Here is a 72089-nt window from a genome sequence, read left to right as displayed (position 1 = left end):
ACTAGATCGATCAAAACCCCCAAACAAATGTTACAAACATAAAGACTACAACAGTTTAAAATGTGTTTTTCATTATTTCTTCCTCAGATCTATATGAAATTATGGACCAACTGCAGAGGGAAAATGATTTTGTTGGAGAGTTGGGTTTCCCATTGTGTACAAGGTAATAGAAAGGATATTACTGTTCTGCTAAATCTTCCTGCAGCTGACTTACTGTGAATTACTATGGTAAAGTAAAAGAAAATCATTATTAGGCTTCAAAACAAGTTGTTTTAAATAAAGTTTACTTAATATGAAGGCATGTCATACCAAAATACTCATTTGCCGCTCCCAATAATTGGTTGGGGCTTATTAGATGTTTGAATATTTGGACTTATGCGGTTTAATATATTTTCCATTGGGTTGGTTATTTATTCTGCCTCATTGGGAAAGAAATTTGAGACAAATTAAATTCAATATCACTGCCAGTAATGTGTCCGGACTATAATAAATCACTTCTCTAAAATCTACATATTACAAGAAAACCAAATAGCTCCATTTTGAATGTCCTTTTTGCCTATAAAAAAATTACAGTGGGATGTATGGTAATAGAAGCATGCTTTAAGCATTATTTTTGAATACTGCATATGTTTTATTTTTTATATCCATGAAGTGGCATAGAATCAAGAACAAGAGGCTAAGAGATGCTCTTCAATGGGGTTACTTAGAACAGAATCTTAGAATAAGGAAGAGGGTAACTATATTCATTCTGTATACTACTCTCCCACCACAGCATGACAAAGTCTAGAAATGTTTCAGACAGGAAGATGTAGGAAAAAGAAGATATATTTCTGCTTGGAATTCTGTTGAGTACAATGACTAGCCTGGTTCTATGGTCAATTCTCTAGTCATCTCACAAGCTTAGTCCCGGGACCCAATTTATTCTTAATCAAGAGAGATTTAAGAAGCCTATTTTAGTATTCAAACAGCCTGTCTTTAAGTCACCTTAATTCTAGTCACATTCTGATCACCTGACTCTATTTTAGTAAGTGGACATGTTTCTAAGCTTTTCTCTTTTTAATTGATTGTTTTTAAGCTTTTATACAAATAAATATTTTATGTTGAGCATATTCTCACCCATATCCTCTTAGCCTCCCTTTCCTCTCCCATTGCCCCTGGACAACTCCCCTTTGTTCTTCTAGACAGCTACACTTATATTTTAATATTACATAAACATGAATTGTCTTACGTATCTTTAAAATCTAAGAACCACAGATGAAAAACATATTTATCATTCTGTAATTGGTTAAATTTGCTTGATATGGTTATCTCTAGCTTAATCCACATTCCTAAATATGACAATAGTTTGTTATTTTTATACATAAAAAATTCCAATATGTACACATACCACATTTTTCTTACACATGATACTGTTGATGGACACCTAGATTGGTTCCATAACAGCTATTATAAATAGTGCCACAATAGACATTGATGTGAACATTTCTCTGTGTCATGTGGATGTGGAACCCTTAGAGGAAATATCCACAAATAGAGCTGGATGGCATGACAGGCCTGTTTTCAGTTTTATCATGAACTTCTACAATGACATCCATAGTGGCTGGACTAGTTGACATGCTCTTTTGTTCACATCTTTACCATTGTTTGTTGTTCAGAGTTTTCTTAATGGCTGCCCCTTTGAATAGTGTAAAATGGAATCTCAGAGTAGTTTTGATTTGCACTTCTCTGATAGTTAAGAATGTTAAACACGTTTTTCATATGTATTTCAACCATCTGCATCTCCTCTTTTGTGAACTGTCAATTTCATAAGCCCATTTATTGATGCATTGTTGAACTTCTTGGTTAGGGTTTTAAGTTCTTTATAAATTTTAGATATCAATCTTTGTCACATTTATAGCTCTTGCTAAACTTTTCTAACCTCAGTTTCCCCACTTTCTCAAAAGTGACTTGATTTGATGTCTAACAGAAATATTTCAAGTCCCTGGTATTAGGAAACATTCAATAAAAGTCACCTGCTGATACTTTATGCTTATTATAAGTGGTGTGTTTGCAAACTAGCTTGCCAGAAATAAAAGTGTGATTCATAATGCTTATTCACTTTCATGGCACACGTGTTCACACCATAACTGTTATCAAACCAACATGAAGTCGTTGAAGTTAAAATTAGCAAGAGAAAATGCCATAGTTTTCAGGAACCAAAAATGAGAGCCTAGTAGACAATTTTCTAACTAAGACCTCAATTTGTATAACACTTGATAAAATTCCTCTTAGAATTTCTCCCATATTTTAGAAAGAGATTTGCTATTTCTATGTGTATGTGTACCACATGTATGCAGGAGCACCTGAAGGCCAGAAGAGAGTGTCAGAGTCCCTGGAACCACAGTGGAGTTGCAGATAGTTACAAGCAGTCATGTGGGTGGTGCTGAGAACCAAACTCTCATCTTTTGCTAGAGCAGGAAGTGCTCTTGGCCTCTGAGCTATATCTCCAGCCCGTCCACCCATGTCTTAATTCTGATAATTCAAACACTGGCCTATTTTCCTCTCAAACTAAATTCTTGTTCCTTAACCCAACTAGTAGCCCCAGAACAATTTATCAGTCTTTGCTTATCTGACAACCTCCTTACTCACTTAGGTCTTGGCATACCACCTGCTTCCAGAATTTCTGTCATCATGTCACATCAGCCTGTCCCACCATCTGTGCTTGAGGGATCTCTCTAATTAATTCATCTGCTTCGTTTGCCAACATCTTCCCGTTATAGCTGTGGCAGATTCTATTGGGGACCAGAAACAGGAACTACTGAAATAGAGGTACAGTTTGTGACTCATCTGTGGAAATAACATCCATTCACTTGGTCTAATTAGCACTTCATTTTATCTGAATAATGAGCACCTCTTCTAGGTACTAATGGGTAAGAAAGGCCACTATAAACATGACAGGATTTATAAGAAGCTATGGACACAACTCATTCATAAATTAAAGAGGAGTAGTATCAATTTAATGAACAACTCTCAACTTGTAGTTACACCTAAGCCATGAACTTTGAAGCAATCCATCATACAGAGTAAATAAACTCCAATTATTTACTCATACTCTCATATGGCGATTGAGTACATTACTTAGTAGCTGGCAAAGCTGGCAGCAAATTGATGCAATTATCTATGCAAGTGAGCAAATGATCCAATTATGTGTATAATTATGGCAAAGCATTAATGCTGATAATGATGAGAAAGATCATTCTATAATGACTGAGCCAGAAAAGAGAAAAAGATAATTTGATTTGGAAAACATGAAGTCCATGGAAAGCATCTGTGGGCAACTGAAAGCTCTTGGCTATTCAGATGACAGAGTCTGGGGCAGAAATAAAGAACTTGACCAGTGGAGTTTGTAACTTTACATGGATTATAAAATAACAATCAGGACACAGTGAGATTCATGCAGCAGAAAAAGAGAATATAATAATGCAAAATTTTGTTTTAATATTTCACAAGATTTTAGCATCATCATATGCTGAAATGCCCCTCCAAACTATAACTGCAGAAATACTGAGTGATTAAGTGGCCCATGAGTTTTTGTGCCTTATGGGGATGTGTGTATATATTTAGTCTAAGGTATCGATCTTCAGACTGTACATTAAAAGTCTACATAAAGTGATTTTGAGGCCAGCCTGGTCTACAGCACAAGTTCCAGGACAGTGAATGCTACACAAAGAAACCCTGCTTCAAAACAAACAAACAAACAAACAAAAATCTACATAAAAAAGATTTCCAGCAGAAACACACCAACAAAGTCTCAACCAAAATATATACAGCTTCTATTTCCACTGCAATCTTGGATTTACTCATAGCCAGTCTCACCGTTTATTTATCTAGCTAGTCATCTTATCCCTGGTGCTCAATTGTTCACTTGCTTACTCATTCTCTAATCTATTTTATCATTCATTAAAATAACCATTATTGGATATCTAATAAGCATGCGATTTGCACTAAGATGTTTGCAATTAAATGCATTCAAACATATATATACATGTATTTGTAACAGTGTCTATGTCCTCAAAGCACTCACAAATTTAGTTCAAGAAAGAAACAGATAAGTAGCCAATCACAAAAGATTGTGAGAAATTGTGTGTGTGTGTGTGTGTGTGTGTGTGTGTGTGTGTGTGTGTGTGTGTGATTGTGCAGAAAGATGGGAATTCACAAGGGATATTCTTTTCTAGAGGATATAACATCTGAGACAAAGAGCAAATAGGAGTGAGTTTAACAAAACTAGAAAAGTGAATTATGCAGTCTCAGTTCTCAGGGATCTTCAGTGTAGAGAAAGACACATAATAAAAATAATATACACATATACAAGCCCCTCCTGCCAATGAAGCAAGTAGGCTAACTACAGATCCTCACCTCTCCCTCCATTTTTCCAATTCTCATACTCCAGTCTCATCCCTACCTTTGCAGCAGGCCACCTGTAGCAGTATCCCCACACACCCCATCTTTAGTATATCCCACAGATAGGTTATGTAAGTGTTCAACTTTTTAATACATAGTCAAATTTATTTAATAAAGCAAGTATATGAAATTACATCCTAAGTGTGGCATTGGTAGTATACTGGTGAGCATGGCTGGCTTCCAAATTACATCACCACCAACAATATATAAGAGAAATTCCATATGTATCTCCTCTAACACTTGATATCCTCAGTATCCTCCTATTTATCAATCAGATGGAAAATAGCATCACATTTTGGTTCTGATATTAATTTCCCTTAATATAACAGACTACATTTTTCTTCATATGTCTACTGACTCTAGATATTCCCTCGTCTCTGAAGCACATAGTTCTACATTTTCTCTATTTTTATTGTTTTATTTTTCCAAGTTCTATCAGGTTATATGATTTCTTTGTATATTGTTGATATTCATTAATTCACAGTGCCTTTTGTATCCTCCACTGGACCTGCACAAGACTAGACCTGCCAACAGTCAACCAACTGGTGGTTTTAGATAGACTCTTAGAGTGGGGGTGTCTCTGTGATAGCTTGAATAAGAAACATCCCAATAGGTGCATGTTTTTGAATACTTGGTCCTCAGTTGGTAAAACTGTTTGGGAAGGATTAGGAGGTTTGACCCTTTTGGAGGAGGTGTGCTACTGGGGTTGGGTATGAGCTTTCAAAAGTCCACATCATTCCCACATAGTTTTCTTTCTTTCTTTGTCTCTCTCTCCCTCCCCCCTCTCTCTCTCCTCTGCTTGTACATCGGATGTGAGCTCTCAGCTACTATAGCCCCAATGTCATTACTGCCTGCCTGCTCCCATGCTCCCTAGCATGATGGACTCACTCTCTGAATCTGTAAGCCCCAATATACTCTTTCTTCTATCATGCTTTGGTCACAATATCTCTTCACAGCAATTGAAAAGTAACTAAGAGAGTCATTATCTCCAGCAACTTTATTCTTTCATATTAAAAAAAAATATATCATCACATTTGTCATTTGCTTTTTCTTTCAGGCAAAATTATCTTGCTTTTTCTGTACACGAAAAATAATTTTAATTTTTTGTTACCTGTAAAGTGATGAACCACTTACTTTCATTAGCAATCAGTTGTGAATACATTACCCTTTATAATGTCCAGGACTGACTGCCACATGCAGTTATGCAATGAACATCATGTCTAACGATAGAGCCGCCAATAGTCTCCCTGCACACCTGCATATTAATGTCCAATGGAATGAGAAAATATCAGCATATCAGTGTGCAGTAAGGATGGCTAGCTCTAATTGGGCAGACAATTCCAAGAGACCACAGGACATCTATCGTCATAATGACTATGCCCCCTGGTGTTAAGTGAGTGGCACATTTAAATATAAAGTATCAGAACGGTTTATCACAGCAGGAGCTTCATTAAGTACAATTAATTATAGCTTTGATAACATGAGATTCTTACAGGAATTATTAAAATCTAAGGAGACACAAAAATAACCATAACACATCAACACTTATTAATGAATGTGAGTGGGAACAAGATTGTTCAGGACATAGACGGAATATAACTTATAATCACACAGTTCATACAACACATTTAAGCGCTGCTTACTTGCAACCCACTACAAAAACACTACTACCTCCTTCCCTACCTGGAGCTCACACAGTTTTTATTTTCTCTCAACTCCTGTCTCTCTCCAAGTCATTTATTATATTACTTTGATTTAAACTGTCTTGACAAAATATTCTTCTCCTCTTCCTTATATTTCTCATTCATTTCTCCTTCTAGGACCACTTCCTGATTATGTGTCTCAAAGAACAGTCTACGCAGCCTCCAGCACGGTATTCAGTTTCAAATGAGGAAGAAAACCTCTGAAGATATTCATTTAACAACATTCTTCTTCACATTTGCAGAACAATTCACTGATTTTTGTAAAGAATATAATGGACCACTATGCCTACATATGACTGCTAGACAAACCTGGGTCTGCTTATGTAAATCACCATCACTGAAGAAATGACAGCATCATTTTTTATCTTCCAAGACTAATTTTCACACAAATGATATAAGCAAATAATTCAAATATATTTCATTATTAAACATTATTATAAAGATAGCATTATTTTTGCTATGTTTAGTCCTACATCATAGACTATTCCTCAATATAGGTTTTCCCTTATTTCTTTAATACCCTTATTTTAGTTGGTTATATGGTGATTCAGAATTAAGACTACATACCTTAGAGCTCCATCTGTTAAACAGAGGTCCTATTGGATCACATAACTGAATGTAGGGGTTGAGGAAAGTTTCACAACAATAAAATGTTCCTCAATGTCCAAAGACAAAGACTGAATTCAAAATCAAGCACATAATGAATCTGAAGTGTTTCTATCATGCTCGCTCATGTTACATTATACAACTACATTTTTCCCTTGTTTCAATACACAAAACATACACATATTACTATATATGCTGTCATGTCACTTAATGCCAAAGGACACACCTTGGCTTAGATTTGAAACTACCAGATCTTATAAATTTCAGTGTTTTTACTGTGCATACAGACAAAATGATTTAGTTACAGGAAATAAACATGTCCAGTATTTTCTTTATTTAAAGATTCATTTTACTATTTATGCATGTGTTTATCCATGCACACTGCATTCAATTACACAGGGAGGCCAGAAGATGGTCTTAGATTCCTTGTAGCTACAGCTACAGGTCTTTGTGAGCCACGCAACCCAACGTGGGTGGTGAAAGCCAAATTGAGGTTCTCTGCACGAGCAGCAAACATGCTTAACTGCTAAACCATCTCTCCAGTGAAACTTTTAGTATCTTCTTACTGTCATGCCTTCACAGGTTAAGTATCAAATTAGTATACATTTGTATTGGATTGTGTTAAAATGTTTTATTTTTTAAATTCCTGTTTGGGTTGTTGGTTTACATTTTATAAACAATCATTAAGTGAATTTTGGCTTGGGATTAAGAAAGAATTTCCAACAGTTTCTGGAATGGCCCTAAACATACTCCTGTCATTTTACACTATATATTTATGTGAAGTGGTATTCTTATCAGTGACAAATGTAAAATCAAAATATCAGTCAACTCTGTGAAATGTCCTGAATTATCAAATATTCAGCAAGGTTTAACTCTAACTAAAAATGAAAACATCAACATCATTAGAATGAAAATTTGTTTTTGAATATAATAAATGGTAAAATTTTATATGTGCTGAAAAATTTTAAGAATAAATTTCTTGGAGGTTTATACCAGCAAATGCTTGATTTCCATATTCATTTTTATATACCTAAATACTTAGGAGTACATTTTCTCCACCGAAGGGATGCCATATAGAAAAATTTTAAGAAAACTTATCATAGACTCTATTACAGCAAAATGGGGCCATATACATTCATTCTGTGTTAAATATTGTAAGAATAAGTGCTAGAAAACTTATAAGCAAGAGCTTTTAAAGAAGGGAACATGCTCACTTTGGCCCCTATTTTGTACTTCCTACAGTCTGCAGTGGGGATGAACTGGCTACAACCAAGGTGATTCCCCTAGGAATATGAGGTGATCTTGAGAATAAAAGCTGTATATAAGCAAAAAAATAGAAAGATCCTGGTTTCTGGGACCATAATGATAATGCAAGGTGACAGTTCTCTGAGTTCTTTATAGATTGTATTCTCTGTAACTGTCATCCAGACCTAAACCCCAAACACTTCTTATTAAGTAAACTTACAAATCTTAATTCAGCCAGCAATACCAAAATATCTGAAGTTGAGGCATTTTCAAGTTAGTTGAACCTTAAAACAACAACTATCCAGTTTCTGCCAAAATCAAGGTTAAGATAACTAATAGTTGAGAGTTTAATAATGTACATACTATTAAACCTTCTTTTATAGTCTTCTATACTATCTGAATTCATTGACCTAAGCAGACAACAGAACAACTTGGCTAAAATTTTTATTTTCTCTGACAAAATGCTTGTCACACTGAAGGTGAGTTGACAGATTCTCTTATCTGGTGGGGGTAGGGAGTAGGGCTTGAAAGGCATAGGGAGTCATGAAAAAGTAGGGGAGTTTTCTATTATTTTCAATGTTGGGTGGAACTGCGATGACTATAGAACTGATATAAAGGGCAAAGAATTTATTTTCAAAACCAGTATACCTTTAGGAGTAAAAGAAAATGATATCAAGAGATGACTTGGTGGTTAAGGGCACACACTACACTTGCAGAGGACCTGAGTTCAATTCCCAGCGTCCATATCAGGAGGCTCACAACCACACTTTAACTCCAGCTCCAGAGGATCCACTGCTTTCTTCTGGATTTCCCAGGAACCTGCACTCACATGTATGCACATTACCTCACACATATACACATATATACATAATTAATTGTTCTAATCTTTTAAGATGATATCAATTTAGCAGGAAAATGGAATGGCATCAATCAGGAATGCCATTGACAAAATAGGATTTGTGATCACTCGCTATGAATATTTAGCTTCGAAAACAGTTACACAAGATGAGTATCATCAGGTATGCTATATTTGGAACTAACTTAAAGGAAGCAACCCTGGGTATGTCTTTGCTGATATTTCCAGAGCAGTTTAACTGAGGAGAGAAAGTCACTTTGACTGTGTGCAGCACACCATATAATGCTAGGCTGAATAAAAATTAGATTGTGGAGAGAAGGGGGGCAGGCAAGTGCCTGCATTCACCCCTTTCCTGACTGCAAAGGAAAAGTGAAAAGCACACCATGTTTCTGCCTGATTATGTCTCCCCCATTGTGATTCCCTCAAACTTTTAGCCACAACAAATTATGCCTTAAGTTACTTTTGTGGAGTATTTTATCATAGCAATGAGAAAAGTAACGAATTAAGGTATACATTATTTTCAACCTTCATATGAAACTACCTTAAACACTCCCTCAAATTCTGATTATGCTGTCAAACCATTATAAACCAAAGTATCAGAAAGGTAATTCAGTCATTCAGCAAAGCAAAAATTGGAGAGAGCTTAGTTCTAAGTGTTAAGGGGTTTATTCCCAATTGGAGAAGAAAGTATGGCAATGTATACAACTGAAAGAGCATATGGATGGAAACATTATCTCCAGCTATGCAAATTTATTTAAACATTAACATACGAAGTTGTTGTAAACAAACTCATTGAAAAGTTATTAAATGTCTGATGGATAAATGACCATCCATATAAATAATAAAATTAACAATTTATGTATGTCTCTGAAATCACTTCTCTGCTTCCTTTCTTTGTACTTCTTTCTTCTTCCATTTTGTTTCTTCAGACAAATCTATTTTAAACTTGGTAATTTTAATACTATCTACCATTCATCTGATTTTGGTCACCTATCACTTTTCAATTCACAAGATAAATATAAGCTTATCAAACATGCTGAATGGATTATCTGACTTCTGACTTATGCTCCAATAGACCAATGCCCAACTGTTTTTCCTTTATCCTCCCCCATAGTAGAAAATCATTGCCAGGCACTGGTGTGCATCTTTCCACTAAGGAATCCATCAACTACAATTGTAATATTGTTGATTCTTATTTATTATCAGGAACCCTTGATTCTATCCATAAATCTTTTGTAACCATACTGTGTAACACACACACACACACACACACACACACACACACACACACACACACACACACTGGATTATTCCCTGTATACAATGTTTTATTAATTTATTTTATATTTAAAATAGTTTTAAATAGAGGCCCATAAAATACACTAAGTTGAGCTCTCAACTGAAAACACCATCAATTTATTTATTATCATCTAACCAATATTAACAGTGGGTTTTAGTCTAGTTCAGTAACTGAAAATGCACTATTTGGAAATGAGCAGTCTCTACAAAGCTCAGGCTTCATAACCACAGAAAGAGGATTTAATGGAAAGTATTTCCTGATGGTTTAACTTTGAATAGCTCTCCCTTCAACTCCAGCCTGTCAAGTAGTTAATGATCATAAACAAATGCTTGAATGCACTAGAGAGATTGCTATTTAAAGCAAAATTACAGTCAATCTACTGGCAAAGCAAAAATTTTCTTGAAATGAGAATAATCATCCCCTAAATCATATGTTATGAAATTATATATATATATATATATATATATATATATATATATATATATATATATATATATATATATATTTCTGAGAATACCCCTTCTTCAATTCAGGTCAACAGATATTTACTAAATGCTTAGAATAATCTTCCTCCCTCTCACCAGAGTGGGCAGAGGAATGAGATTCACTTTGAATCAGAGTGTAATCCCTAACAAAGCCTGTGCATAGAAGGTGGAATCACATTATACTAGAATGATGATGCCTAGAGAACCAAAGTAGACTTTTTGGTGAGGTAGGTATTCTGAACCTCGGATGCTCTTGACATAAACAAATTGCTTTTATTATACCAAAGCAAACACAAGAATTTTAAATAGTGGCTCCTGTCTATTACAAAAAAAACAAAACCTCAGGGATTTGGAGATGGCTCACCTGACAAACTGCTTGCTGCACAAGCACGGGGACTTGAGTTCAGTCCCCAGCACCCACAAAAAAACCAACTTTGGCAGCCTGTACCTATAACCATCCACTGTGGAGATGGAAACAGGGGGATTACGGAAGCTTGCTGGCTAGCCAAGCTAGATGAATCAGTGAGCATCAGATTTAGTGACAGACTTCATTCTCAATAATAATAATAATAATAATAATAATAATAATAATAATAATAATAATAAGGTTGGTTAGACTAGCTCAGTGGGTTAGAGCACTGAATGCTCTTCCAGATGACCCAGGTTTTATTCCAAGCACCTACATGGTAGCTCACAACTACCTGTACCTCCAGTTCTAGAAAATCAGACACCCTCATTTGGCCTCTGTGGGCATGAGTCACTTAAGTGATACTCAGACATACATGTGGGCAAAACATCCATACACTAAAATAGAATAAAGTTGAAAGTAGTTAAGGAAGACACCTGACATCAGCATCTGCTGTCAACATAGGCACACACATGTATATCTACTTGCCCCCTGCACACACACATGAACACATACACACAGAGACACACAGAAAAAGAAAAGAAACAATGTTATTTTCAAATTTCTGAGGTTTAAATTTCTTAAAATAGCAACAGAGGAAAAGACAAGGACCTAACCTAAAACTATCAAAGACCTTCAACTAAATCCAGGTATCTTCACTGTATAAGGAGTTGGCTTTTCTCAGATCTGCAATTCTTCGTCTATCATAATCAGCTTTAAATTGATTAACTTAATTAGTGTGGTACCTCATACCTATAATTCTAGCATTTGGAAGCCTGATGCAGAAGGACTGTTTTAAGTTCAAGGCCAGCATAGCTACATATTGAGTTCCAGATCAACCTGGTATACATAGGTCAACTCTGTATCGAAAGATGAAAGAAGGAAGGAAGGAAGGAAGGAAGGAAGGAAGGAAGGAAGGAAGGAAGGAAGGAAGGAAGGAAGGAAGGAAGGAAAGAAAGAAAGAAAGAAAGAAAGAAAGAAAGAAAGAAAGAAAGAAAGAAAGAAAGAAAGAAAGAAAGAAAGAAAGAAAGAAAAGAGAAGGGAGAAAGAGATGGAGGGAGGGAGGGGTGGAGGGACGGAGGGATGGAGGGACAGAGGGGTGGAAGAAGATGCAGTCTTAAAATGTTCATACCTGAGAAAATTACTTCACTACCCACCTGTCTTAGTTAGGGTTTCTAGTGTTGTGAAGAGACACCATGACCACAGCAACTCTTAAAACGAAAAGCATTTAATTGGGGCTGATTTACAAGTCAGAGGTTTAGTACATAATGGTGGGAAGCCTGGTGGCATGCAGTCAGACATGGTGCTGGGGGGTAGGGGGAACCTGAGAGTTCTATATCCAGATCAGCAGACAATAGGAAGAGAGGATAACACTGGGGCTGACTTGAGCTTCTGAAACCTAAAAGCCTGCCCCCAGTAACACACTTCCTCCAACAAGACCACATCTACTCCAACAAGGCCACACCTCCTAACAGTGTCACTTCCTATGAGCCTATGGGGGCCATTTTCATTCAAAACACTGGACCACCCAACTGCTTGAATCAGATACAGGGATCATCCTGAATTTTTTCTTCTAATCTAATTTCATAAATCTAAAAACCCTGCCCACAATAAAACATTCCCTGGGGATTCCCTCATGCCATTAATTTTCTTTCAATCACTCAGACTATGGAATTGTCTTCAACTCTCCTATACCTCATGTGAAATTAAAAGTTTCTACCAATTTTAACTTTAAAATTTCACAGAATTCAATCACTACTGCCACCCAAGTCCAAACTCCATTCATTAACAGCACAAATTACTACAGTATTCTTCCAAATAGGCACTATGCTTCTTCTCTGGCATCTGGGTATTCTTTTACCAACATATCACCCAGATTATTACGTTGGCTGTAAGCCAGGTGATATAACACTACTCAACCCTTTCTAATTGATTTCTATCTTTTCTTAAATTCCAAGCCTCTTGTGTAAGTCTAGTATGAGCTTCCCCCTTACAGAATGACCATAGTATTATTGGACATTCCTCTCTACCCATTCAACACCTAGACACATTAGCTTCTACACTGTTCATCAAATTATCAAACACATTTCGGCCTTCTTATGATTTATTTGCCTAAAGTATTTCCCTTAGAATCTAAGGCTAAGATGAACACATAATTTCTATATTCTGTTCAAGTACTTGTCCAAACATGACTTTAGGAGAGTATTTTTTCTTATCTATTCTTTATAAAAACACACACGCAAAATGCATGCCAATATCCCCTTTGCATCTCGTCCTATGTCATTATTTCTCATTCCTTTTTTCTCATCAGAAAGTTCACATTCCACTCATCTGTTGTATGCATCTTCCAATAAGATTCTGCATTCTCTATGAGTAAAGACTATATAGTAGTCACTGCTCTATCAGTACTCACAACAACACCCAACACCAAAAAGGCATTTAAATATTTGTCAGAAGAATGAATGAACAAATTTGGATCATCAGCAATTCCTGTTGATGCAACTTCTAAAATACATATCAAACTGGTCTATTTCTCTCCATATCATTGATGCTACCTTAATTTAGGCTTCTATCATTAACATCTAGACATGTACAATATCCCTTCCACATCTGGTGTCTGACCACTACTCTCGGCTTCCTAGATTTTTTTTCACAGTACAGCCTTCTAACAATGTATATCAGATTCTATCCTCTCCTAGGCAAAACTCCCAAGTGGCTTCTCATTGCTTTTAGGATAAAATTCATACCCCTTCAAAGCTTCGCATGACCTAGTTTCTACCAACTTTCCAACCTAATTTTATAACACTCTCCTCTACATTTAAGTCTTTTTCTGTGTGTAAAAGGAACCATTTCAGTCTTTCTTAGGTACTCTTTGTTCTTCCAGGATTTCTTCTCTTCTGACTTTTCATGTTTTAGATTGTCAACATTATAAGAAATATCATTCTTTCCAACATAAACTGAGACTCATTTCATCATTGTCTTATAAAGATGTCTCATATTTTTCTTAAAATGCACACAAATGTATAATAATATTTATATATTTACTTATTTAATACAGCTACTCTAAGCTCTGGATCTGTTTTTTGTTTGTTTATTTGTTTTGAGACAGGGATGGTTTGTTTTGTATACCACTACTGATCCAATGTTTTAGTAAAGTATTTGGAATACAGTAAATGAATATACATTAGAATTTGTGTCTAACCAATGTTTTTCAACCTTCCTAATGCTGTTACCCCTTTAATACAGTTCCCCATGTTGTGGTGACCCTCAACCATAAAATTATTTTCAATCCTATTTCATAACTGTAATTTTGCTACTGTTATAAATCACAATGCAAATATTTTTGAAGATAGAAATTTGCCAAGGGGGTCACAAATCTGCAGTCTAAGTCAACATTACTTCAACCTATGTTAATGTTAATACGTAGTTTTTCTAAGTTTTCAGTGTTGCAGTCAAGCTCCAAATAATATCATATCAACATAATGAACTGTAGGTTTCTTATTTGACTCTGTTATTTAGGGAAACAGAGTGCTGTTTCAGTGTTAGCTCATAATGTAAATTCTAAATTCTTCAATCAAGGCCATCCCTTCAGGAAGGAAAACTGAGAAAATGTTTTCTTTTTAATGGAGCTACTGTCTATGTATGAAATTTGATATAGAAATGAATTACCACATGAAGTATAGTAACGTATCAATGAAGATTGGAGATAATGAGTCAAAAAGAAATACTTAGGTAATTGCTTCATGTCTGATCTATGTTTACGAAGATTCTTCTCTGTGTTCAGAGTCCACCTTTTTATGTTCTTTATTGCCAAATATGCCATTCTTGGCTAATTTCCTATTTGGTACCAAGAGGAAAGCATAACAATGCTATTATTTATAATGCCTTGGTTCATCAGATTCTATCTATAATAAAATGTTATGCATTTCCTCACTATATTTCTTAATTCTTAGTACCATGTGAATGCTTGTTTCTAATGTCTCTTCCAGAAATTAACAGTCTGTTTCCATCACAAAGACCAAAATGCAAACCTTGAACATAAAAGAAAATGTAAATATTTTTCTAGTAATACTTTACCTCTTAGAAGATGTTTGTTAGTTTGTTTGTTTTATTTTATTTTATCTTTTGAGGCCAAGCCTCGAATTGTAGCTCAGGCTGACCTGAAACACACTGTGTAGCTGAGATTGACCCTAAACGTCTAGAAACCATCCTTCTTCAGTCTCCCAAATGCTAGGATTATAGGTAAGAGCTACAAAGCTGTTTAAAAGATGGCATTATGAAATTTGCAGGCAGATGGATGGATCTCCCCAAAAAAATCATCCTGAGTGAGATAACAGGGACCCAGAAAAATAAACATGGTATGTATTTACATATGAGAGAATATTAGCCATCAAGTAAATGATAACCAAGCTACAATCTGTAGAGTTGGGAGTGCATTTAGGGGGTGATGTGGAAACCTAGTACAGTGGAAACTTCCTGGAATCTATGAAGATGATCCTAATGAGGAGTCCTCAGAATGAGGAATATGAAGTCTCAACAAAAGAAAAAAAAATAGATAAGAGCTACTACACTCAGCTTGATTATAGTCAAATAGCATGAACACAAAACAACACACTGTCCAAGTGTGCGTTGTTTGTATTAAGCCACAATTGTTTAATTCCTAAAATATGAGTGCTTTTCCTGAGCTACTACAACTTCCACAAGAGAGAAACAAAGAGCTGATGATCCAGGACTTGAAAGACTGTTGCCTTCTTTAGCCACCCTAGCAAGCCTGGGCTGCTGCTCCCAGCTCTCTGTGTTCAGCTTCTCCATGAACCTCATCTCCATGTCTACTACCAGGCTAAAGCATGTCAGCCTAAAGCTGTAGCCTCCACCCTCTAAGAAATCTGTGATTACTTGGGCACTGTTTTTACCTCACAAGGAGCATTATCAGCACTGTGCTGAGTTCGTATCACTCTGAGAGTCATAGCTACTGGAGATGTTGTCAACCCCTACCCTCATTATAACAACTGACATCTATAAGGTAAAGTCCAGTCTATGTGGCTACTAAATGCCTGCCAAATGAATTGCAAATATCAAAATCTTCCCTTTGACATTGGGAAGCAATATTAGACCATGGGTGACATCAGACAAAAACAGAACACCTGATTCAGTCAACTGTCTAATATGCAGGGGGGAAAGACGATATGGGGAGAAGGGCTAGGTGGACTTGGCAAGTGATGGGTTCTTATGGAAATGTGTCATATGTATCCAGAACTACAAATCTGAATTTCTAGGAGCAGGTTATGACTGGACAGGTATATAGGGACTTAAGCTAGGTGTGGTGGCTGTAAAGTGAAGATCCAACCCTGGAGATCTGTTTACTAAGTTTCTGCAATTCTCAATGGCTATCATTGTGGTTTTAGTAGTCAAAGTACAATAGTTTGACATTCTTTCAGCAAGGAATAAGAACTGAGACATCTGATCAAGTAAGCTAAGGTCCAAGAACACAAAATAAGTATTAAAATATGTTGATATTATCCTGGTTTTGTTTTTTAAGAAAAAAATACCATTGCTTTCAGTGTTAGCTGCACGAATGACTTCCATACAGGTCCAGTAATTATGAGGATAGTGAAGGTAACCACAGGCAGAAATACAAGTGATTTTACTCACACAAACAATATCCATCTACTATCTGGCACAGCTTAAGAATGGCCTCAGAGAATATGACATTATCACATCACTCAGTGACAGTAGACTATAGAAAAACCTGCTGGCAGTGCAAAACAATGGTTTCAGATGCCCTCAGAGTATACAGATGTGGCCATCCACTATCTGATATATGACATACAACTTGTGCAAAGGGTTGAAGTAATTAGCCTAGGTGCCAGCAATATCAAGTGGTATTTAAAGAGTATCATCAACTGTTTCTATCACTTCTAGTGCTATGGGCCAAAGAATAATTCATGTTGGAACTCAGATGGAAAAAAGCCAATGCTTAGTTCAATGATGCTTTGAAATTATACTGTCTTTAATATGAAAACAAGTTGTTTCAGACTGAGACCTTAGAAACCAGAATAGCAGCCTAGGCATATACAATCCTGGGAAAGAAATTCTCTTATCAAGCAAAGGGAACAATCTACTTACTACAATATCTTTGTGACAAGTCTTTGAAACATTCCATTTTAGTGAATCCTAGGGTTCATCTGTTCAACTCTATTTTCAGAATACAAAAACAAAGATACTCCCAAAGAGAGTAAATGAGGATTGAGATTCAATGACGTATGAGTTCATACTTGGATCATCACACCTGGCTCATCACACCTAGACAGCACAGGAAGAATCTTAGACAGTTTTGAGGAATGGACCTCAAAACACAGGACACCCTGAGTTATGGGTCACAGCAAAGGCCTTGTTTGCCAGAGTCTCAAAGAATGATGTTTTTAATAAACATATCAACATACAGACGCAGAAGCTTCATTTTCAGTGTTGTTTGCATCTTTCTGTTTCCCAAAACCAATGGGAATCTTCAGAGTCACAAATTTCTAACTCACCTTTGACTAGTAATCTGATGCAAAGCTCAAAGCTTTTTCCTGTCCCAAGTATTGAGTAAATAACAACCGTTTGCTAAGGTCATATGCATTATGTGCTTGTTCTGTGCTAGAGAGATACTTGTTAAGGTCTAAACTGTGAGTTATTATTATAAATATTTTATATTATTGACAAATTTACACCAATGGTTCTAATGAAATTGCAAGCATCTGCCAAATGTCCAGCCTATATCCAATTTCCAGTCTTCTTTTAGTGCTTTGATGTGGCAAAAAAATTCTTTCCTCATAAAAGGTTAAGTATATGGAGATACTTTGATGATAGACATCTACTCTAATTTTAAAGGAAAATTAGACAAACAGAGCAAACAAACAAACGAACTTGGGCATCCCAATTAGATGGCTTTCTATATACGATCATCGCTTTCACAGTAGATTTATTTTTATAAAATGTTAAGATGAGCAGAAAAATCAAGCTGTCCCTTTGACTACATTTTCTCCTCTTGTCTTGGGCTTATGAATTAGAGCTCCTATTTTTGGCAGATTTGAAAATAGGACGTGGGTATTAGAAAAGATGCCATGGTTTTTCTTCTTGAACCATTTGAAAAGAAGTGCTGAGGAAGGCATCATTTTTAGTGTGCTCTTCCAGCAACTTGGGAAGAATTTGACTGCTTTATTGCTTGTGAACACACAGGCCCCAGGGCCCTATATTCTTAGGATAAAATGAGCTTTGGGATGTGAAGAGCCTCCATGGAGGCCTCTTTTATTGCTCACAAACTTCCTCTGTGATTAAGATCCACCCCAGACCTCAGCAGTTAGGTAGCACAGGCCCCACATCTGCATATCTGCTAGCCAATTTCCTCTCTGCTTAGGGGTTCCCACATAAGTGCTAGAATCTGGTGGTTTTATTCCTTTCGGAAAGGAATTGTAGAGCTGACATCCGGAATCTATTATAACACACACCTTAAGTTCCCAACACAATAGTCCTTTAAAAAATACTTTCCCTTTTAGGTGAAGGCAGTTTTGACTTTAGAGAGACATTTTTTTTCTTCTGTATATGTTCTATATTCTACTCTAAGGACAGAAGAAAAGTAGAAATCATGTTGCAATTCAAAGAAGGGAAAGTGAAACAGGATGGTGGGGGAGGTGTGGGAAGCCTATACTTTTCTTATACAGGCATTTGGCTGCTACCAAAAAAACCCTACAGTGTTAAAAAAGAAAGAAAAAACTTTACATTCCATGTGAATTTCTGGTGAGTCAAATACATCAAGAGTTACTTAGCTTCCCTAGGGAAAGCAAATATAGCAGTGCATTTTTAAAGATTTTTTTTTTAGTGATGAAAATAATAACTACATTTCATTATAGGATACTAGAATTCAATATGATTAAATGCTAATAAGGATAACCAAAGAGTTTCTGATATGCTTGAGACTTATATTCATATTCAAAAGATCAATTCTCCTTCCTCTAAACTCCTAGCATAATATTTTGGGCTGTATCTATATCATGACTGAGTCACTATCTGCAAGAATCATCAATCTATGCCACAACTGCTCTATGAACATAGCAGTGCTTGTGTGTGAGTGTGTGTGTGTGCATGTGTGTGTGTGCGTGTGTGTGGGTGCATGTGTGTGTGTGTGTGTGTGTCTGTGTCTGTGTCTGTGTCTGTGTCTGTGTCTGTGTCCTTGTCTGTGTGTATGTGTGTGTAACACATATATAACAAAATTTTAACTCCTTCAAAATTGATGACTCTTAACACCCTGGAAAGATCCCATTCCTTGTACCAGTTGGACATCAAGGTAGCCAGTGAGGTCAAGGGCATTTCTCATCCTGTGACAGAAGAATTAAGAAGTAAGTAGAGAGTCGTTGATATTAGCTTAAAAGAAGCCACTTTGCAGAGACGGAATAAACCCTCTCTACCGGGGCTACAGCTAAGGGACAGAGCATGCCTGTGGAGAGCAGATGGAGTCCTGAGTGAATGCATATTGTTGAGGAAATCAATGCCTAGGAACCATGGGAGTGGCAAAGCCTTCCTCTGGTGAGGCTCAGAGGAATATCAAAGCCTTCCTCTAAGTTGTCTGTCAACAAACATCAGCCAGTGTGTGTAAAAAAAAAGAGTAAGGCTTCTTCCTCCCTGCGATGAGATCTCTCCCCTACAGAGACCTCCTCCTGAGATTAGCTAGCTCCTCCCCCTGTGTTGTACATAATAAATGGTGAGTCTTTGGATTGAGTAGTAGATGCCTTCCATCAGAACAAGCACTGCCCACCTGATCCCTGTATTTTATATCTGTCTGTCAGTTCTTCAGCATCTGTTGTTTTCTTCATTCTTCGTTCACCCCTGTCAGACCAATCTGTGCAGGATGAGGCACATGTCCGAGAAAAGCATGCAACTTACAAACATGGGAGAAGGAGAGGGCTATTTCAATAAAGTGTCACCATTCTTGTGGGCAATGGCTTTGGAGCTCCTAAACTTTCCCAGCTCTACTTTCCTGGTCTACTTCCCTGCACGCTAGCACTCTATTTATTAATAAACTACTTTTATTTTTCCAATATCCATGTGTCTAATACTTTGTTTCTGAACATAAGATCCCAGAAATCTCAATAGGTACCCTTTGGACTACAATCCATTCCTGAAAAAGGTCTCAGACGCTAGCATCAGTTCCTATGTCCTAATAAAAGAGCTCGGGTAAGGGTTTTTAAAATCTTCCATATTTCCAATTTTTTAGACCTTCTCACCTGTATTTGGTATTACTCCTTCTGCTTGGAAACTAGCATCCTTCATCCAGGTAACATTCATGCCTAATCCTTTGCCATCTACACCTTTGACTCTTTGGGTTTTTTTTGCTCCTTTTCTTCTACATAGCCAGAAAAGCTGATGGATATGGGTTCCTATGTTCAGTCCTTTTTCTTTTCTTATACATTTACAGCCTCTTGTTATATAATGTCATCTATTATTATTCATCAAATAGAATATCTGCATCTACTCCCTATTACCATCTGTTTAAATCAGTCTCCAAAAATATCAGCAAGTAGATATTCCAGAGGTATATAAACTAAAGAAAAAAACGAGTCCAGATTCAGTAATTTCCTTCCCCAGATCACATCATCTTCACAAAACCATAGCCAATCTCTGATAATCCATATTTTGGTAAGAAACATTACCATAGCATTATCATAATTATTGGTTATGTTACTGATACAAATAAAGTATTAATAGAATAAGTTCCCAAAGTCTTCTGCACTCCATCCCTTTAGATGCTTCTCTTTGCTTTAATGTCATAGACACCCTTGTGTTCTCTCTAGTCTGTTGGTATTCACCCTGCCTCTACTTTCTGACCCATATGATATCTCCTTCAATCATGGTTTTAAAAATACATATTTGATCAATTCTCTCACCAAGATTCAAAAATCAAGGATTGGGCATGTAGTTTATTGATAGATCGTTTATTCAGCATTTTGAGGGCCTATGTTTAATATATAGCAAAGCAAAAACAGAATCCAAGAAAAACAGATCCTTGTTGCCTACAGATTAAATTTATTCTCTTTTACAAAGGAGTTTAATTAACAGGTAGTATGGCTCAGAACAATGCTAAGCACAGAACAAACATCCTATCTTACATAAATCCATTTGTGTAGGGTTGTTAAAATGATTATTCCCATTTTATAGGTGAGGAAATCGAAACCCAAAGATAGTAAACAAATTTCCCAAAGCCACATAGTTGGCAAGTGAGAGAGCCAAAATGTTATCTTGTTCTTTCTGAACGAGAATTGGCAAACTGCTTAACTCACCACCTTGCCTAAGGTGCTTGTCAACACAGAGTAGGGGACACATTGTGGAGGGGGACTAGCCAGAGTAGCTCTTGTGTTATTCCCTTTGCTTCCAAATATTTGTATAATTCTGATTCCAGGTCTTGAAGTTTCTTGGCAACATCTCCAACAATTCCCAAATGGTTGATGCAGAAGCAGCTTTTCTCTTGGAAAGAGAGGCATGTTCCATGTTTTTCTGCCAATAGGAGTTCTATGGCCCAACTATTTTGGAGAAAGACCCCTGCAAGAGAATACATTTGATATTGAAGAGTGTTGATAGTGGGCTAAAATCTAGGCTAGAAAGTAAAAAATGGCCTATTTCTTGGGGCAGGGGCAAGTTCGAGACAGAGTTTCTCTATATGACTAGTCCTGGCTTTCTTGTAACTAACTCACTCTGTAGACCAGGCTGCCCTTAAACTCAAAAATATGCCTGCCTCTGCCTCCTGAGTGCTGGGATTAAAGGCGTGCACCATCACCGCCCTGCTCGAAAACTGCCTTGGATAACTGTTGAAAATAGTAAGTGGAGGTAGATAACCCTTCTGTTCATATTCTTTAGGCAGATGAGATGCCTAACATAGCCAGGATGGGTGGAAGTTGTAAAGTATAGATGGAATAGAGTATGTTAAGGTGGTTGAAACTGGTTACTCCTAAAAATGGGTTTTGGGGAAAGGCTGGGGGGGGGGCGGGAGGAGAGGGGCATCTGAGGTTGATATGTAAAATAAACAGAAAATTTCTTAATAATAAATAACCTGAATTACCAGAGTATTAAACAACTAAGGTGCAGATTTTGGACCAATTGTCTACAAGACATATATATGTAGCTGAGATGCAAGGAAAGAAGACTCCTGAGTTGAGGCAGAATGAAGTGAGCATGTTAAGAGGTGGGAAGCGATATTACTGATGGTAGACAAATCTGTTTGAGTAGTGATTTCATCTCCCAAGTTATGATGTTCTCCTGAGAAGACAGCCATTTGAAAGGGTTGGTAGTGGAAAGGAGGGTTTGAAGGGTCTTGGTTGTGGGTAGACTTTAGCTGGAAATTAATAGGGTGGAGAGTAAAACTCTGGAGTGCACTGGTAGGGAAGTCAGGAATGGATAGGGCCGAAAAATGGTGAGGTCTATTCTTCTGCAGGAAAGCATATCTAGGTTGTGGTAGTAGAGGTGTCACAATGGGTCATAGTTATCACAGAGGGGCAAAGGAGGGTCCTAGCATGAGTCATCATGTGATATGCAGAGAATCAACAGCAGTTTTTCCATTTATGATCATGATTTTTCAGGAAAACCAGAGAATTTGACATTTCATGAGAAGTCTGTATTTAAAATGATCATTAGAAAGCTGAAAATGCATGATTTGGTTATAGAGATGAAACTAAGAAATTTCCTAGGAAAGTGGAGGTAGAAGAGGAAGACTGGAATTGGAAGACACAAAAAGGAGCCAATGAGAGGAGGTGGGTATCTGTAAATAGGGGCTCCTATACAGGGTAGGAGAAGGATTTTTATTATCTTGAGGGGCCAGGGTTGTTTTGGGGGGTGAATTGTGTGAAAATGAGAAGGATGCCATTAGCATTAACAAGTTGGCCAAGAGTGACAGCTTGCCATTCTGGATTTTAGAATGAGTAGGAGATGGAGAGAGACTGGAAAAAGCAGAGCCTTCCTGGGAGGTCTGTTGTGTATAGGGCCTGGTAAGGGGTCTGAATTTTGTATAAAGAAGGGTTTAGATCCACGAGAGGGGTATGGATCCATAATGACAAGTGAACGGCAAGACCCAGGAGCACTGGACTTTAATGGACAGACAGACCCAGCTCTTAGATGAGTAATGAAATGGTTGCCTTTAAGAGCTGGTAAGTTCAGTTTAAGAGATGTATCCAGCACTCTCCTTTGGGAAATAGAGATGTATGGGAGAAATAGACTTCTCTAGAAAAAAGTAACGCAAATGGTTAGCTAATACCAAACGGTTGGCCTTGAAAAAAATACTTATGAATAACACTGTATAGAATGAGCAGGTTACATTTAATAATAATAACAAATAATAATAATATGTGTGTATGTGTATGCATATATATGTGTGTAACATCAATTAGCGAAAAAAGGTCATGAATTTGAAAAATACCAAAGGGGTATAAGGGAAGGTTTGGAGGGAGGAAAGGAAGAAATGGTATAATTATAGTATAATCCCTAAAATACAAGAAAAAATAGTAGACTCCATAGGAGGATCATGACCAGGGGAAGAACATAGAAGAAATAGAGGGGTTGTGGCCAGTGAAAAGGCTGTTTTAAACTGGGTAAGCAGATATCATAGTTGGATCTTGAAAATAGGCCCTGCCCAAGGTCTGTCACCCACTCAAGAGTAGAATCGCCACCTATCCTGGCCCCTTGCCTCTTATCACCCCCACAATACTCTTAACTGAGTGTACTGAAGCATTTACTTTGGGGAAAAAAGAGAGATAGAGAGGCACCCTAACAGGGGTAAATAAGGGTGGCAGTGCATGAGGCCAAGAACTGTTATACAAGCAAGGTAAAAGGAGGCTTGGAGAAAACTTTCCTTCTGGGTCCAGTCTTTTGTGAGAACAGAGACTAGTCCCAACACCAGTAGTGCTACAAAGCACCACAGGAAGTGAACAGGAGAAAATAGAGAACTAATGCAATCTGGGCTGACAATGGCCCCTCCAAGAGCCAAAAGGTCACATAACAAAAACCCCAACACCAGGAATGAGAAGCCCTCTTTCGAGTTGTTGGTCAGGGTTGTTCAAGAGATATCCAAAAATTTATAGTCTATTGTTATTGCTCTTGGCTGGTCACAGGAGTGGAAAATAATCCCTATTTTTGAAGCACCCACATACTTTAGATATAGGGCACAGAGGCCCCTGAGCTGGAAACAACCTGAATGCCTTCTACATGAAGACTAGCTTTCATGATACCAGCTTCCAAAGGAAGAAAACAAACAATAGTCCTACCTAGTTATGGTAACTATGAACCACAACAATAACCAGCATGGCACGATAACCTTAAAGGTATAGTAGTGACATGCATACCTTGGTAACCAACAACTCTCTAACTGTACTTAAGACATGATCAATAAGAGGTAAATGATGCTTTGTCTTGAAACCTAGCCACCTACCCAGGGCTAGCAAAGTCATGGATCTTGAAAGACAACCACTGTTTTCTTAAACCAGCACAATCCCTAAGTACGTTCCAGAGATGAATGTAGTTCTCACCTCTCATCAAGATAATTTCTGTTTGCAACATACAAAGGCCACTGTAGAAAACTACAACAAATCAAAACGCAGAGTTGTGGAGCCCAGTTCCAATAGATACATCTACAAAACAACCCCATACCTGAGGTTCAGGGAACACTGTGGAAGAAGAGCAGGAAGATTGTAGGAGCTAGAAGAAAGGGAAATTTACTGTAAGACTGTGTTTCTTGGTAATGTCAGAAACTACACTCATAAAGTTTTACCAACATGACTGACTGAACATGAGCTGAACATGGACAGTATCAGCAAATACACTAAAGTGGATAGGAAAAAGCCCATCAGGCCACAACGCCACACAATGAATAACAGGCAACTAAGGGATGTTGGGAGTGGGAGAAATAGGCTTACCCAAGAAAAAACAAACCAATTGGTTATCCTATTGGATAACACATGGTCAGCCCCAAAACATGCAATCAAGTAATATATGCAAACCAGACTGAGAAGATTATATTTAGGAGTGTGTGTGTGTGTGTGTGTGTGTGTGTGTGTGTGTAACAACAATTAATAAAAAAAGGAGGGCCATGAATTTGAAAGTGCAAGGAGGGATATGTGGGAGGATTTGGAGTGAGGAAATGATGAAAAAAAGTAGTTTTAAAAATTGTATTTGATCTAGGGTGAAAGGGATGAGATTCCTTGCAGTTAGAAATCCTCCAGCATATCAAAACGTCCTCAAAGGTGTTGAGTCAGTTACAAGTCTCCTTATAGGTATATCAGGAATGAATGGAGCTGTTGTAGGGTGTGAGCCATTAGGAGAGATTGTCATGCTAAGTGTAGGAGGTAAGTCTAGTTATTTTAAGGGAAGTATGTCTGTTAAGTATGGTTAGAAGAGGGTTTAGGGCCTTTTAGAGCCAAGATAGGTGAATCCATGAGTAAAGGCCATCAGGATTAGATTCTGTTGTAGTGAAGAGGACTACTTTATGGGTGTAAGTTGTGGGGAGGGCCAGAAGATTAGGGTTAAAAAGATACACTAGATTCCCAGTTTCTAAGGGTGGCCTCATGGTGAGGAGAGGACAGGAGTTCATTTGTTTGTACCTAAAGCCAAGTCTTTAGAAAGGAAAGGAGATTGTTAGCAATGGGAATGGGGAATGAGAGAGACCTGAGAGGCCAACCTAGGGGGAACCATAGGCCTTACCCAAGGGAATTGATGTGGAAAAGTTTGGGGGGAAGAGCCCTTTAGCTTTAGTAGTGCAAAGGTCAAGAGTTTGGTCTTGCCAGGCAGTGGTGGCGCACGCCTTTAATCCCAGCACTCGGGAGGCAGAGCCAGGTGGATCTTTGTGATTTTGAGGCCAGCCTGGTCTCCAAAGTGAGTTCCAGAAAGGTGCAAAACTACATAGAGAAATCCTGACTCAAACAAAACAAAAAGCAAAAAAAAAAGAGTTTGGTCTAGTTTGTTCTAATTCCAGAGTTAGGTGGATGAGAAATTCTTTGACTGTTTGGTTAGTTATTTCTACTTTCCATGATAAGTGATATGAAATCTCCAGAGAACCTAGAGAGAAGTCACAACTTGTTGGGTGATTATAGATATAAATTCAAGGCCATTGTCTGATTGGAGAGAGGACATGTGATTTAATCAGCAGATAAGTTCAGAGACAAAGATGTAGGCCCTTTTGTTAGTAATTTGGGAAGACTGTTTGTCCTGAAAATTTATCTACCATTACTAAAAGATACTTAGACCTTTATACAGGGTGCATGTAGGTAAAGTCCACCTGTCAGTACATGGCAGGCATGAGATCCTCATTTGGTGTGTTGAGAATGACAGGGGTCTAAGGTTTGAATTTGGGTGGCTTCTTCTGCGTGTATCAAAGTAATTAGATAAGTCTCATGGGAACTTGTCTGAATATTTAAGAGGAAATGTCATCTAAACTACAGTAGAACTTGGTTAGAGGGATGGAATGGGAGGTGTAAGTGGATAAGGCTATAATTGGTCAGAAGAAAATCAGGGGAATGGGGTGGATTAGGAATGGAGACTTGATAGACCATGCATGAGGAAATTAGGGGGCAGGAAGTGGAATCACTAAGGTCAGGATGTGTGAAAGCAATGTCCTTGGTGAGCTTAACGGCACAACTGTTGAAGAGGGGAATGTATTGTTTACCCATTTAGTGGCTACAATCATGAACAATAGATGCTGTCTCAGGAGGTAATGTAGTATTTAAGAGATTTTGGATTTAGGCTAAATAAATGATGGGAGTTCTCCCATGTGAGAGAAATTCTCTCTGTCTCCTATTAGGATGTTGGAAAGAATAACATTTTAGGTGTATTTTGAGTCTGTATAGATGTTGACTTGTCATCTGTAGCCAAGGTCAGGGCTCACAATAAGGCTGTGAGTTCTGTCAGATGTGAGATGGTATAAGCTAGGAGGGGTCCTGCTTCAATAAGAGTGAAAGAGTGTGAATAGTGAGGTGAGGGTGGCCCTGGATGAAAGGTACAAAAGGAGGTGTCTTGATTGATGTATCTATGAACCAATCTGAAGTTTGGGAAGAGGAATAACCATAGATATGGGGAAAGTAGTCGAGATAAATAGAATTTGCATGCAGAAATGGAGGATATGAACTGTAACCTCATAGTAGTGTTAGTAGTAAGGTAGCAAGGGCTAAGGGGTGAAGTGTTAGGTTGTGGTCCAAGAGACAGTTTTGGAGGACCCGAACTTGTGAAGTGTGCAGTAATGTTAGGAGGGCCAAAAAGCCGATGAGCTCTTTGAGCAAGTGTGTGAAAAAGAAGAGCAGTAAGGGGACTACTGATGGTTATTTCATTGGTTTCAGGGGTGCTCACTGACAGAGGATAGGGAAGGCCAGTTCCTGGTTAACATGAAGGAAGAGAAAGAATGGAAGGGAAGGGCCTGGCACTGTGAAAGTAGAGAGTCTAGATCTACTCTGTTTTAAATTGTTGATGGAAGTAAGAACAGAGTGGGACAACAGAGGTTCCTTAATAGACCTAATGGTGGCCTCTTAGAGGGGGTGGCCAATGGGGGAGAAGTTAGCAATCCATATTTGAAAAAAAAAGTTGACAAGGCCTAGGAAGGCATAAGTTTCCTCTTGGTGATAGGCATGGGGTAGTTAAGGAGTTTCTGTACTCATGTCAGTGGGATGGACCAAGAATGACGAGAGGGAGAAAGCTAGGCAGGCTATAGGTGGTTGGCATATTAGTGCCTTATCTCTTGAGATTTAGTAACCCCAGGAAGTTAGTGAGTTAAGAAGACAGCTATGTGTTAAGTGGGTATTATAAGAAGGCCTACATAAAAGAAAGTCATACATACACTGATGAGATAAAAGGGAGATTATTGAACCTACTTTTAAAAAAGGAACTACTTGTTTTAAATAGGATAAGTACTGAAATTTTTTGTCTGAATTTGTCAAATGTTAATAGACTGGACATTGTTAATATATATAATGGAGTTTTTGTCTGAATCTGTCAAATGTTAATGGACTAGACATTGTTAATGTAATTCTTGACTGTATATATTATGTATACTTATTGGATATAAGTTTTTCTTGTATTAGTCATATGCTTTTTTAAATTTTAGACAAAACAGGGGAAATGTGGTGATATTGTGTTCCCCAATATATCATGCACCTTAATAAACTTATCTGGGATGAGAGAGACAGAACAAGCCACAGCTAATCTCACTTTGCAAATTCCTCATCTGATCTCATTTCCTCAAAATGGAAACCTCTGTGTCCTCATCCAAATGAATCTTAGCTGAACTGCTGCTCAAAAGTCTAAAAACTTAACAGACTCTAGTTCCTGGGTTTCATGCCTTATATACCTTTCTGCTTCCTGCTATAACTTCCTGGGATTAAAGGCATGTGTCAACATGCCTGGCTGTTTCCAGTGTGGCTTTGAACTCTCAGAGATCTGAACGGATCTCTGCCTCCAGAATGCTAGGAATAAAGGTATGTGTGTGCCACCATTTTCTGGTCTCTATGTCTATCTAGTGGCTGTTCTGTTCTCTGACCCCACATAAGTTTATTAAGGTACATGATATATTGGGGAACACGATATCACCACAGTAGGAGGTGAGTTAAAAAGACAGACAGTATGTGTTAAGAAAGTATTTTAGGAGGGGCTACATAAAGAAGAAGATGTGAAAATGAATAAACTGTGGACCAATAGCTGAGGAGCTCCCATGGTACTGGACTAGGCCCTCTGGATGGGCAAGACTGTTGTTTAGCTTGAACTGTTTAGGGGGGCCCTTGGCAGTGGGATCAGGAACCATCCCTGGTACATGAGTGGGCTTTTTGGAGCCTAGTGCCTATGGTGGTACACTTTGCACAGCCTTGGTGCAGGGAGGAGGGGCTTGGACCTGCCTCAGCTGAATGTACCAGGCTCTGCTGACTCCCCATGGGAGACATTGCCTTGGACAAGGTGGGAATGGGTGGGTTTGGGGGAGAAGACTGGGGGGCAGGATGCGAGAGGTGAGGCGAATCTGTGGTTGGTATATAAAATGAATAGAAAATCTCTTAATAATAATAAAAACATGGGCTGGAGAGATGACTCAGTGGTTAAGAGCACTGGCTACTATTCCAGAGGTCCTGAGTTCAATTCCCAGCAACCACGTGGTGGCTCACAACCATCTGTAATGAGATCTGGCATGCAGGCAGAACACTATATACATAATAAGTAAATAAATCTTTAAATAATCATAATAATAATAATAACACAAAAGAAAAAGTATGCACCACCAAAAATGGGGGGAGAGAAGATGAAAATTCTACAAGAAAAAATGTGAGTCTAAGTCACCACAAGACAAGTCTTGTAATGTCTGGCCAAAATAGTGGGAACTGCCCTAGAATGCCATGGGTAAAACTGTCCCTCATTAGTTCCCAGGTAAAGGAGAAAGGGAGTTGGGATTTGGGATAAAGGGGAATAGTAAAGAAGGGCTGATTTGAGTTCTAGGATAGTGAGGTGAGTGGTGAAGGGAGATTTAGCAGAGAGGAGGGTGTAGGGGTTTGGGACCACCAGGTAGGTGGGTAGAATAGCCTCATTTAGCTTTCAGCGATCTTAAACCAGGTTAAAGATTCCATTGGGGTTTTTGATTGCAAGAATAGGGATGGTGTCAGGGGAGTTAACAGAGGAGGAGAATGTTGGTCCTGAGGAGGCAACTAATAATAGGTTTAGACCCACATTAGGTGTTAGGAGGAAGGGAGTATTGACCTTGCATGACTTAGGAAAGGAGATCTTTGAGAGCAATGAGGATCAGGACATGGTGATGGGTGATAGAAGGGCAATATGTGTCTCAGACTAAAGTGTTGATGGTGAGGGCTGTAGAGGGATGGGAAGTTGTGAGAGGTTGAGGAAGGGAGGGATGTTGTCAGAGTCCAACTGGAGAAAAACATGGAAGTGGCATCTAGAGGAAGAATATGAATGGAAGCCTTGAGCTTATCTAAAAGGTCTTTCCCAAGAGGAAAAGAAGGCATTTAAGCATGCCTAGGAAGGATTGTGTGACGCTGAGGGTACAAATCTGGTGAGTGATAAGTGCTATAAGCCTGGGAATGATAGGAATGTCTGAGACTCCAGTTACCATGATGCATGAAGGTTTAGTTTGTTCCTTCTAGAAGGTGACAAGAGAGAAGGATGCCCTGTGTCTAGGATGAAAAAGACCTCTTGCTCAGCCAAGGTCCTTAGTACTGGGAGATCTGTGGACATGTCAAAAGTAGGCTGGACCAAGAATTGTGAAACATGGCCCTCCAGTAGTTGGATCATGGGGTTGAAGAGTAGATGAATGGAGAAGCAACAGGGAATCCCTGATGATGGTCCATTTTTCAATGCCTTCCCTGACCACAGGCTGAACAGGCTCAGGTGGGATGCTTGGGCTTAATATAGGCCTTAGCCCAGTGGCTCTTTTAGATGTATCTGAAGCAAGGCCTGGGAGGCTATGTCTTGTTGGAGAAAATTCTATGGCCAAGTGACAGCCGGGGCAGTGGGCAGTTCTGAAAAACAGATGATAGGAAACAAAAATGGGCAGTCTGATCTCATTTAAGTCTTATCATCCTTGTACTTTTCTTTTTTCATTTTCTCTCTCTTTGCCTTGCCCTCTCTAATGCTGAATACCTTGAATGGTATATCTAAGAGGTCTTCTTGCAGAATCTTGGGTTCTTTTTCTAACTGTTTGGTTTATGGCAAATGTCAGGGGCAGAATGACTAATAAATTGAACATGGAGAAAGAGGGTCACAGCTGGAGTAGTTTTATCTAGATTGGTGTATTTAGTTATAGACTCAATGAGATGGGCCAAGAATAGGGATGGACTTTCATTGGAGCCTTGGGTGACTGCTCTGACCTAATAATTGACAAAGAGGTGGGAAATTTTTTTGCATGCCATCTATTACATTTTTGCATGTAATCATAAGGTTAAGCCATGCAGAGTCCTCCCCATGGGGTTGGTAATTCCAACAAGAGTCTGTGGCTGGGACTTTCTCCTCTGCAGCAGGGCTGTGGTTGTATCTAAGGGATGTAAATTGTCTCCATGGGCCAGAGTGGAATGCCAGATGTGTTCTTTTTTATCTTTGGTGGGTATAAAAATTAGTATATAATATATGTCATGTCAAGTTAAGTGGAACATATTGGACAGATGGTTTTCTAAAATGGAGGGGATTTTCTGAAAAGGAGCATTATCTTTCCTTTATTTGCTTCCTGTCTAAAAAGTAAAAAGAGACCCCTGTTCGGGAGGCTCTGTCACATTCTGAAACTTCTCTTCAGGGAAATATTTGGGTAGAAGTATGGGAATGGTGTCTATAAGGATGGGAAGGAGAAGAGAACAGGGGGAAAGTAAGGATGTGGTGGGGTACATGGCAGGAGAGAAGGACGGGGTGGGAGACAGGATCCTGGGAGGAATGGGAAAGAAGGGATGGAGGTAGGTAGTGGAGAGATAGGAGGAGAGAATGGGAGGGGATGAGATAGGATTTGAGATGGGGTGTAGGGGTATTGGGGTGGAACAGTGGTAGGGGGATTATTGGTAGGGTAAGGGGACTGCTCATTAGCAGGATAGGAATTAGAGAAAATGGAAGGAGGAGGAGGTTGGTCAGTAAGTTGGGGGTGGGAGATTATTTGGAAAGGGGCTGTTGGACGAGTAAAATTTGATAGACTGTAAAGGTTTGACACAAGGGGTAAGGAAAGCTTGAGCCTAGGGGACCTCTGAAGTTATCTAAGTCCACTGAGAATTTGTAGGTCAAAAGTACAGAATTCAGGCAAGGTATAAATGTTGTCTATTTGGTATTGGGGCCAGATCTGGAAAGAGAGGTGCATAATAGCAGGTCTGAGATCAGTGAGACCTAAAGTTTTGAGATTTGACTTTAAGCATTGCCAAAAGGGTATCCTTAGGCACAGACAATTTGGAACTCATCTCATAAGGCAAGGGAGAGGGAGGCTAAAGTTGTATCCCAAGTCACTACAACGGTTAAGACAGTAGTCAGAGGAGCAAGCCTGATTTGCAGAAGAAGGGGGCATCCCCCGCTTATAAAATCAGGCAGCAAAAGCCAAGGAACTCTAGGGTTCTGCAAAAGGCCTAGGACTGAGGCACCTTCACATATTGGCCAGGCCCTAACTTTCCCAGTGAGTTTGTGGTGGGTGCAGTCCAGTATGCGAATGGTAAAGAGCCTCTGTTCTTGGAGGTCAGTAGACAGTGAGACAGAAAAGGGAAAGGAAGATGAGGAAAAGGACCCAAAGTGAGTATAAATGGCATACCAATAAAGCCCTAGAACAGTGTTTGTACTATTTATGTGGATAAATGTAGCTAGAGTTTTCCTGTCTGGCTCACGGTCAGGATAAACCTCTCTCACTTGCCAGTCCTGCAGCCTCTCAGACCCAACCAAGTAAACACACAGAGACTTATATTATTTACAAACTGTATGGCCATGGCAGGCTTCTTGCTAACTATTCTTATACCTTAAATTAACCCATTTCTCTTAATCTATGTTGCCATGTGGTTCATGGCTTACTAGTATCTTAACATCTTCTCATGGCGGTGGCTGGCAGTGTCTCTCTGCCTCAGCCTTCCACTTCCCAGAATTCTCCTCTCTGCTTGTCCTGCCTATACTTCCTGCCTGTCTACTGGCCAATCAGTGTTTTATTTATTAACCAATCAGAGCAACACATTTAACATACAGAGTATCCCACAGCAGATAAAGGCTACAAAAAACCAGAGGTTTCAGGTGGTGACTGATGCCTCTTTAGATCTTTTGCATATCCACAAAACAGTCAAGTTCTAGATGGGATAGTGTCAAGGGATAAAAAGGGAAACAGGTAAGGGGAAAGAGGAAAAGCCACCCAGAGGGGAGGTGTGTGGCATGGGACCTCAAAAGTCCTCCTGGTTTGGGGCACCAAGTGTTAGATCAGGACTGGTCTAGGTGATGGGAAAATAAAAGAGAGGAGACTGACCTCTACAGAAGCAGGTTGTCTCTTAATCAGAACCATGAAGGGTAACAGTCTCTACATGGGAGTGGCAACTGCAGCAAGATGCAGGGGGCTTGAGAGTTTCATGGGGCAGAAAAGGTAGAAGTTTTCTGCAGATCTGTTCCCTTTTAGTCTCAAACTTGTAAATAAACTAGAAGCTGGTATGCTGATCTTCTTATCAGAAGTTTCTTGGATCCTGACTGCATGAAGTAGATGTTATTAGCATACCAACATAACAGGATAAGAATTTCCAGAGCTTCTCCGCTCATCTTCTGGTTTTCAGGTCATTAGTCCTTTTGTATGGATCAGAGGTGGCTGCTTATGTCATGGTATCAGAAAACAAAGAGAAGGAGGGGATGAGCTAGAGTTACAAGTCAGGGACAATATACCATTCACAGGTAAACCCCTTATTTTTCCAACTAGGCCTACAATCTAGAGTAGCATCTTTATTATTGCCTGTGGTGCTTTGAATGAGAAAGACCCCCAAAGACTCATATATTTGGATGTTTGTTCTTCAGAGGATGGAAGTGTTTGGGAAGGAATAGGAGGTGTGGCCTTGGAGGAGGTATATCACTGGGGGCTTGGGTTTGGGGATTTCAAAAGCACACAATATCCCCAGTTAGCTCTCTCTCTGCCTCATGACTGTTGTCTGAACATGTGAGCTCTCAGATACTGCTCAAGTTCCATGCCTGCCTGCTGCCATGCTCACTGCCAGGGTGGTCATAGACTCACCTTCTGGCATTGTAAGTAGGCCCTTAATTAAATTCTTTATTTTTCAAGTTGCCTTGGTCACAGTTTCCCCTCACAGCAATAGAAAAGTAACTAAGATATATCACAACAGTGTCATCATTAACAACAAATGAGTTTTTGGGAGATAATCCAAATTCATAATATGCTTAATGAGCACAGAGTAAAAGAGATGGTCAAATAAGCAAAAGAAATGGTCAAATATATTACATGTTATTTAAAGAAAAATAGGGTATTCAGGAAAACCTAAATTTAAAAAAAATTATGATTTTATTAATCTGTACAGACAAATCTGCAGTGGAAATGTACAGATAACATACAGCTTCATGAAAGGCAGATATCATGTGGATATTAAGCTCTCTCCCTTTTGCTTAGAGATAGCTGCCCTAGATAGCATATGGTGACTTTAAGCTCTGTATATATTGATCAGTTAGCCATGTGATTGCTTGTAGCCCTCACAAGCCCTTTCAGACATTTCTTGAACCCTGTAGGACCACTGACACAGCCCTCACTCCCCAGAAGATGCATATCAGAAGTCCACCTTGATATTTACATTTGTCAGTGAGCACCCTGGGTACTCTGGCTATAGGATGTTAAAAGAAGGGGAAAATGGGAGTTTCAGTCTTTTGAAAATTAGATTTATCTTATTATATAGTTCTTCCAGAGTTAAAACCACTTAATGTGTCTATTTTCAAAGCTTTTTGCATTGATTTTCGACAGAAGTACTTTTCTAATGTTCTTTGTGAGATTAGCTTATGTATGCCTCAAGATACCTTGAGTACAAATTTTCCAAGGCAAAGAAAAAAATCACACACACACACAGAGAGAGAGAGAGAGAGAGAGAGAGAGAGAGAGAGAGAGAGAGAGAGAGAGAGAGAGAGAGAGAGAGTTCACTGTGGCCTCAACATATAGGTCAAAGACTGAAAATACAAAGAGTTACACATTATCATACAGAAGAAATTTAGTGTATTATTTCTTCTAGGCCACAGGAAACCAGGGATAATACCAAGCATACTGGAAAGCAGAACAATTCTTACATTCCAGTGAAAGCAGATGGTACAAGAAAGCCCTTCCTGACTCTGCCTTTCTTTACATTAGAGCATTAGATTCCCATTATTATAGTGAGGTGTCTCTTCTCTTTAGTTTAAATCACTCAAGTAAAATAAAAATAATAATAATAAATAAATAAAACGGGACACCAAGAGAACATGGCCTACAGAATCAACTAAGTGGAGCTCCTGTGTGCTCAGAAACTGAATCTGCAAGCTTGGGACCTGCATGGGCTTGCACTGGGTCCTCTGTGTATATGTTATGGCTGTTAGCTTGGTGTTCTTGTGGGACTCCTAACACTGTGAGGAGGTGTGTCGCTGACTCTTTTGCCTGCTTTAGGGACTCTTTTCCTCCTATTGGGCTGCCTTTTCCAGCCTCAATATGAGGGCTTTGGCCTTGTCTTGTTTTGTCCTGTTTGGCTATCATCTCTTGGAGGCCTGTTCTTTTCTAAAGAGGAAATGGAGGGGCAGTGGATCTGGGGAAGAGGAGAAATAGGGGAAGCTTAGAGGAGTGGAGGTATGGGAAAATGTGCTTGGGATGTATTGTATAAGAGAAGAATTTATTTTCAATAAAAATTTTCATGCCTTATATACCTTTCTGCTTCCTGCCATCACTTCCTGGGATTAAAGGCATGTGTCAACATGCCTGGCTGTTTCCAGTGTGGCTTTGAACTCACAGAGATCCAGGTGGATCTCTGCCTCCCAAGTGATAGGATTAAAGGCGTGTGTGCCACCATTTTCTGGCCTCTATGTCTATCTAGCGGCTGTTCTGTTCTCTAACCCCAAACAAGTTTATTAGGATACACAATATATCAACCACACTTCACTTTCCCAATCTTGGAAGTTTTCCCTACTGTCGCCTTCCCCTGAGTCAGGATAATCCTCTAATTGCCTAGATTCCAGGTAACATGAGGTAAAAAATATGCCACAAGATAAATTTGTGTTAGCTTCCATCAGCTAGACTGTTGCCAGTCATTTGTTTTAGCCTTAGTTCCTGAAATAGCCAATGGCCTACTTATCTCAAGCCCCTAGTTTAACCTGCTGTGCACACTTGCAACAAAATAAAATTTAGAAACATTTGCAATCATGAATACTCTTCTCAAGTAACCAATTCTCATCCCCTTTACTAAAAAGGGATCAATAAGGTTTCATTTTCTATACCTCTTGTTTTCAAGTTTCAGAGATTTATTGATCAGTATGAGAAACTCCAAACATCAACAAGATTTCATGCATTCACAGGAAAATTTTTTCTGCTTAAGTGGAAAATCATGTGGATGGCTTCTGAAAAGACTTTCATCATAAGCCACATAATGGTGTAATACGTGATTTACAGGTCAGGACCTTCTTTCTTCAGTTTGCTAGTCCATGATCAGTGAATAGAATTTGTTTTGCTCATTGGGACCAGTTTGTTCCAGTGTTCTGGATTATTCTTCCTGACCCAAGTGATGTCTGGATTGAATAATGTCAGACATATTACATACAGTTATGCTCCAATCCCTCTTGTTCCAATAAATACAAGGAGAGGAATGAAGTTTGACTGCTTCTAGGACTTCCTGAAGATCTGATGGAACATGTTTGCAGCAGAGGTCTGTGCTTCCAGAGACAGCAGAATAAGCCCAGGACTGCAAACTAAGCAGCCTTTCGAATAACCAATTTTCATACCTTTTACTAAAGAAAAAAAAATCAATGAAGTTACATTTTGTGCATCTCTTAACCACACATTCTCTTATTAACATTTAGCAAATGCAAATCATTTACTTAAAAGTAACTAGCGAATGACCTCCATTTGCACAAATGCATTTAGCAGCCTCCTATCTAGCTTTACACTACTTCGTTGTTCAAAAATATTTCATCATTTTCACAAACTATTTGCTAACTAACACATAAAAACTTTTTTCCCTCTCCCTGGCTGCCATTTAATCTTTATTTCTCCTGGTATGCCTTGCCCACTGCAAATATCTTTGATGTCATTACCACATGGTCTTAACATTTACCAATTCCTATTCCAAGCCTGCTTCCTCTTTCAGCATCTACTACATTAATGGCACCCTCTTTACAGCTACAATTATTGAACCTCCTTTGCCTGATGTTACTTTTCCCCTTTACAGATCTCAAGTAGACAATATTTTCCTTTTTATCTGCTCCAGCCTCCAGGCTACAAAGCATCACCAGCGGTAGTATGACACAGCAAAAACGCCTCCATTTCACATATATTTTAAGGATAGCACTTGGTTTCTCGCTGTTTTTCACCTGTTCTTTGATTTATCTCATATTGAACCTCTATATCAGCATTCCCTGAAATTCATTCCTTGGAACACTAATGATGTGGGATATTAATAATTTCTGTGTGAATAAGTGTCTGTGAAAGAAATAAATAAGTTTGGAAATGCGGGATTAATGAAGGCAGTTAATTTTCTACCATAGAAACTGAGTCCCTGATAATTCTCATATATAATGTGAAAGGTATAATAGAATCATTTTCCAATGTATTTGCCCTAGAAACATTTTTCTCATTGTCTTCTAGAATAATGTTCTGAGAGATACCATTTGCTAAAATACTGCAATTTCATATTCATCCATTTCTATTTTCTTAAATCTCCTCCATGCATTTTCTAAACTCCAAAGCCTTTGTGGTCCTCTCAGTCTTAGTGGATGGGCTTTTATCACTCACTTAACTAAGCAAAAGATGATCATTGCATAGAAAACCCCTTGTCTTTCATTTACACCTCCATGTGCAATGAGTAGTCATTCATCACTGTTCTGATCACTCCTCCTGACCACAATCTTGCTTTCCCTACCATCGCCATTTTCTTTCTTCATTCTCCTAGGAGTTATACCCTTTACCCCACACATGGGTTCACTTAAGTGCCCCATACTAAAAATAAGCAAACCCAATTCAGCAAGTAATCATTTACTTTCTGGCATTGCCTTCTTGCCAGATTCTTGACACTACTCTAAGATTGCTGCTACCTTTCCTTCACTGTGTGCTCACAATTTACCGCCTCCAGTTAACCATCTGTCTCCACCATCACCAGCATGCTCATAAATGTAAACAGGGTTTTCATAACCACCTATCCAAAGGTATATTCTAAGTAGTCCACTCAAAGGAGAGTCATCATTATGCCGCTGAAGGCTTACTAGCCTACTTTCTTTTAGTTCTCATCTTAAAGCCTCTTCCATCCATTTTCAGTCTCACTCACTAAATCTTCTTCCATATTCCCAAAACTTCATGGATTTGTAGAATTCATTCTTTGGCTCCTTTACTTCACTCTCCTCTCCTCACCTAAATGAACTAATTTCTTGTCTTTTACTCATATACGTCTTCTGAGCATCAGGTTTAATCAACTGTCCACTAGTCATCTCCATTAATATTCCTACACAGAAGAGCTAATGATTCTCAAGTGTTTTGAGGAGTAATGGATACAGTCACTGGGGATAATAACCAGTGTCTCATTCAGAATAGATAAATGTTCCTGTCACATTTACTTTATCCCATTCTCACTGTATAAACATGTTCTATGCCACATGTAACTCAAAAATCACTAATTTCACTTTCTGCATAATGTGATTTATATTCTCATCTCACTGCCAAACTTTTCCCCAGTATCCTAGTAAAAGCTCAAATCATGCAAAAGTGCCCTAATTCAATTTTTTGAAGCATGATATATACATCATAGGTACTTAATACTCAATAACATATTTATTTACCCTGTCTAGTTAAGAGAACAGACCTTGGACTCATGTTTGTTTTGATTCGGATTATAGCCTTATAATTCCTTGGCTTTTGAGGTTCAATAATTGAAATAGCAATTTCTTTGTATTTAAGTTTCTACATCTGTAAATAAAAAATAACAAATGCCCCTACCTTGCAAGGTTATCCAATTTAAGTAAATACATGTAATATGCTATAAGAAACATCTGAAAACAGTCATCATCATAAGTATATACTTTCATATTAATTATGAAACAGACTGATTCAAATAAGAACTTCATAGACTGTAGTTCCTACTGTCATTAGAACAGGCCAGTGACTGCTTTAATAGAAAAGGTCTTCTCTAGACTAAGCTAATCAAAGATCCTATTTCGGTCAACAAGTCACTTAAAAGTGACAACATCAATACTAATTTGAAAGCAAGAGTTGGACCAGACAACCTTTAATCCACTCAAGCTACCTCTTGAGAATTCAGAGTTGAATGTCTGTGTGATGCTATTTTATCACAGACCACAGACTAGAGCAGTACTTTGCCTTAAAGACCTATAAGCTTATGCTGTAGTACTGAGGAAGGAAACTAAGGTGGGGGGATCCAAATCAAGACCAAAGACTAAACATAAAGACAGGAACCAAAGTCCAGTGGAGAGCAATAGAGACTATTGGAATTAGACTCAAAATATCTAATTTTTAAACCTTATTCCTGGTTTGCTAGAGTGAGTTTGCTTAAGCAAAACTTTAATAATTTTATTGTGTAATTGTGGGGTTATAATGTAACAAAAACTCCTTTATAAGGCTGTCTTGAAGATGAAATAACAAAATCCCTCTACATGTTTCATTGCAGTGTCTGTATCAACTTTCAATTTCACTTTTTAGGATCACCATCATCATTTTCTCATTAATAGAGATCAAGGTACCTACCAGCCTGTAATCAGAGGTCCAAACCAATGTCAAAAGCAAGAAAATGCTATAGGATTCCTATGACAAGAGCATTCCAAATCAACCTGCATTGTACTTGCTTTATCCTACCGTATTCATTTTTCTTGTTGCTATGACAAAATACTTGATAGAAACAGCTTAAAGGAAAAAACAGTTTGTTTAGAAGGTAATTATAAGATAATGGAAGGTTAAGTCTCAGTGGCAGGACCTTGAGGTCACATTGCATTCATAGTCAGAAGCAGAGAGAGATGAATGCTGGTACACAGCTCCATTTCCCCTTTTTATTCAGTTCAGGAAAGGACCCCATCCTATGGAATCATGCAACCCACATTTAAGGTGGGTCTCCTCACATCAATTAACTCAATATAGGAATTTCTTCATAGACATTAGCCATGGATTTGTCTACTAGGTGATTCTAGATCCTGTCAAGACGATAATCAATATTAGCCTTGTTTTTCCTACACTACCCAATCCCTCGGGTTTGTTTTTTTTTTCTAAATTAGGAGTATCTATATGGATTTGTTTTCTACATTGGACTTATAGAGATCAGTTGCCTTAACAAGATCTTCCATGACATGTATACTCCTTTCCTCCTTAATCACATCTACCATTATTCTCATTTACATTTTCCCTTGATACAGTGAGTTGCTCAGTGTTCACATACTTTATTATGCCTGTTTAAGCTGTTTCTTCTACCTAAAAAACACTCATTTAGTTAACAAATAGTTGAGTATGCCTTTCGCTGCTTCAGACATTGGTGATATAGCAGTAAATACAGCAGACATAGTTCACTCATCGTCATGCACATATGTTCTAGTGGGAATTAATAATAAATATATAAACAAAATAAATAACATAATTACAGTGTCGTTATGACAACAGCTATGAGAAATAGAGGGAGAGTATTAAGATTGGGAAGATGGTGTTGCTTTCACCAAAATAAACAGAAGGGTATCTGTACGTCATGTTAATTCTGCTATTACTCTGTTCACCCCACAGATTTCAGCCTCACTCTTCATCTCTCCCAAAGTGTGTCCTCTGAATCACCAGGTGAGGAGGTCTCTCTCTCTCTCTCTTCTGTCTCTGTCTCTGTCTATGTCTCTCCCTCCCTCCCTCCCTCTCTCCACCTAACTCTTCCCTCCCCCTCTCCTGGTCTCTCAGAAGACCCAAGTGTATTCAACACACAGTGTCTAATTCAGTAATATGCATTCAGTAGAGCAAGGACTCCCAGTCAGGTGACTGGGGACATCAGGGAATCTATGAGTAGTCTCAATTGTACTCAAAAGTTACTTTATACATGTATCCATGTGTTTTTTCTAGAACAAATGTTAATACTGTTTCTCATAGTCTCAAACAGTAAATGGTCCTAATGTCTACTGCTGAGCTGATGGCCAGTGAACCATCAGATTTCCTTGCCTCCTCATGAGCACTGCATTAGCTCTCCTTGGATGAGTTCTATCCCTGAGGTATTTGTGGCTTAACGCTGAATTAGTACCCACACTAATTCAGATTGCTAATGTACTTAACATCCCACTATTTCGTGGCTAAAATACAACAGACACTATGTAAAGCACAGCGGGATCTAAAGAAATGAAGTCCGAATACAGAGTAAAGGAAAGGCCACACACCATTTCCTCATACATATCCATTCTCTCCTATCTGGTCATAAACTCCTGCAAGACAGAGTCCCTTGCTGTGCTTTCCTCTCTATGTCCCTTCAGCTCTTAATATGCATTCCTCATGCAGATGGCGCTCAGTAATACACTATTCATTTTGCTCCTGGTTTTGTTAGGGGAGTGAACTGAATTTTGTCGTATACAGTTAACAAGGATTTGGAGTGCACTTTAAGAAATGTGATTACACATGATTTATGAAAGGCAACAACCCAGAAAACACAAATTCCCTGAATTAATGGTATGGCCCCCCTCCTGCATCTGAATGGCAGTACCTATGTTGTAGTTCATAGGAAAATAAGTGAGCCTCCTGAGAGAGAACTAAAATAGCCATAAAAAGATATCTTGGGGCTAAATTTATTCCCATTGGAGGCCACAATAATGCAAAAGGGCATAATTTAGAAAGCAATGGGATTACTCAAAGCAATGACAGCTTCCTGGGGGAGCACTTACCATCCGGGAAAAGAAGGTATGAGAGGGAGGCAGTAAAGGGAAGAAAAGGGAGGGCTAGGAAAGCCTGTGTTGTTAGTGGCCACTGAATAGCAACCTGAATGTCTGTCAAATGGGAAATTGTTTTATTACATTCAGTTGAAACTGTCTCTGAAGTAATAATTCTAAATCCCTCTCCCTCTCTTTGTCTAATTTCTTTCAAACACTCTTAGTCATACCTGGTCTAGCTTCAAAAAAAAAGAAATAAAGAAAGAAGGAAGGAAAGAAACAAATTGCATTCTTTCAGCCATGATTTGTCTTTCTTAGAAAAATAATTGTAACCATGTCTCAAAACACACTGTATATATGTATGAAATTTCAAAAGAACAAAGAAAACTATTTTTCTCCAGACCATACTAAAAATTTATTTTTTATCCTTTCAGCTTTATAAAAGGCCAATTATGAAAAACCAAGAAATAAAATATTCAGCATTGTTTTTTAGTGAAAATTCAGGTTTGTGAAATCATATTATTTGAGAAGAGGATTAAACTGAAATTGTACTAACTTTTAGGCGAAGATTAAAGGAAATAATTTTGTCAAGTGTTATGCACAAATACATGTAAACTACTAATAAACTGCTTAAATAAAAACTTCCTTGGTTAAGTTTTAATTAAGAGATGATTCAACTTATTTGTATTCGGAATGTTATTTGTAAGAGGGCAGGTGCAAAAATTGGCATTTTAAAGAATTCAGCTTCTTAAAAACAGCATTTCCTCTGTCAACTTGTTTTACCATTTCTCATTGCATGCAAAGCTAAAACCCAGGGTTTTCACATCCCCATAAATTTCTAATTTAATCATGCTTTATAAGGATGACTGTTGTGTTCTACCACAAGAAAGAGACCTGTCTTAGTCATTCTTCTATTGACTTGAAAAGACACCATGATCAAGGTAACTCTTATAAAAGGAATCATCTTATTGGGGGCTTGCTTACAGTCAGAGGCTGAGTCCATTATCATCATGGCAGGGAACACAGCAGCAGGCATGAGTGGTACTGGAGAAGTAGGTGAGACCTTTATATCCTGATCTGTAAGCAGAGAAAGAATGCCTGGGCCTGGCATGGGATTTTGAAACTTCAAATCCCACCCCTGTGACACACTTCTCCAGTAAGGCCACACCTACTCCAATGAGAACATACCTCCTAATCTTTTTAACTCTTTTGAATAGTGCCACTACCTGGTTACTAACCATTCAAACATAAAAGCCTACTTTAACCACAACAAGACTCTTACATGTTCCAAGAAGACAAAAGCATCAGTGGAAAGCCAAATTTCACATAAATGGCACTTATAGTTTTCCAAGTACAAGTCTATATACAGAAGATGACTATGGCACATACCGCAACTGACAAATATCTTATTGTATATCTGCATACGTTTCCATAATTCATTTCTAGTACATCAAACTATCCCATTAAGACCTATTTTATTAATTAACCATATAAATCATGATTATTTTATTGGTAATATCTGATAACTACACTTTCTGAGGCCTATATAGATCCTTTATGGATCTGTTTCTGTAATCCATATGCCACATATCTTTTTATGCCTGAATATTTTTGAATGAATATTTAATCATGTGAAAATATAAACATTGAAGGTTTATATTACATTAAATTCCTTCAGAGATTACTTATGTTTCTTTATAGTAAACATTAACATTCCAAGGGCACTAAAAAACCCTGGACCACTTTATTTAGATTACAATTTTAAAATGAACATATTCTAGGTTTCAGTCCCTATAGGTCCTATTACAACTTTTTTCTTTATACCTAGGATGTTTCTTATCAGGCTTCCAGGCTGAAACTGGGGCCCTTCTCAGAGCCTTCCTCTTTGATCTGCACAGGCCTTCATGTTTATGATTTTGCCCCAATTTTGTAAATGTTACTCTCCTTCTCAGACTCTTAGCTACATTTTGAGAATCAAGAAATATGTTACAGGGAAATGGAGAGACATAGTCTCATGCTTGCAATGTAAGCATTTTACTGACTGAACTGAGTTGGTTCCTTAGAACCCATGTAAAAAGCCAGGCCTGGTGGTGCACATCTATTATCCTAGTTCTATGGAGGCAGAAAACAGAAGATATCTGGTGCTCACTGGCCAGTCTGCATATCAAAATCAGTGAGCTCTGAGTTCAGGGAGTGACCATGTTGTCCCACCATTAGTTGTGGAGTTATTAGTTATTAATAGCTGCTAGGAGAAGCACAGATCATTGTGTTTTGTTTTGTTTTGTTTTGTTTTTTGTTTTGTTTTAAGCTGTGGCCCTGGTAGTCTTAACATGCTCCAGTGGATGGCCAAGAATCTAAGAGTATATAGGTAACAATACTGGGACTTCATGGGTTTCAAAAGAATGAGAACACAAAGCTGGATGGGTATGGAATGGAGACTAGATGTGGGAGAAGATGGGGGAATGGGTGTGATCAAACTAAAAATCTATGAAATTCTCTCTGCTGAGTTGCATTCCATTGTGTATATGTACCACATTTTATTTATCCATTCTTCAGTTGAAAGGCATCTAGGTTGTTTCCAGGTTCTGGCTATTACAAACAATGTTTATATGAACATAGCTGAGCAAGTGCCCTTGTGGTATGATTGAGCATTACTTGAGTATATGCCCAAGAGTGGTATAGCTGGATCTTGGGGGAGATTAGTTCCCAATTTTCTAAGAAAGCACCATATTGATTTCCAAAGTGGTTGTACAAGCTTACATTCCCACCAGCAGTGGGGGAGAGCTCCTCTAGTTCCACATCCTCTCCAGCATAAGGTATCTTCAGTGTTTTTCATCTTAGCCATTCTGACAGGTGTAAGGTGGTATCTCAGAGTTGTTTTGATTTGCATTTTCCAGATAATTAGGGATGTTGAGCAATTCCTTAAATGTCTTTCAGCCATTTGAGTTTCCTCTGTTGAGAATTCTCTGATTAGTTCTATAGCCCATTTCTTAATTGGACTGTTGGGCAATTTGATGCCTAATTTCTTGAGTTCCTTATATATTCTGGATATCAGTCCTCTGTCAGATGTGGGGTTGGTGAAGACTTTTTCCCATTCTGCAGGCTGTCTCTTTGCCTTGTTGACCATATCCTTTGCTCTACAAAGATCAGTTCCAAGAGGTCCCATTGATTGATTGTTTCTCTCAGTGTCTGAGCTACTGGTGTTATATTTAGGAAGTGATCTCCTATGCCAATGTGTTCAAGTCTACTTCCTACTTTCTCTTCTAGCAGGTTCAGAGTAGCTAGATTTATGTTGAGGTTAGCAGAGAAAAACAATGACATCATGAGGTTTGCAGGCAAATGGATGGATCTAGAAAAAATCATCCTGAGTGAGGTACCCCAGCCTAGGAAAGACAAACATGCTATGAACTCACTCATAGGAGGATACTAGATGTGGAACAAGGATGACTGGACTGCTACTCACAACACCAGGGAGGCTACCTGGAAAACAGGACCCCAAGAAAGACACAGGGATTGCCCAATGACGGAGAAATGGATGAGATCTACATGAACAGTCTGGACGTGAGTGGGGGTAATGAAGGGTGAGGGTCGAGGGAAAGAGAGCTTGGGAGAGCGGGAGATCCCAGCTGGATCAAGAACAGAGAGGGAGAACAAGGAATAAGAGACCATGGTAAATGATGACCACATGAGAACAGGAAGAAGCAAAGTGCTAGTGAGGCCCACAGAAATCCACAAAGATGTCCCCACAATAGACTGCTGGCAATGGTCGAGAGGCAGCCCGAACTGACCTACTCTGGTGATAGGATGGCCAAACACCCTAATTGTCGTGCTAGAAACCCCATCCAAAGACTGAGGGAACTGGATGCAGAGATCCACTGCTAGGCCCTGGGTGGAGTTCCGGGAGTCTAATTAGCAAGAAAGAAGAGGGTTTATATGAGCGAGAATTGTTGAGACCAAGGTTGGATAACGCACTGGGACAAATAGCCAAATGAATGGAAACACATGAACCATGAACCAATAGCTGAGGGGCCCCCAACTGGATCAGGCCCTCTGAATAGGTGAGACAGTTGATTGGCTTGATCTGTTTGGAAGGCATCCAAACTGGGTCCTGGGCTCATTGCATGCATTGGCTGTTTGAAACCTGAGGCTTATGCAGGGATGCTTGGCTCAGCCTGGGAGGAGGGGACTGGACCTGGCTGGACTGAGTCTACCAGGTTGATCTCAGTCCTCAGGGGAGGCTTTGCCCTGGAGGAGGTGGGAATGGGGGGGTGGACTGGGGGGAACGGGAGGGGGGCAGGAGGGGTAGAACAAGGGAATCTGTGGCTGATATGTAGAATTAAATTATATTGTAAAATAAAATTAAATTAAATTTAAAAAAATCTATGAAATTCTCAAATAATTAATAAAGATACTTTTGAAAAGCCTGAACAATAACAATACTAGTTGACATGACAACATGGACAGGAAATCTCACAAGAACTCACCCTTAGATGAAGAGTTACAGTCAGTGAATGCTGGGACAGAGAGAAATAGCCTTCTCAGGGATGAGCCCCTAATTGGTTGTTCAATACCAGGTAGTCAGCCCTAAAACATATACATAGAAGCAACATTAAATAAATTCAGCAAATTGTGTGTGTGTGTGTGTGTGTATGTGAGTGAGTGAGTGAGTGTGTGTGTGTGTGTGCATAAAGAAAAAGTGAAAATAAAATAAAATGAACATGGAAAAGTAAATAAAATGGAGAGTGATAAAGACACCCACTAACAATCACCTCCAACCTCTGCTCACACATGCATACACATGTATATGAACCTGCTAATATACATACATACACACACATACACACATACATACACTATGTACACATTATTCTGGTGGGAGTTGTATTTGCCTCATTGATTGTAGACTGTAATTCTCCTAACTCTTCATTGAAATAGTCATTATGTCAGAATGAATATTCTATTTTTTCCATTTTTTTCTTCTTTTCTTCAGTTAGAGGATAGGTTACAACTAGTAGATAACATACATAAAGTGCATACCACTTTTAGGACAAATACAGTAAAACACGATTTACCTAAATATGAGCTGAACAAAGACAACAATAGACATGCTAAAGTAAATGGGGCAAAGCCCACGCAGCCTCAGCCCTATAGAAAGAACTACAGGAAGCTATGGAATGCTGACAGTGGGAAAAATGGTCATTTCCATAGGAGATGACTACATAAATTGGCTATCGAATACCAAATAGTCCTAAAATCATACATATGAGTAACATTACATAGACTGAGCAGGTTACATTTAGGAATTCATATGTATATACATATGTGCATATTCCTATAACAACAATTAATGAGAAAAGAGGCCATGAATTTGAAAGAGAGCAAAGACAGGTGTATGGGATGGAAGACTTGGAGGGAGGAAATGGAAGGGAAAGACAATGAAATTATATTATAAACTAAATAAAAGAAAATAAAAATCAAAAGAAAACCTTTTAGATTAAAGAAGGTATTTTGATATATAAAACACATATTTTTGTCTTTATTCCAATGCAGTCATAAAATTTGACTCAATATTTTAGAAAAGAAAGAACCAATGTAGGCCAAACTTCCTCCAGCTGGAAAAACTCACTGGGCCCTAAAGCACCAGTAGTCTGACATTTCTGATAGTAAAACACTTCAGGGGATATGTTAAACTCATTGATACTGTTATCATTTTATTTGCAGGTTTGAATTTCAATTTCCCATCATCTGGAGATTTCCAAATTTCAGGGAAGCTACATGAAGCAGCCATTGTTTCACTGTTTTGACAAAAAAGGAGAATAAGACAAAAATATAAATGACTTGTTACAGGTCCCACACAAGTCAACAAAAGGCATAAGATTAGTGTCTGCCTCTGGAACCAAACAATGTTAAGTGCACTGTGCAAAATATTCACCAACGGTGTGAGTATTTTGAGAATATTGAGAATATGACAATTTGTTATCCAAAAAGGACTGGAAATACGTCCTTCAAGGAGTTGTAAAATTGAAGTTCTAGTCCTGTTTCAGTACTTACTACCTTCCTGTTCACTTTAGAAGCCATCAATTACAAAATAGAATAAGGACATAACCATAGATGTCCTATCCTAAAGCTATCTTGTAAGTTATCTTTGCCCATATGAGGTGGAGTTTCAGAGAGGAACAGTCTCCAAGAATGTATGGAGTTGTCAAGACTCAGAAAACTGTTTTTTTTCCTAGTTTTTAATTTTTATATATGGGTGTTTATATGGGAGAGAGTGTGGGTAGAGGTCTTGAAACTAGAATTGAGACAATGAGAGAAAAGGGAGTAAAGATTTAGTAGAGAAAGTGGGAATGGTCACAGGCTCCATATGACAGGAAAATGGAAAGAGGCTAATAGGGATGGAATTATACAAGGTGGGGAAAGAAAGATGTGATGAGAGAGGGAGGAAGATCAACAAGAACAAAGTAATGAAATACATTGCTCTTTATTCTCATTATAGAAGCAATACTTTTTAATGTACTGGATGAGGAGGTGGGAAGATAATTTAGTGGGTAAGAGCACTTACTTCTTCTGCAAGCATGAGTACCTGAGTTCAAATTCCCAGATACACATAGAAGGTCAGGCATGGCTGTGCATGGTTGTAACCCCATCACTGGGGACAGAGAGAGCAAGATCTCAATAGCTCGCAGGCAAAAACTGCAAGCTTCTGATTCAAAGAGATCTGTCTCTCAAGGACGATAAAGGAGGAAAAAAAGATGATCGAGGTAAACACAGGATGTCCTGCTCTGGTTTCTGTATGTGTACACTTACACACATATCTGCTTGCATGCAGCAAACACAACACAACACACACACAAACACACACACACATACACACACACACATACACACACACACACACATACACACACACCATATTTTGAAGCATGCAGAATGAGTCAGTCTGTGGCAGAGTAGACCCAATACAGGAACAAATCATGTCTCTATCCAATTCAACAAGCCTAAAAGACCAAAACATATATCTTGTAATATTTTTTAAGTATGCTGGTTGGAAAATAAACAACCATGTTTCTCAAAGTCAATATCAGAGCCTACCACATAATAGAGAAAAGTGCCCAGTCTTTTTTTGACATTAAAACCTAAAGCATATGGAGAAAAAAGACCCTCAACAATGCAACAATCCCATGTCAGATAATACCATTTCCCCTATTATCTGCAGGGTCTTAGAGACAAATCAATAAGCATGGAGCCAGGACCCTGTCCACACTGCCACTGCCTTTATTAATATTGCTTTCCCCCTATTTCATTAATATTGCAAATACCAGCAAACAATTTATGTTTAAACCATCCCCACTCTCTTTTATTAAAGGATGACAGTTTAAAAGTAAAGGAGAGTTATATAGGTCTGAATCCTATATGCTTGAATTCTAGAATAATCCTCGACAGCAAAGCCATTTTCTAGCTACATCACTGAGTTATTTAGATCACATTTTGACCTTAGGAGGATAGAGTGTGCACAAGTAGAAAGAAAATCCAGGGGACTTTGTGTTTTAATAACTGCTGGTCACAGGAATAGTTCCGTGCAATTCTATTCAGATGCTTAGGAGCTGCCCATGCTGATGGGAGAGTGGAAATAACACTCCTTTGGGAGCTAGGATATCAGAGTATGAGGCCACAAAATACCTCAATATGTAAGCTTAGTAAAGTCCTTCCTCTCTGGACTTCCATCGCCTGTTCATTTGAGAGGAATTTAGGTAATACTAAGAACCATTTTTAGCTCTAAATATGTATGGTTCTAGCTTTGATTTTTTGCTATATGGTATCATTGCAAACTTCCTCAGTTTCTATGCTACTAGAACTGCTTATGGGCCCTACCTATGCTGGATAGTTTTATGCTAACTTGACACAAGTCATTTAAGAGGAAGGAACCTCAATTAAAAAATATATATGCCTCCGTAAGATCAAGCTGTATGCAAACCTATAGGGAATTTTCTTAATTAGTGATTGATGGGGGAAGACCCAGCCTATTATGAGTAGTGCTATTCCTGGGCTCATAGTCCTGGGCTCTATAAGAACACAGGCTGAGCAAGCCATGATGAGCAAGCCAGTAAGCAGCACCCACACCTCCATGGTCTCTGCATCAGCTCCTATCTCCAGGATCCTGCCCTGTTTGAGTTCCTGTCCCAACTTCCTTCAGTGATGGATTGTGATGTGGAAGCATAAGCCAAATAAACCTTTTCTTCCCAATTGTCTTTGGCTGTGGTGTTTTGTTGCAACAATAGAAACCCTAAGACATTATACCTTAGTGTCACTCAATGACTCAGGGTGACACTAGGATGCTAATATTGATCAAACATCTTAACTATGGAGTCATGCCAAAATTTTGGAATTTTTGCTGCTTTAAATGGGTGAGTGTCTTAAAGAACTTTAAAAGCATCATCTACTGGCAAAGGAAGATTTCTAGAGAGATGGGAATGAGAATGAAGTAACAACAGGAATATACCAAGATACAGGAATTAATTTTAAGCAACAGAGAAACCATAGATGTTCCGTCTATCGGTAGAGCCTTGCTTTGTGAGAAGCAGAATACTATTGGAGCACCCCGTGGCCCTTACCCAGAACACATTTATTTTTCATACAGATAGTCTTTTATCTTCCGAAAGGCTTAGACAGCACAGACTGTCTGCAGCTATGACAAAGAATGGTGCCAGATCCCAGAATGGAGATGCCAAAGGTCATCTACATAAAGAATTGGGTAGGGTCCACAAGTGCTAATATGAATGGGGCTGCAGCACTGAGGAAAACGCTGTGACTACAGAGACAAGCAGTAGGAAGAAGAAAAGGAGAATTAAAATGTTCAAGGAAAGAGGCCAGTGGGCACAAGGCAAGTAGCAGAGAGAAAATAGTACAGATAAATAAGAAAGTGCGCATTAACTGATTTCTTATTATCAAAATTAACACTGCTTTATATTCCAGCCCAGGGATTGATTAAACGCTACTTCTGAACCAGAAATATTGTAAGGCAAATGAAGTCTATTTAAAAATTATGAAATAAAATAATTTACTCATTCTTGGCACACAACAATAGACCACACAGTTTTCTCTTTCAGAGAGTTTCAGCTGACTGCCATTGTCACTCTGGGGCTGTTCTGAGGGTTCTTGTGCTTCATGCAACTCATCAATTCATTTTGAAATTACTCCAGGGGTATATGTTCAATCTAGTAAGAGGTGGTTTTCTTTGCTTTCTTTGCTTTTCAAAGTCTCCTCTATAGGAGGTGGAGCCAATAGTAGAGGGCTTCACTGAATTAACTGCTCTTTGTCTCCAATGTAGTTGTTGCTGTTGAACCAGCATCCCTTAGAGGCTACTGCTCAGGCCAGCCATCTGGCCAAGCTTTCCCTCAATCTACTTCTGCTCACAGAGAATTCTAAGTACATTACCTCCACTGCATGACACGTTCCCAAATGTACCATAAAGTATAGTGAAAAGACCATATGCTTTGGACAGAAGTAGAGGAAACCAAATCTAGGTACGGCAACAATTCAGCTATTCAGCACTGGGTAAATAGACATGATGATTCATGCTTTTCAGGCTAGCATCCATTAGCAAAATAATGAATACACAGCATAAACATTCAAACAATACAGATTGTTATTGTAATTATTATAACAATATTTGTCTCTACTTTCTGTTGTTAGAGCAAAATACCTAAAACCAAATGACTTATATAGAAGTTTACTTGGCTCCAAGATTTGGAAGCTGTAAAGTACTAAAGCATGGCACTGGCATCTGCTTAGCAACAGGAGAGCCTTGTCACTGCAGCATATCATGGCAGAAAGTATCCCACAGTGAGGCAGGGCCAACAACTTAGCTCAGGACCTTCTTCTCATAAAACCACCCATTTTTCATCATGGGGGCTCCACGGGCATGATTTCATTTCATTTCCTTCAAAAGGCTACAGTTACAATACCTTAACATATTTTTCTGTGTTTCATTTCCAACAAATTAAATCTATAGGTCACATTCAAGCCACAGCAGTAGTAATTGCTACTAATATTATAATTGCTATTGTTTCCGCCTCCATCAGGCTAGAGCTGCATGATCATTTAACATACAGTTAGGTCAGTGACAATGTCTCTGGCTCACCATGCAGGAATCGCTTGCTCTCAGATCACCTCCTACCTGTCTTATCCCACTACTTCCTGTGCTCTTGAGTCCTCTATGCCAACACACAAGCAGGCTGCAAGCCAGAATTCACCAGCAGGGACAAGGGGCTAATGGCCCTACCAGCTGCAACATCTAACCCTAGGGAGCAGAGAGAAATGAGGGCACCAAACATATAAATAGCCCCTGTCTGGACAGTTCATGAGAATTATCAATAAAGAACTGAGGATGTTTTGTGTGTTCCTGTCTTCTTGGTTATGGGAATGATGGTTGTGATGTAGCATATCCACTTAATTGCTTCAGCCCATCAATTACTGCCAAGGGAGGGCAGGCAGAGTGGCCAGATGCCAGAGAAGATCTGTAATTGATAGTCACCAAAATAGCATAAATCAGGTCTCACATTAAGTATGAGCCATTAAAAAGGAAGTTGTACTGGAAACAGGCAGGTGCTATATCAGGTTGGATTCTCTCCCACTTTTTAAAACTTGACTGTAGCAATACAGAGTGGCATTGCTCTATTTGATGTGCTCACAAGGAAAGCCACTCTCAATTGGATTCTTTGGGCATCAATTATCAAGTCTTAGGTGGACTGGTTCGTGTCCCTTTCACCTCTTGTCATAACTTTAGAAGGAGTTGCTGACAAACATGAAATGCTACATCTCAAAATGTCCCCTCACCAACCTTTTGAAACTTAACATACTGGCCTGTCTAATAAGCTCTCAGCTGTCACCATAGCTTATAATAGAGCATGAAAAGCCCACAAGCAGGACTCCATTGTAAGTAATATCATCTCAGATTTCAATTTACAATCTTGGCTGGCATGTGCCATTAAATGTTGTACCTGGATGCCTATGGTCTACTGAGTTTACTGTCACATCTTTCCTAGCCTTTTTCACATTTGCCAAGTCCTCTCTTCTTTGTCCCAGGTCATTTTAAACTCTATTATTAACATATGAGTGATGGATAATAGAGGGTCTAGGACCAGCTTCAGTGCATGAATTTTCCTTCTACAATTTTGTTTTTTTCTTAGCATGACTCACATAGATCTGAGGTTTTTTATCCTGGGGCTAGAAGCTCCGAGGACAGGAATCATGCCTACAAAAGGTCCTAGTAATAATTAGCAGCATCATACCAGTCATTACCTGGTAATAATTTCCAGTAGATACAGGATTTCAAGCAAGCGTTTAAAGCATATTGAGTGTTCTATACTTGTTGGCTGTATTTTCATTGTTCTCATTTCCAGTCATATTCCCTACAACTAACAATGTATCTGGAGCATCAAAGGTACTACACATGTATTTACAGGGTCATAATAAATTGTCTAAAACCCTTGAGTCTGCAAGAATCTTAGAATTTAGAATATCTTTTAGATTTGAAAAAAAGAGTACAGGAGTGTATACAATAAACCATACCCACAGCAAGGCCTAGCTAGGGCAGCAGTTAATAATCCAACATACCAAGCCACCTAGAGTGAAGCAATGGCATATTCACTCCAAGCGGGATTAACGAAGAATATAAAATGCCTCATAAAACAGATGACACTTTGCTGTCAAATCAGTTGTGGTACCAAATTTGCAAAAACCAAGGTAAGTATCATATTTTGGATCTTTAGACTGTGGGCAGACATATGGATCTACATTATATAAAATAAGTGGAAACAGATGATCTTCACCCTCAGGACCCATTTAAGAGCAGGAAAATGTAACTTCTCTAACTCCTTGGTCAGGCTGACCTTCTGTACCTTACCTCAAATTTAAACAATGAACACCTACTGGTCACAGACATTCCCTATTCAAAGTATCTTGTAAGGAGGTCAGTTATCTTACCTCACTTTGTTTTTCAGCTTCAAGAAGTATATAGAAAAAAGGATAAGGGTACACTTACAGAGCCAAAGCTGGCAACCCAACTCTGCCAGCAACAGAACTGTGACCTTGAGCAAGATCTCTCACCATTCTTTTATTTTGAAGATTATAATATAAATGTATCATCTCCCCCTCTTCCTTATTCTCCTTAAAATCCTTCCCATATACCCCTCCTTGTTCTCTTTCAAATTCAAGGCCTCTTTTTTTTCATTAATTTTTCATACATGTATATATGTATATACATGTTTTTCTTAAATAGAATGGGTTTTATCTGTATAACGTTACTCAAATGTATGATTTCAGGGCTGACTATTTGGTATTGAATAACAAATTGATGTGCTCTTCCCTGGGGAAGATTATTTTTCCCATTCTCAGCATTCCCCATTTGCCTGTAATTCTTTATGTGGGGTTGAGGAGAACCTATAACCATCGTGTTAATAAACCTTCAACATTCTTAAGTGACATATCCTCTTCCTTAATATGAGCAAAAATACATTTCACATATCGATAGTTAGCTAATATTTAAAAGACCCTTCCTTCGGGGTATGTCATTACCCATATTTTCACAGTTAAAGGAGCTAGAGCTCAAAGGGTTACTGAATTCAAGCTCCTTTCCTCAGTATTGAGAAAGAAACAGTTGAGAGATTGGAGGGAGGAAATCTGGCAAGGAGCCAAAGTGCCAGACTGTACAACAGAATAATGATGACAATATTATAACAAGTTACAGACCCAATGCCTCTGCCCAGCTATCTGCTAACTTTCCATACCAGAGTGGGCCAAAGCAGCCTTAGCATGGATAGGGTGTGAAATTAACAACTAAAAGGGAAAATGATTGAGATGGAAATATACCATTGTGAAAGGACCACTTAATTGGAGAAATCAAGGGATATCGTTTACTCCTGGTTGAAAATGTAAATGATGTCATCATCAACTATTCTTTGGCAATATTTCTTAGTATTCAGAGTGCAGTTGTGTGGTCTGAAAACAATTTAAACTGAACAAAAACTAGTGCTTCTTTGACTGATTCTGATATTGGATTCTTCCCTTCCCCTTCTTACAAACACAGTCTCCGCTATGAGTACGCAGCGAGTCAATCTGATAAATCTTGATGGTTGAATAAGCTCTTTGATTTTTGAATTATTTTGAGATTAACTGAATTTGAAATGTGGGCTGCCTGCAATGTCTTGCTGGCACAAAAAAAGATGAGCTTTGTTATTGACAGAGAAAACTTGCAAACGATATTTTTTATCATTATTCTCCTGTGCTGAACTCGTGTTTGCTTCAGCCTGGCCCAGCTGCCTGGATGGGTGCTTCGAGGCCAGGTTCAAAAGTGCAATTTATAATCTTCTCTCTCGACTCCTGCAAACTGCTGCACAGTACGGGGTGACTCTTATGCCTGGGAGAACAGACATATTTCTTTCTGCAATCAGGGAACATTGTCCATTATATTAGTGGTTTTGATAACTTGCATAATGCTCCAAATGAATAAAAGCTGTCATCCAAGAATCATATTATTGGTAAGTTGAAGCAGAATGTCACTGGAGTTGCTTCAAATGCCTGTGTGTAAGCCCTACATTCCTGTCCTTGGTCCTTTGGGAAACCTAGTATTTTTATATCAGCCTTAGGGCCTCAGCCTGTGGATACCAAGATAATCAAGCATCCCTTACCTTTTCTTTATTCTTTGTGCAATTGATACCCTTTCTCTTTTCTCCCTGAACTTATTTTATTGACCCCAAACTGTGTCATATACTGAAAAGGACTGCTTATCTATCAACAAGACCACCACTACCACCCTACAATCTCTTTTCCTTTGACATTCCCTCCTATTTTCAATACTCTGGTTTTCTGATTCGTTCAGGGATAGCTTGCTCTGTAGGCCTCTTTCAGTTTTTCTTCAACTTATTTTTTTCTAGCTTATTACATCTTACTTCCCCCTGAAGCAAAAAAGAAAAAGATTCACCTGCTTATTTCCTGTACAGTGACTTCTTCATATGCATATAGCAAAGTATCCATGGTGTTGACACAACAACCAATTTGTCTATTCAGTGACCCTGTTTGAAGATCTGTTTGAATACAATGTTAAAATTTGCACAGGTCCGTATTTCTGGAGTCCTTTCATTCTTTCTTTGCATCATATTACTCCTGGCACATCCTAAGTCCTAAGCATTTACAAAATGAAAGACTTGGGAACACAACTGTGCTAATAGAAAAGGAAATAAAGAAAGCCCACAGGTTTCACAAAGACCTCTTAGGAAACAATCTCCCAATCAGTCAACCAGCCTTTCATCTTGATCACAAGTAAGAGGGAGATCCAATCACAAACACAACAATCCCAAGACCTACTGCCTCGAGTAGATGCTTATAGAAAGTAGTGATGCCCCTGACAACTGAAAAACAGCAACCTTCCTGTGCATTCCCATGGGGCCTCTGTACCAAAACTAGTGCCTAGTCAATGTGTGTACCACTGTGAAATGCTTCCTCCTTATTGTTTTCCCTACTGGTCCCAATAGGCCCCAAGTTGAAATCAGTGGGAAGAAATACCTCTTGTTCATAAACTACACCCTGCTTTTAGCCTGTGCAGTAGCAATAACTTGTATTCCTAGGGTCATACATAAACTCTACCGATATGACTGTTTTTGCTATTATCCCTACCATTAGTATAATTGCAAGCAGCTTCAAGCAAGAGCTGTGTCACTTCTATATCCCCTGGTGCCTCTAATATGATGCCCATCACACAGTTGATGCCCAATAAATATGTATTGGATTGAATTGTAGCAGCCAGCATCATTATAAGTATTAAACTATATTCATGTTTCCCACTTTATTTGCTACAGACATCTGCAGCTGCTTCCTTCCATGCAATTTTTGCTTTATTACTAAAGACAAAGAATGAAACTGTCACTTTAAATCCAATGGCCTTCCTTTTATTGAAAGCTAATCATCCACAAGGTTTTTCTCTCTCACGGCTACCATACAAGGAAACAATTAGCAATATTTTTTCTGATGTCAGTAAACGACCTCAATATTAATCTTATCAGGCTTGTCTCTTTGGGGAGTTTATTCAGAAATCAATTCTGGTTGCATTATAAATCAAAAAGAAGAGAAAACCAATTCGTAGCCTTCTTTCCTACTAATGTGAACACATCACTTAGGTAATATCCTGATTAAAATCTCAGGATTCTGTCACCAATGATGTATTCTTTTTTTTTCTTTTCTAGCTATATACTTAATTTGCTAATCTTCTGAAATCATTTGTTCCAATAATTGCTTCCACATCTTCTGTCTGCTAACTCATTTTCCACATGTTTTGGGTTTTTTTAACCCCATCATGTTGGACACATGGGCCATTATCTTCACTCTGCCTATGTGCTTAACATCCAGTAATGGGAATGTCCTATAAATCCAAGTTCAGTTCTCAAATTAGGCAGTTCATTAAATATCTCCTTTGGGAACTCTATTTCTTTTGTGCACCTTTCAGTATCACCAAATATTGGTAAGTACAATGATGATATGCATAATTTATTTCTTACCCATTACTTTTCTCTGAATCTAAGGACCCAAACTGACTTTTGTGAATGTGCTAAGTTTAGCAAAATTTTATCCAACTTCCTTCTACTCATCAGGATGTTCTTGACCTCTATGACTCTTTCCACAACAATATGCTCAATATCAAGGTTGAAATGGGTCCCAAGTATGCAAAGACATAATGTTGCAGTCTCAGAATTGTCTAATTAGTTGGTAATGATCCTGTTTATACAGTTCCTATAGCCTCTGTTTCTGCCAAGGTCTGGTTCTCTCTAACCTCTTGGCCTCTGATGAAACTGATCTCACTTCCACAACTCACAGCAGAAGAGTCTACTTTTTAATTTATCTGGGTATCCTCCCTTTTCTTTGATCAATGTCATGCAGTTAAAATAGTCTCTATGGAGCCAGCTTAAGGACTTTTGTTCATTTAGTATGCAATAGAATTGTCAAATAGTAAGTGTGTCATATAATAACATGGCTGAAGACTTCCTAGTTAATGTTGCATGTGACATTTGGGTCAAATAGCTCAGCCACTAAGGTATTTTTTACCTCAAGACTATAGTGACTTGACTTAGGCTCTACTGAAGTCACATTGATTGCTATAACGGTGTAAACCAGAGAGTCAGAAAACAGGGAGGTGAGTAAACAGATCTGACAAAGGATACCTAACTTCTCTGAGCCTCAGTGTCTTTTATCTGCAAATCAAATAAATCAAATGGAGAGAATAATTAAAAGTCAGATAATAAAGTAAAGTATAGTAAACACTGAAAAATGCATATTCATGCGTGGCTCTTATTATTTATCATCTCTGGATACACTCTGACTTATCAATAAATATCTTAGTAAAGGAGTCTCAGTGTTTAGCAGTTAGAAGCTAATCTAAATGAAAATGGGTGTTGCCTAGAGTCAAAAGAGTAGCAATAGAGATGTTGAGAAGTGGTAAGTTTATGAATATGCTTTTTAATGTAAGCACAGGATTTTATGACTGATTAATATGGAGTATGGGAGAAAGGAGTTAGAGACGATAGTAAGCATTTTAGGCATGAGCAACCAGAATTATCAGCTACTGAAATGGAAGAGAAGAAGAGTCAGTTTGGAGATAGATTTATAAGAGGTAGAATTTAAATATATCTGAGATGCATCATTAAAAATTTAATGAAAATGAATATTATGTCACTAGCCATTTGATTCTGAGTCTTAGGAAGTATCTCAGCTAAAGGAGAAAAAAATCATTAGCAGACAATATATGAGTGGTAGTTAAACCTGGTTACTAGGTAAGATTGTCAATGAGTGAAGATATATGTACACACACACACACACACACGTGTATATATATATATATATATATATATATATATATATATATATATATATATATATATTCAACAAGGGCCTATATATATATATATATATATATATATAGGCCCTTGTTGAAAATCTTCAATACAAACAGAGCAACCCTTGAAGAGAATACTGAGACACCAGACCTTTCATTTTTCTGCCTTTTGTCCTCCAGCTAAAAATAAGTAGTTTTTCTCTGCCATGAGTCCCCATCACAGTTTTTGGCCTCACCCTGATCCCAAAATCGATGGGATAAAACCAATTATGAAAAACTTAATTAAAATTAAAAACAATTATGAACTGAGATATCCAATACTGCAAACTCAAACTTTTTTATCTTTATAAGTTTATCATCAAAGATATTTCTTGGTGATAGAAAACTGACTAATATGATATCTAAACAGAAAATAGGATAGAATTGTAACTTAATAAGCAGATGAATAACATGTTCCATGGGAGAAAAACCAATCCTCTGGAACAAGTTGACTATTCTTGACTTTTATAAAGCATTTCAGTGGAAAAGTAAGTATAAGAGCTTGGTGATATCTGGGTTCAAAAAAGAATCTATCTAGAATCATTCATTACCCTGATAATAACCCACTTTGGAAGCAAAACATCTCCCTCCTTGTGGGTAGGCTTTCTATGACAGTGTTTCTTAGTTTCACCTCTCGGAAGCACACTGTAAATATTTTGAATGGCAGATCCTTCTTCTACCACCCCCACCATACAGGCAGGAAGCAGTCATGTGACAAATAGCAGCAATCATATGTTTTATCAATAGTCTGAATTTTTAATAAGAGAAGAAAGGAAAGAGAAGTCAATATTCACTGTGGATGTGGTGTCCACAGCAGATGCAACAAATTTCTAACCAGGCAAGCTCTGTGAATTGTCACAAACAAGATACCAATCCTAAGTGATTAACCATAAGCACATGTAAATAAGGGCAGCATTATATTGGCAGGGTAGTGTGTGTGTGTGTGTGTGTGTGTGTGTGTGTGTAGAAGAGGTAATGAATTTAAGAGAGGATTGTTGCAGGGATACAGGGGGAGTTAAAGTGGGAGGGATAAAAATGTCTGTACTCATGTATGAAATCATTAAATTAAAAAAAATAAAATCTAGCCTACACGCACACACACACACACACACACAGAGAGAGAGAGAGAGAGAGACAGACAGACAGAGAGACAGAGAGACAGAGACAGAGAGAGACAGAGAAAGAGAGACAGAGAGAGAGAGGTACACAATTTATTAACAAGTGATAGTATATTCCTTGAGTAAGGTGGGGCACTTAGAGATGAAAGCCCATTGACTTTTGGAAGGCCTGGATTATCCTTGGGTTCTGCTAGTCCCCTCCACACACACACAAATTATTTCCCTCCTTTCTTTTATTGGTCTCCAATGATTAATATGCCATTTCTTGCATGAGGCTTAGATCTCCCACTCCTGTCCATTTGTAGCCATTTGTCTGCTAATGAGGGTCCCTTATATCTGAGCATGATCACAGAAACAACTGTAATTACCCACTCTATATTTTGGCATAAATATGGATATAACGGTTGGTTGGTTGGTTGGTTGGTTGGTTCATTGGTTGGTATTTGTGTACAATCAGGTGAGCCATGATGCAGTCCCCCAACCCCATTTAGTTGATGTAGAAACAGTAAAAGAGAAATTTAAAATAGAAGAAGGGAAATGGAAAATTATCTCCATTGACCCTCTTTCCCTTGCCCAATTCCCATGACTTCAATACACATGAGCCTATGTGAGACATTACAAATGCAAATGTAACGATGATGTGTGATTATCTCATAATACAAAATGCATCAGTACTTCAAAAGATCCCATTCTCTTAATAGTTTAAAGTTGTTCAAAAGTCTCAAGTCACAGAATAAACATCCCCATTCCAAAAGAAAGGAAGGGTGGCATAGCAAAGAATAATTCAAGCAAAGAAAGACTAAAACCCAGCAGGAAAAACACCAAATCCTGCCAAGATTATGTCTAATTTCTGGGAATTTTAATGGCATCATCTTGCTCCATGATTGGGTAGTATGCACTTCCAAATGCGCTATTAATACAACACATGTACGCTCTTTTGAGCCAGCTCCATTCTATACCTGTAGTTTTCTTCAGCAGATGCCCCCCAGCCCTACCATCTTTGAAATGAGCTCTGCACTGCAATCTAGGCTTCACCTTCACAGCTCACTCAGGAGCTCTATGCTGAGAATTTGAAGATGCTATACATTGTCTGGCCTCAGCAGCTTTCTGGAACCGTGGTTCCAACTTCCATGATCCCATAACTCTTGCACTCTGTATGCTTGCAAAATCAGCACCACATAGACAATAGCATCAAATTCTGCTGCCAGCAGCTTGGTCCCCTTAGACTACAGCTGCAGCTGCCTCTGAGTACCTGCCTGGCTAAACCTGGGAAAACTTCCCTCCATAGTTCTGTTGGAGCTATACTGCTTCCCTTTAGGATAGCTTTCATTTTGTCTAAATCTAATTCTAGTAATTCAACATGAGGGAAATATTCAATAATAACTTCTATGCTATATGTGAGAATAATAAATGGAAAAATACATGTATATATAATATGATGCTATTGCAATATCAGTGTATATTGCCATCATTAGCTTATCTACTAAGCACTTAGTAAATACCCATGTATACTACAGATGGTACTGGAGGATGAGGAAACCTATGAGCATATAGGCATTATTTTTAACTGTAAGTCTCCTACAGTTCATGGAGCGGGTGAGAAACAGAGATATAAACAAAGGATTATAATAAAGATGGACATGACAGAGAAATGCCTTCACAGCTGTTATGATATTTAGAAGCTTTGAAAAAGAGGTTTTAACTTACCCTGTGAGTGAGGAGATCAGACAGAGACTATTTTCTTATGAACATAGAACTATGCTGAACTTTCAATACAGATCGAATTATATGGACCAAGAAGCATAGGGAAAGAAAGGTATTCTAGACAAAATGGATAGCATATGAAAAGTTTAAAAATCAAGAATTGTCTAAATGGAAGAATGAAAACTTTTCAAAGGTAAGACTGGAAAAGTCATCAGGTCATATGCTATATTAGATAGTTGTGTTTTATTTAAGCTTTGCAGCTTAAACCAGAGAAATGACAAGGTCGGCTGTCATTATTAAGAGACCTCCCTGGTGGTAGCAAGGAGGGCAGATTGGAGGGAAAATATCAGGGGCAAATTACAAAGCTATTGTAATAATCCAGAAGTTGATGTTGGAGACTGTTGGTAGGGATAAAATAGGAAGGATAGATACAAAGAATATATAGGAGAGAAATTCAACTAGCCTGAGAAATATCTTAGATGTGGGAAGTAAAGCAAAGATGGGGATATGATATGTCTTTTTAATTGGCTAACAAAGTAGAAATCAAATGGAATGGGTTTGAAAGGGAGGAAGGTGAGTTTCATTTTAGGCATACAGAGTTGAATTGCCCGTGAGACATTCAGCTGCAGATACTTGCAGGACACTGAATATATAAGCCTGGCATTTTAGGATAGGTTTGGGCTAAAAATATAGTTTTGGGAATTAGCCACAACACATAGGTGATGGGAGGATGACATTGGCCAGTGAGAGTACTGACCTTGGCAAGTACAGTTTCCATTGAGAATGGCAGAAGGAGCTAGTTTGCAGCGGAATGAAGAGGGAATCCAGGTGTGAACGCAGAGACAATGAGTCCAACCTACTTGGAAAGTTCAAATGAGAAGAAAAAGGAATAAGAGGATTGTAGGAATCAAGGAAGACATTTTGTTCTTACACTATGAGAGATTTATGTTAACTGTTGGTTGCAATCTCTTTCAAGGTCACCTTAAGCTAGCAGCCCACTGACAAAGGGAAAGTCAGATCTCTAGTTATGTATCACACAGAAGAAATTTAGCTCCCCAATGTTTTGAGAAATGTAGTAATGACACTTCTGAAAGGTGAAGTTGACAGAAAATAAGAAGGATTATTTAAGAATAAGACAAATAAACCTGTGATCCACTTATTGGTATTTTTGGATTGTTAATAAATGTTTAACAAAAAGGGGTTCAATAATTCAACATCACATTAAGCCAAAAGAATATTTTAAAGCTGTCTGTAGCTGCCCATAAATTGAATTGTGCAGCATGTGATCGACTTCCTGCCAAGAACATTTGCTTGTTCCAACTTAGTCTGCTTTATCTAGATACAGTAATTATTTCATTTTGGCAAAGATGCTTGTTTGAAATTATCACTTACTGACCCTTACATTTTCCCCCTTCTGAGTTCTCCTCATATCCCATTGTCTGCCTAATAAGCCTGTTTATGAGAAGGTCTCCATAGTGCTGGCCTTGTAGAAAATATTTGTCTCCTGATAAAGGCTCACTTAGAGAGGAATCATAACACTGGTCACATGGGTCTTGTATGCAGTTTGCATAGGGTGAATCAGCTGAACATTTTTATTAATTATGAGCAGTCTCTGAGAAAGGATGACTGCTGCTCTTCCCAGTCCAACTTAGGTTTCTTGGGCTTCCACAAATCAGGTTGCATAGATGTGGCAAAAATGTGTGGAAAGGAGCTTGGTCAGCCAGGCAGCTTGATTTAGCCCTGATACTTTCTTCCCACAAGTTACCATTCACTCTGCCTCTGTCTTCTGACATCATGAAACAGTTCTAGATAAAAGTACAGCCTGCCTGGTCAGAGAACTGCTTCTTTGGGTCTGTAAAACTACAGGATATCAGATGACAGCTACATGAACCAAACTGCATCTCATACAGAATAGGAGGATCCCGTCAGACAAATGAGAAGTACCCAACTAAGGGCATTTGGGTAAGAGTCAATCACAATTAAATAATATTAACAATGTCAATGTCAATGATAGGTCTTCATTATAAGCATAGTTTAATGTTCACTTTGCTTTGAAATAAGCACAAGTGTTGAATGCAGACCAATTTGATCCTTAGATCGAGAGCTGCCAGACCTTTCTCTTATGCTTTGCTGCCTTTAATGGAGAACAATCAACCAATAGAGCAGTTCCTCTTTAGGCAAATGGCAGGAGGAGTCAGTCATTATGGCATCCAAGCTGCTTTGAATACTTCATAGTTATCAATGGGATACTATAGTCCATCTGCAGGGAACACTGTAACCAGAACTGTTGCTAAAAGCATGACCAGAAACTTGAAGCAGCTATGAAAGACTCTAATCTAGGCAAGAGGAGCATAGGTGAAATCTAGATGACCCTGCTCTATCTGTAGCTATCTCACTCAGAACAGGAAGGGGAGTATCTCTTGAGTGACTCAGCCAAGAGTCTGTGGGTGTTGCAATGTAAGGCTTGTGATTGCCTGAATGAGGCTTAAGGTCACAGAAAGTAGATGCTGTGCACATGTGGAGTTGCTGTGGTTGGTTTTGCAATCTATATAAAAGCGGATCATGCAGGTAGCTGTCTACATAAGCAGGCTGTTTTCTGTTACTTTCAGGTTACGTGGGAGGCTTCTTGTGTGTGTACTTTTCCCAAGTGTACGCCATTAAAGATTTCTCCTAGGTAACTGTTTCCCACTTGTGGGCTTTAGCATGGGCACAATGGCAAAGTGGAGACAAATGCCCAGAACTTGTGACCTCAGTGGTGGCAGTAATGGTAGCAGAAGCAGGAATAAGGAGGCAATTGGCAAGTTCCAGGGAATCACCAGAATCTAAGAGCTCCAAATGCAATAAGCTTAGAAGTCTAACATACACACATACACACACACACACACACACACACACACACACACACACACACACACACACACAAAAGAAAAAAATACTCAGCATGCTTGAGAGCCACCAAGAGAATAGAGTCCAATACTCAAGGGAAGAACTGAAACAGCATGAGACAAATGAAGAATTTCAGAGAGAAACCATGAACAGAAGATACTGCAAGGAGCTAAAACTACAATGGTCAGTGGAAGTATTGAGAAGATAAAAGCTAGAGAAGCTGAGAAGCTGAAACAATGGAAGAGGGATGCAGAGCTGATGATGAAAGTCAAGATTATGGAGGACCACAAGGTCCAGTCACTAAAGAGTTAAAGAGAAACAGCAGTGGTGCAAGAACTAAGGCTTCTGCTTCCTAAGACTCAGGAGCAGCAAGTCTAGCCACTGGTCAGTGGCACTCTAAGCCTAGGGCTATATAAAGAGCTTCTACCTTGAACACCTACAGCAGTAAGCTCAGGCTTTGAAAGTTGGAGGTGCAGTCCTGTATTTCTAAGAGAGCCAAAAGGAAGGCAGGGGATGAGAAAAGGCAGTAGGAGTAGGACTATGACAACAATGCAGTGTACACAAATAAGAAGCTCTTATAATTTTAAAAGCTAATTTTTAAAAAGCAAACCTCCACACTATTACTGCTTTATAGAATTAAAATAATTAGACCTCAAACTTATTAAACATTCACACCTTAGCATTATAATGCTTTCTAAAAAGGAAGAATAACCTTACACTGGCTTTCTTGAAAAAGAGAAAAGGGCTCTAACAACTAAAGTTTGGAAGAAAAAGAAAACACAGAATCTTCTGAGATATGAGATATGTCTTATATTTGTGAAAACAATGGTCCCTGTCACAGGTAGGACTGACCTATCCATTAACTACACTAGGCATAGCTATTAAGGTCCACAAAGATTATTTTATTTGTTTTTTCTTTCTCCTTTTATTAAAAATAGTTTTTCTCACATAATATATCCTGATTACAGTCCCTTTTCCTCCACCTCCTCCCAGTTTCTCCCAATCTCCTCTCCCATCTGGATCTACTACCTTTCTGTCTCTCATTCAAAATCAAACAGCCTTCTAAGAGAAAACAATACAATATAATATCATATCATATCATAAAACAAAAACTAACCCATAAGCATAGGAAAAACAAATAAAAGGAAAAAAGCCCAAGAAAAGGCAAAAGAAATAGATATAGACAGAGACCCACTTGTTCGCACACTCAGGAATCCCATAAAAACACTAACCTGAAAGTCATTATATATATCTATACATACATATGTATACATATGTATACATGTGTATATATGTGTATATATATGTATATATATATATATATATATATACACACACAAAGGACCTACAGGATCAAAAGAGAGAGAAAATATATATGAATAAAACAAAATAAAAATAAACAGATTTTTTTTTTAAAAAAGGAAAAACCCTGACATTACATTATGAGACAAGGAGCCTCCAAAAATGCCATTGAGTTTGTTTTCTGTTGTCCATCTACTGCTAGGCATGCAGCCTATCCTTAAGAATAATCAGCTTCCCCAGTGATACCTTCCTAAAGAAAACTAAATTTTCATTTGTGAATGGTTATCAATTGGAGATTGCTTCTGGGTTAGTGGTGGGAGCATGTGTCTCCTTCTTTCAGCTCTAGGACCCCATCTGGTGCAGACCCATGCAGGCCCAGTGCATGCTGCCTCAGTCTCTATGAGTTCATATGAGCTTTGTTCATGTTGATTTAGTAGGCCTTGTTTTCTTGGTGTCCTCCATCCCCTCTGACTTACTTTTTCTGCCTCCTTTTCTCTAGGGTTCACTGAGCCCTGATAGGAGAGAGATGAATGAGACATCCTGTTTATGACTGAGTGTTCCATGGTCTCTCATTCTCTGCATTAGGTTTATCTGTGGATCTCTGTATTTATTTCCTTCTACTGTAGGAGGAAGCTTCTCCTGATGATGGCTAAGCAAGACACCAATCTATTAGCATAGCAGAATGTCACTGGGAATCATTTTATTGCTACATATTTTGTTTTGTTTTGTTTTTAGAACAGTAGTATTTGGCTTTACTCTGGGTTCCTGGCCTATCGAGTCTCAGGTTCTTGGTAACACAAGCAGTGTCAGGTATGGCCACTATCTCATGGAGTGGGCCTCAAGTCAAATCAGATATTGGTTGGTTACTTGCGCATGCTTTGTACCATTGCATTAGCATATCTTGCAGGCAAGACACTACTGTACATCACAGAGTTTTTGGCTAGGTGTTTTAATTTGTTTTAAAAACGAAGAGAGAGAAAGATGGATATTGAAGAAAAATAAAATTGTATGAAGTGAGGATATGACTGTTCTAAGGTATGATTGAGGACATTTTTATTGTAGATATGAAGGGGAGTGAAGCCAGAAGCATCTGGAAGAGTTCATAGCATGTAGAGAAAGTAGTAGACTGAACATGGCCAGTAGACTGAACTGAGCTATGGTGGGGGGGGGCAAGAGAGGAAGGGAAGAGAGAGAGAGAGAGAGAGAGAGAGAGAGAGAGAGAGAGAGAGAGAGAGAGAGAGAGAGAGAGAGAAGAGAGGACTAAGAGAACCAAGAGTGAAGAAAGAACAAATGGCTGAAATGGCAAGGTTATATAGGAAGGAGAAGCTAGGGGAAGAGAAGCCTATGAGCTAGAGAAGTTTAGGGAAGGGGGACAGAGTGAGAAGAGCTGAGAGGAACCATAGGTAGTGAGTGAGCCTGCAGGCCAGCATGTGCTTTGGTATACTAATAGGCACCACAGTCAGCTGCTGTGGGATGGTCTGTATGTCAAATTACTCTGATTGGTCAATAAACAAAACACTGATTGGTCAGTGGCTAGGCAGGAAGTATAGGCGGGACTAACAGAGAGAAGAAAAGAAAGAACAGGAAGGCAGAGGGTCACTGCCAGCCGCCACCATGACAAGCAGTGTGTGAAGAAGCCGGTAAACCACGAGCCACGTGGCAAGTTATAGATTTATGGGAATGGATTAATTTAAGCTATAAGAACAGTTAGCAAGAAGCCTGCCATGGCCATACAGTTTGTAAGCAATATAAGTCTGTGTTTACTTGGTTGGGTCTGAGCAGCTGTGGAACTGGCAGGTGACAAAGATTTGTCCTGACTGTGGGCAAGGCAGGAACACTCTAGCTACAGTCAGCCATTTGTTTCTTTTGGACCTGACTCGTGTTTTATCATATAATAGTAATAGACCCATATTTATGTCAATATGGTAGTGAACTGCTTTTCAATATGTTCTTATGAGGGAAGAGGTCTATGAAGATAAAATTTCCTAGGGCTCAAAAAAGTCTTAGTACAGAACTGGTCCCAGGCTGTGTTTTTAAGAAAGCAAACATGAGAAAAGGGTTTAGCATCTGAAGTACATAGCAAGAAGTATCTGCAGTAGCAACATCTGTACAAGAAAAAAAAAAGTCCAAAGAAAAGGACAGAATAGCTATGCTGCAAGACAAATTCAAGAACAGTCTTAGTCAACTGCCCAGGGAACTCTAGAGGCAAAATGGCCCTTCAGAGTTATGTCAGGTTGACCTGAGATGATTGGACTATTATCTCTAAACAGTAAATATACAGTGCTCTGGGGGATAAACATGACCTAGGATGAGGAAACCCTCCCAAGCTGAAGAAAACCTTGAAGAGGCTCACAGCTGGAGGCTGTCTGCTGACCTCACTTCCATTCTATCCTTGAAGAAGGATCTAGACATGGACTCTACTTTCTAGTCAACCTCTTTTCCTCACCCCAGAGGAGGAGTCTCTGGTAGTCAGGAATCAACAGTACCTCTGTTGGCTGGAAGCAGGGCTCACTGGCATTACAGCCCCACTTTCTTCCAGTCTTTTAAGAACAGCCACAGGAAAGACATCATAAATTAAATCAAATACATTATGTAGTGCATTTATTTTTATCTCAGTCTACAGCCCTTGGGTTATTTTTATCACCTTTTAAAGAAGAAAATCCAGCTCTCCCTAGCCATCTCATCAATTTGTCAAGTTTTGAATTCTGAAATCTATATATCCATATAAAATTTACACCCCTCCTAGCATATTTTTATCCTCACATAAAATTTATGTCAGTAGTGTTTTGCCAATATGGCTACCATAAAAATTTTGTTTAGACCAAGAGAGTAAGCTCTATACATTGTGGATAATGATTTCCTTGGCACAGGAATCAACAATAAGTTACAGGGCAGGGAGCCTGACTAGATGCCTTCTGCACAGGTTTATCAGCATGAATGTGTTCATCTTTTGATGAGATATGAAACAGAACAGGTCCTATCTTATCCATAGGACCCTTTACACACCTGCCTTTGACAGGTGGCAAAACCCAGAGAACCAAAGAAAATCAGCATCAAGCAAAATGGAAGAGTTAGTTGAATAAAACCCATTAGAGGAAAGGGGAAGTGTAGCTGTGGAGAAGAGTTTGAGCCAATGTAAAGGTTTTAGAAGATACCATTTGTTGATCTCCCACCTGCAAGTGGTGGAGGTAAGATCTCTTGCCAGATTTTTAAAAATTATCATTATCTGAGCCATCATTTCATGGAAGAAACAATAAAATGGAAATGCCTATTTTCTTCTCTAGCACAATACCAGTCACTTCTTCCATGGTTCTTCTCCTTCCTAGATTTAATTATTTGGAGGTAACTCATGAAAAGCAATTTCAAAATCCGTACAGTGCCCATATTCATTTTCTGAAGTATTATTTTAATGGGTTTTTCACATTCTGAGTTTCCGATTACATAATCGTAGATAAACTCCATGATCCAGCTCTAGCAATTGACAGACACAGATTTGATTATGTGATCCTGAGTGGCTAGGGAAAGCTTTTTATTCTTCTTTCAAGCCCATAATTGCCTAAGCTTTCTTTTGCAGCTGACTGCCTTTCGGCAACCCAGTTGGGTTTCAGTTTGCAGGCTGCTAACTCCTAATCACAAACTCTAGTTTGTGTGATGGATAAAACAACCATGCGGCGCTGAAACAACACACAAAGATCAGCTTCCCTTATGTAAAAATGGTGAAAATACTAAATCTCATCTTTACCTCACAAAGTTCCTGATTTAGGCATTGCATGGTCCACATATTTAATTCTAAAGAATCTAATATAAGAAAATCCAATTTTATTAAGTATTAGGGCTAGATTATTTGAGTGGAGATGGGTAAGAAGGTAGAAAAAAGCAAGACATTTAAATTCATACATTTGAGCTAAAGAAAGTACTGCATAATACTTCCCAACATTCATACCCAGTACATTTAAATAGACTCATAAGTCTAGATAAGTTGGATTGTAATGTGCTGAGTCATTGTTTTTATGTCCCTTTATTTTACTACTCTAGGGCACAGTAAAGTAGCCTGTATGCAAATATATTATTTATTGAATTAATAAATGAATATGGAGTATTTATTGTAAAATAGACCATAAATGGAGGCACTGCTAGTTATAAACAGTGACAACATATGCAAAAGCACTTAATGCAGAGGCCAGCACTTGATACATCATACTTGATGCTGATCTTTAAAGTTTACTTCATAAGTACAAGATATATTAAAACATATGCAACAGTTAGAGGAAAAGAAGCATATCAGTCAGGATTCTCTAGAGTAAGAGAAGGAATGAATTAATATACACTTCAAAGAGAAGATTTACCACATTGGTATATATGATATGGTCTGAGTAGTCCAACAATGGCTGTTCAGACACTGGAGAGGTGAAAACTCAGTCCATAAGGCTGTATGCTTCAACAGTCCCAATCTGGCAATGAATGCCTGGAGGATTCCTAGAGTCCTCCTGATCCGCAGTCTATTAGAAGACCATAGAAGCTAGGTATTTCAGGAAAGGATAGACATGTTCATCAACAAGAAGTGAATGCATGAAGCAAGCAGCACTACTTTTCCCTCAGATCTCTTTAGATGTGGGCCATTGAGAGAAGGTGCTACCCACTCTGTAGGAAAAGTGTTACCCCCTCAGTTAATTGTTACTGTAAATATCCTCACAGATCTGAATATCTTTTCATTGATTCCATATGCAATAATTTCACAATCAAGAGTAACCATCATATCACATCACATCAAATATAATTCTCAAAATGCTGGATAAAAATATCTCCAAAATGTCTCATAATAATCAATAAGATGAAGGCACTAACCATATAGGCATATAGGATTATTTTTCATTATCAATCTTGAAGTTCAGACAACAAAATGACCAAATTAAGAATTATTTAGTGAGGAGGTAAGATGATTCAGCCAATAAAGGTACTTGTTGCCAGGTCTGATGACCTGAGTTCATTCCCTGGGTCTGACATAGTGGAAGGAGAGGACTGACTACAGCAAATTGTCCTCTGATCAGCACACGTGTTATGACATGCACCCACACATACACATATGCTAAATAATAAAAAAATAAAAACTTTAAAATATTTCAGTGGTTGAGAACAATACTTATATACTAAATCTGAACATAAATTACAATAAAATCTTTTTTTGTTGAGAAAAGGTATATCTTGGGGGGCTGTTAGTATGGTAATTAAGAAGACAGCAATTTTCCAACAGGCTTAGAAATGTGGTCCAAGGTTTTATATGATAGTAGCTAGATTTATAGCTTAAATGTCAAGATAAGGATGCTAATTATGTGTCTTATTTGTCAAGAATTAAGTTAAAGGCCAAAATATCTTGCAAGGTATTGAGTACATAGAGTTGAAGGAAACATTGATGACAGCTTCACAAACTGTTTATAATGTCTAGTGAATTCCATTCCAGACATTGTAGCTCAGCACAGTTTACAACTTCAGTGGACACATTAGTTGAGAAAGTGCAGACAGCACAGTTCAAAAGTTCATCTGGAATGTACCTGAATCTGATTTAACAAGGCTTCCCTGCTACATTTTTTCACCCATTCCATTTTAAGTGCCCAGAAATAACACTACTTGTCTTAGTTAGGTTTCTATTGCTGTGAAGGGACATCATGATCACAGCAACTCTTATAAGGAAAACTTTTAATTGAGGTGACTCACTTACAGTTCACAGGTTCAGTCCATTATCATCATGGCAGGGAGCATGGCAGCATGCAGGCAGACATGGTGCTGGAGAATTAGCTGAGAGTGCTACATCTTGCAGGCAATAGAAAGCCAACTGTGACACTGAGCAAAGCTTAAGCAAAAGAGATCTCAAAACTTGTCCCCACAGTGGCACACTTCCTTCAACAAGGCCACACCTACTGCTACAAGGCCACACCTCCCAACAGTGCCATTCTCTATGGGCTTATGGGAGCCAATTATATTCAAATTACAACACCACTCCATTCTTATTTTCTTTCCTGACATATGTGTGTATGTATACATGCACATACTAAAAGCCCAATAAGAGGCTGTAACCTAGCTTTCCTGTTGCACAATGCAATAGAAACAAACTCACTACGGAAGACACAGTGCTGAAGTGCTAGTCCCATGTTAGTGAATCAAATTACTCCTTTTTAAAAATTTCATTTATTTATTATTAAGAAATTTTTTATTCATTCCACATACCAACTACAGTTCCCACTCCCCCACAGCCTTCCCACCCAGCCTCACCTCTGAAAAGATAAGGCCTCCTATGAGTCAGCAAAGCCCTCCTGCACATTCAGCTGAGGCAGGTCCAAGCCCCTCCTCCTACATCAAGGCTGTGCAAGTTGTCCCACCACAGTTAATGGGCTCCAAAAAGCCAGTTCATGCACCAGGGATAGATCCTATTCTCACTGTCATGTAGATGTAACCAACCGTCTTATTAAATAAGAACACAGAGCCAATACAGAAATGAAAGCCAAGAGGTCAGAGCAATAGCTGAGCTAAAAACCTTACCCTTCACTGTCGCTGTGGCCCTACCTCTCCAAAAGAGAGCTACTTCCTGTGTGTC

Source organism: Peromyscus maniculatus, chromosome X (assembly GCF_049852395.1).
Source record: "Peromyscus maniculatus bairdii isolate BWxNUB_F1_BW_parent chromosome X, HU_Pman_BW_mat_3.1, whole genome shotgun sequence".
NCBI lineage: Eukaryota > Metazoa > Chordata > Mammalia > Rodentia > Cricetidae > Peromyscus > Peromyscus maniculatus.
The sequence above is the reverse complement of the archived record's forward strand: the minus strand, read 5'-3'. Positions refer to the sequence as shown.